Source organism: Paramormyrops kingsleyae, chromosome 25 (assembly GCF_048594095.1).
Source record: "Paramormyrops kingsleyae isolate MSU_618 chromosome 25, PKINGS_0.4, whole genome shotgun sequence".
NCBI classification, from domain to species: domain Eukaryota; kingdom Metazoa; phylum Chordata; class Actinopteri; order Osteoglossiformes; family Mormyridae; genus Paramormyrops; species Paramormyrops kingsleyae.
The window spans coordinates 1,344,164-1,416,252 of NC_132821.1; the positions used below are offsets into that span (position 1 = coordinate 1,344,164).

A 72,089-nucleotide genomic window follows, 5' to 3' on the forward strand; every position below is an offset into this window, starting at 1 on the left:
AGCAATCAAAGGCACCGAAAAAAACAAAAGAACAGAAAACCAGGAAAAACAGAGAACGAGTCGCGAGTAACCGAGGGTGTCAGGTTTTGGAGAGGGCGTCTGCCACAGGGTTACTGACCCCTTTCTTGTGTTTATTCTCTAAGTCAGCAGTTCCGAAACTAGGGTACGCATACCCTCTGGGGTACGCAAGCGGCTGTAGGGGGTACACGAGGGAGCGGGGGAAATCACGAATTCGAACAACGAGACAGTCAGTAATTCTCACAACAGCGGAGTCGGTGACCTCCAAAAAAGCCGTAAAACACAAAATACAGTCGTGTTTATGTCATATGTTTTTGTGCTTATTAAATTTAAGTGTTTCCAAAGATTAATCCCACAAAAGTAATAAAATAAATGTCTTGCTTTAACATAAATACTAAAAGAATAGATCGCTATTACAGTTGGGTATGGGCACGCTGTCTTATTTAGAAAACATACAAAAAGAGACGCATATAATGTTTAATCATTCGTTTATTTGTATTTGTCCGGTCCAGGAGGTTAATTTTGGGGATCGTTAAAGTGATAGATCACCTATCTTGATTAAGCCTGATTCGGTTCGTTATATATATTATTAAAAAGTAAATATTAAGTAAGAATGAGAATATGAACAACCATGGGAATTATTTTTACAGTGAAAACAATTGGTATTAATTATATTGTATGTTCTTGAGTAATCGATAAAATCAGTATATGCAAGACATCAATCTGTAATAGTGGAAAATATGTCCAGTTGATATGTCCAGTATGATCTAGGTCTGTGTGGTCAGACACTTTGCAATAAACAGAATTTTTAGGAACATGGCAAATGTTCACATTGCAGCATGGAAGTAGGTTCACTGTCACAACGCTGACCGGGGAAGCAGAGGCGAGGAGACATAGGATCGGAGAAATGCGGGGTCTAATGAGCAAAAGGAACACACACTAGTGGTAAAGCAGAATTCCAATACAATGACAGGACTGGAGAAACAAACGGAAACACGGACTAAATACAATGGACTAATGACAAGTTTGACAACAATCAGGAATAGCTGGTAAACACGGGGAATCCACACAGGGTTAACGAGGGGGCTTGGCACACGGAAGAAGCGGACAATCGGGGCATGACACTCACTGGAGAGCTTTGTCACAGATAACTTAACTGTCTCTAACAGCGTCTAACCGCACATTAAATAAAGTTCTGCGTATTTTTCTATTCTGAAATTCTGCCATGGCATGCACCAGTATGATGCTGGTGCAACTTTCCCAGGACCCTAGTCAAAAATATCTGCCACTCTGGTCGCGGAAAACAAGCGCTAACGGAAATATATGAAAAACACGGGAGCGGTAGAAGATTTTTTGAAATTTGACGGGAATGGGACGGTACGGGAATGACATCCCATGGGACTGAACGGGATGGGAATGGGTTTTGAAAATTTGGTGGTTAAATTGGACGGGAACGGAAACCCTCCAACGCGAATGGGATGGGACGGGAACCAAAAACCTTTTCCGTGCCCATCCCTACTGTGAAATTCTCCCACCGGATAGCAACAATCTATTACTAAAATATATTAATAAATTCATTTGGTGGTGAGAAATAATCGACTTCAGTATTTATATTTATGCATGCGGTATTGCAATCTATTTATAGACACTAATTAAGAGTCGTTGGTAGCAGGGGGTACGCTGCTACCAATTCATTCCTGCGCCGCCCGTTCTGGCTGTGCCCCTGGAGGTTCCTGTACCAGCGGACGATGCTCTGCCCCCCCGCTGTTCCTGGGTCGGTGGATGATGATCCGTCCCCCGATATTCCTGTGACTCATGCCCCTGTTCTGGTGACTCCTGCTGTACCCCCTGAAGTCCCTGCTCTGCCTATCCCAGTCCCTATCCCTAATTCCCCAGACTCTGCTTCCGTGCCTCTGGCTCCTGTGCCCAAGGAGGTCCCCGACTAATGGACCATCACTCCTCCTCCCTTATTGGAGATGGAGGAGGAGCTCGAATGGGACCCCTCTGGGGGGTCACCCTGACCATCACCCCAGCGTGGTCAATCCTGACCGGGTCCCCACCTCTTGGGACACCTGCGCCGGGGACGTGTCCCACCCGCCGTGCCCCCTGGCTCCTGCTCAGTCCCTGTGGCTGTGGCTTGGCGGTCGCCTGCAGGTCCTCTGGCTCCTGCTCAGCGGTCAGCTGCAGTTCCCCGGGCTCTTGCTCGGTGGATCCCCCTCCAATGCCTCTTTGGCCGCCTTCGGTCCTGGCTCCAACTGGTCGCCAACTCGTTGGTCAACTGTGCCTTCGCCGGCTGTGGCTGCACTGTCGCCTGCCACGGCTTCGCCTTCCTCCTCCCCTTCACTGCTGTCCCCTTCACCTTCCTCCTCACCTCCCGTGGTGCCCCCTTCGACTTCCTCCTCACCTCTTCTGCCTGTCCCTCCATTTGTGTTCTTGCCCCCTGCGAGGTCCCCTCCTGCTCCTACCTCCGGCCTCATGGTCGCCAGCTGCTGTCTCTCGCCCCCTGTGACTGTTTGCTTTCCCCGTCATTTGTCAGTTGTTGTCTTGGTTACTGCCTTTGTGTCTGTTCTGTGTGTCTGTCCTGTTCCCAGTGCCTCGTTGATGTTTTGATTTTGTTTTCCAGGTCCCATGTCCCTGGTCTTGTCCCTTCGCTCCCCTTAGATGCGCCGTTGGGGGGGGAGTTCTGTCACTCCCGCCTCATACAATCCTCGTGTGAGCCACGCCCCTATCATTAACCTCGTATGAAATCTCGATATCATCAGCTGTTTCTTGTTATTTCCAATTAGTCTTGTTTATTTCAGTCCGCGTTCAAGTCTGTTTCCCTAGTCAAGTCATTGACATTACAAGTGTCTATGTCCTGTAATAGCATTGATTACAATTAATTCCTCGTTCCTGATCCTATGTCTCCCTGCTCCTGCTTCCACGTCTCCCATCGTGACACCATGGGGGAGCAGTGGATAGAGAGTGAGGAATTATTCCTAGAAATATTAAAATAAAGCAATCAGACGATTATTGTACAAAGCATTAAGAGAACACTGGAACAAAGTTTAATACACCAATTTCAAAAACTCCCAAAACAATAAAAATGCCGAAAACAATAAAATTTCACTCAACCATGAATGTAATCTGCAATGCCACGAGCTCTGTTTTAATCTTGATGGTAGGCATAAGAATAAGAAGAAATAAAAAACAAGTATAATTAATAAACATAAATCCAATGGTAAACCATTAAACAAAGCTTGGTAACTGGTTTCGATTTAGCAATAATCTTATATTTTAATAAAGGATTAGCCTAGAGGAGCACATTGTCATTTACTTAAACCACTGTACAGCACACATGTGTGTGTCTGTGAGATAAAGGTGAAATTGTGCAGCGCCTCTCACTAGATAAAGCTGATCATTCCTCTATGGATCATAGTTACTTAAATTTTTTTTGAAATGCTAAAGAATTCTTTATGCTTTGTCAATAACTGTTGTTAATCCAGCAGAAAACAACACACACAACCTTGACGAACATGGACAAACAGTATACAGAAGAACCTTGGAGCTCAAAAGCCCCTTTAGCAGCTCAGACTTTGAACGGGTTTGTCAAATTTTTTTCGACTTGTACCTCGACTGAAATTTTGGAAAACGACTGTTCCTGCTAAAACTTGTATGAGTCAAAATTAGGCTGCAACTTGACTGAAAACTGCATGTCAGCTGTTTCATGTGCATATTTGTTTTATGTTGATTGTTAAAGCTTTTTATCAGTAGTTAGGCAGGTAGATAGGTTTAAATAGGCACTCATTTGGGAGTCTGGGATGGATTAAATTCCTTTACATTATTTCTTCTAGGGAAATTCGACTTGGACCTCGACCAAATCTCAACTTGACCGGCCTTCTGGAACAAATTAACTTTGTTTTCTAAGGTACCATTGTATACATACAGTATACACTGTTCTAAGTGCTTTAGCTGGTCAGTTAATGTGCGGATTAAAACGACATCATCTAGATACACCAGACAAGTCTTCCAAGTAAGCCCCTGAAGTACCAGCAGCATCAGCCTTTATAATGTTGCTGGCACATAAGTGAGTACCATGGGCATAACCTTAAAGTCATAAATCACTTCCCATTGTGAACGCCATTTTTTTCCCCTGAATCCCATTCAGTTAGATCCACTTGCCAGTAGCCATTTTTCAGGTCAATGATAGAAAACTAAGCAGAGCCTAATACAATGCATAATCAACTCTTGTGAGAGGATGAGTCTTTTATTATATTTGAATTAAGTTTTCTGTAATCGAGACAAAAACACCATGCCCCTGCTGCCCAAGGACTTTAGCTCTTCTTATAGATTTTTTCTGTAAGCACTTGAAAATGCATTCCAATATACAAAACAAAGCATGACTAGCACCAAAGAAATGTTTAAGAAAATTGAATATTGTCTCTTAATTTTCATAACAGCTTCAACAACTAAAGACATTTGCTTAGCAGGGAATGTCATATTATTATTATTGTTATTATTATTATTAATGTAAAAATAATCATCATCATTTTTATATATGTCTGGTGTTGATCCTAGAGATGCACCGATACGGATATTCGGATCGGTATCGGCGCCGATCCAGACCTATTTGACGGATCGGGAATCGGCCATGCGTGACCGATCCACGTCCTATACTTACTTATTTAGTTTTTGGCAATCAATCGCACGACAGCTCTTTCCCATTTTACATGTGTGTTTTTGCGGAATTCAAATCGAACGCTATCACTGCCGCTAAGTCTTTTTTGCTACTCAGTGGGTGTGAGTACAGTGACTTCCGCCTGCTGTGAGGTCATGCGCATACCCTTCGCAGTACGAGGAGCGTAAGATAAGACGTGACGATCTGGGAGTATTTTAGGCTTTTAACAGAAATCGGAAGCACAGCGTTTTGCAATCTATGTAAAATAAGGTTTTGAGGTGGGAATAGCGTTTAATGGAAAATCTACGGTGGCCGAGAGAGCTCAACGCGCTGCAACTTCAAGAAAACACATGCAAACATAAAAAAACACAACAAATTAAGAAAACGTCTCCATCAGTTTGACAACACAGGCGCTGCAAATACGGAAACGCGCTGCAAACACACGAACGCGCAGCAAACACAAAAAACGCGCTGCAAACACAAAAAACGTGGTGCAAATACAAAAAACGTGCTGCAAACACAAAAAAGCGCTGCAAATAGCAGGCACCACAACGGAAATGTTTCAGGGGGACCTCAAAAAGTGACGAACCCATCTGGGAGCTGATTATTTGTTCATATTACCTCTGGGCACAGCCTGGCATGACACCTGGTCCTCACCTGCAGGTTTAGGGGCATTCTCCACGACAAAAGTAACATTTCGCCCACATGAGCTACAAAATTTGTGCAAAGTTGGCCGCTGAAAGCCACAGAACGGACAATACATTTTGATCTGAAAAAAAAAAAACTGTTACCGATTTTAGCATGCTTTATTTGTATTCCGTTGTTCATTATTATTAAGGGGTCTGAATAAATTGTAAAATATATTTTTTTCCATCAATCTATAATGAATTATGACCTGATTTTAACCATTAATGAAGCACTGCAGAATTTTGCCATTTATTTGCATATATTTATTTAGATATTTATTGGCAATTAAATTAATAACGTTCCACAGTTAAGTGTGTGATTCGTCAGATTAGTCTAATAATATCCAAAAGACCAATGAATCGTATGATCAGGTTGTTAAAAAAAAAACACCTTTTAGTTCACGCACAACACCTCTGCTCTGACCAAAAGCCACTGAACAAATAATCGTGCATTCCATTTGCCTCGGATTCCGATTTTCGGAATCCGAGATTACGTCACATCCGGTAAAAACTCGGAAAAACCGAGTTGGATACGTTCCATTTGCCAAAGAAGTAGCAATACCATCGACCCATATGAAAAAGCAAGATTTTTTGCTTAGCCGGACAACTTGTCGGATTTAAGGTACCTCAGTTTAAATGGCCTTTATTTTCGTTCACTTACAATTAGCCCGAACTACCTTAAATCCGACAAATAATCCGACTAATCATGAAATCCAATTCTAGACCGGTTAATTGGTAGCCATTGTTAGCCATATCACTTGATAACACATTACGCGCGGTGCTTCACGTATAAAACTCCGTAGCAACACGTCCACAGATAAGTTGGACGGTATAGTGTGTGCGACCGATTTAATGAGCCAGAAATGAGAAGTAGTGCTTAAACAGGATAAAACTACAACTTTCCCTTCTGTTGATAAAGGGCGCAGCCATCTTCGATTCTGAACTCGGGATCCTCTGCGTTATCCGAGATCATTCTCGGATCTCCGAGAAACGGGAGCGCGCATGTCGTCACTTCCGGCTTTGAAACTCGGAATCCAACTCGGAATCCGAGTTCCCAGGGCAAATGGAACGCACCATAATCAGCTCCCAGATGGGTTCGTCACTTTTTGAGGTCCCCCTGAAACATTTCCGTTGTGGTGCCTGCTATTTGCAGCGCTTTTTTTGTGCTTGCAGCACGTTTTTTGTGTTTGCAGCGCGTTTTTTGTGTTTGCTGCGCGTTCGTGTGTTTGCAGCGTGTTTCCGTATTTGCAGCGCCTGTGTTGTCAAACTGATGGAGACGTTTTCTTAATTTGTTGTGTGTTTTTTTATGTTTGCATGTGTTTTCTTGAAGTTGCAGCGTGTTGAGCTCTCTCGGCCACCGTAAAAATCCCATTTAACAAAGCGCACGCAACTGCGAGACAAAACAAAGCAATGGATGATTTGGGAGTCGCTAACTTAATTGGACTGTTTTGCGAACTCGTTGCTTGAGATACAAGAGGGGCTGCCATCGCAACAAAAGTGTAACTGCGCTGATGCCAATGGGAGAAAAACTGTTAAAATTTTAAGCATTCGCCACTTGTGTATATCTATATTTGCTTTGAAGATATTCATATTGAACTGCAAATGCCTCAAAAACGCTTAAAACAAATGAGGTGGAACAGTACGTTATGTATGTTTGTAGTAGCCTAATTAAATATTTTTTGTCATACATTTTTTCCATCTGTATTTACTAGCTTAAAAAAAATAATATGTAAAGTATAACAAAGTAAAAAGAGCTCTTGTATCGGAATCTGTATCGGTATCGGCAGTTGTGTATCGAAATCGGATCGGAACTGAAAAAACGTGGATCGCCCATCTCTAGTTGATCCTAATTAACTTCTCCCCGCTCACAAATCCAATTTCGTTCTACAGAGCAAGGCAGATCATTCCAATTCTTCAGTGCGTCTTTTTCTGTAGATATCTCAGCACAGTCCTCATTTCCTCTATCATCATTGGGCTCCCCAGTCATCCAGTAACTATAAAACAAGAGACGAAAAGACAGGAGGCATTAAATACCCATTTACATACATATTTATTTGTACCTGCTTTTCACTTCTCCCCAAAATATTTCAAAGAGCTTATAATTCTAATTCTATCTGTGTCTCATAGTGTCCCTTCAAAGTTTTGTAAAGGTTCAGTTTTGTATTTATAAATGTCTAAGTGGGCATTCAGATTAAAAAACTGTACTGTTGCTGCTGTCACATCGATGCACAAGCAAACAACAAGGAAGTGGGGAAGCAGACGAACGGAGTCGTAAATACGGGTAAATTGGGTTTATTTGGACGCACGGAGAACAGCACAGGACAAACGTTAATGACAGATCTGGGAAACTGATATACACTAAACAGGCCAAAACTAACATCAAACAGCTGGGAACAATCAGGGTAGTACACGTGGGTAATGAGGGGGCGTGGCACACACGAGGATCGGACAAGCTGGGCGTGACAGCTGCATTCAACTGATGCACAACTCATTGCATATTCAACAATTTCATTGCATATAGGAAGATTAATGGAGTGGAGGGTAATGCTTGATTTAAAGCAGTCAGCTATAATGCAGTATAAATACCTTCATAATGCATTTCATACAAGTTAGTTGCAACCAAGGAATCTGATTGGACAAGAGATGTGCTATGAGTGCTGCTATCAGAGTATAAGCGCACTTGGATATTTCACATTGGATGTATCACTCTGCTTACCAATATATCTAAAAACCATCACTTAAATTCAATAACTAAGTTTTGGCAATTGGCAGAAATATAGTGTTTTAGCAATTCAGAAAAATTGTAAACATAGCTATAATGAGTTATGCCTTTTTAGAATTATTTATAGCCGTGTTATAATACTTTATGAGTACATTACAATGTATTATGAAGGTATCTATAATACATTTATATGTCTGCTTTAAGTAAAGTGTTTGTCAGGGTCAGCCCCTGCTATGGTCCTTCCATGTCCCTTCCCCGTTTGACCAGCAGGTGTTGCTGGTCATCCCGTTCTTTATGTTAGTCTTTGTTCTCCCCTGTTGCCTGTCTGGTCATGTGGCTCAATGTGTTGAGTATATGGTTGTCTGTGTACCCTTCTGTCCTGTGTTTGAATCTCGCCTCCTCTGTTTTTGAATTTTGTTCCCTAGTGTTTCATTTGAGTTACGTTAGTCCTTGTGTCTGATTTTGTAGTTGGTTTTGGTTTTGTTCCTTGTGCCCCTGCTTGTGTCTTTACCTGTTTAGTTCCCTAGTGTTGGTTTCTGTTTCCTTGGTTAGTTCTTAGTTTCCCTGTTTTTTAGTTCCTTTGAGTTTATTAGTTTCACCTGTGCCCTGTTTCCCTGGTCTTTGTTAATTAGTCTCACCTGTCCTGTGTTAGTCGCGTTACCCCTTTAGTATTAGTTCCTGCTTCTGTTCAGTTCCCCAGTGGTTCATTGTCTATGTGTGGGTTGTTGCTTGTCTTGGTTAGTTTGGTTAGATCTGCATCCTATTTTCCTTCCTAGTTTTTGTTTTGTGATATTAAGTCTTTAATTTTCCCCTTTAGTTTTGACCCCTCGTGGTCCTTTTGGTTTCTTTGTGTTTATAGTGTTTTCTGTTATATTTAATAAACCCCCGTCTGTCTCTGAGCCGCAAGTGGGTCATTTGCCATCCTTTCTGTGCCTGCACCATGCCTTGTTCTCGCACCCGAGCCGCCCGGATCCCTGACAGTGTTACTAAGTAGAGAAACCAGTTTATCGTAAACTTGGTTCCATTCGTAAAGGATTGCCCCAGAAAACACAAGACAGGGGTGGCCAATCTTATCCGCAAAGGGCCGTTGTGTCTGCGGGTTTTCGCTGCAACTCCCTAATTAGATTACTAATTACAGGACTGATTGGCTGAAGAGTCCTCACACCTGGGTTTGAACAGCTGACCTACAGTTTATCCCAAAAACCTGCATACACACCAGCCCTTTGTGGATAGGATTGGCCACCCCTGACATAAGAGAATGTACAGAAGCATAATTATACATCAACCTGGCTAACAATTAAAGTTTTTTTCAGTTGCTAATACACTAGAATCAAATGTAAAGCCCAACTTTAAAAACTGACACTCAAAGACTGACACCTCAAAATGTACCCTCATGTTCGCAAAATTCTAAACACATAATCTACCTTTGCACACAATTTGCAATTGAACATGACACCTTCTGCATCCCCCTACACACATGTCTCTAAGTAAGACACTGGAATCAGGCACAAAGTCACTTTTTTGTCATTCTTAAACACAGCCATTCAAACAACCACACCAGTGAGCCAATTGGCCACTCACACGTGCCACTGGGCCAAGAACCTCATTGCTCAATTAGTTAAATCCACAATCAGAATTTGAAGACTATACACCCCAGATTTACAATTGTTCAACAACCATGGAAGCACCAGAAAGAGGTGGAGGAAGAGTGAGGGGTAGGGGTAAAGCTGGAGGAGGACAACAAAGACAAAGAAGACCAGCACTTTTGAATGAGATCTGAGCAACATTAGTTGACCATGTCATAAATCATGGGTTGACAATGAGAGAGGCTGGACAGAGGGTACAGCCCAACATGAGTCGTCTTACTGTTGCCTCTGTTATTCAGACATATCACCTTGAGAATAGGTATGTAATCAACACAACACACACTCTGTATATGTAATCCAAAATTCAAATGAAATATACTGTAAATATTACTTTTATGGCACATGCATTTTACAGACAACTGTACTAGAATCTGACCAATATCTACATTACACTTGTTTTATTAAAGGCTTGAAAGACAAGTTCAGTGTGGTGGAAGAAATCGAATTGAGGAACAATTAATTATAAATTATAAATTTGTTTTTTGGCAAATAATGAAATAAGGCTAAGAGAAATTCAAAGCCACATCATAAATGATCGTATGATTTTTAGCAACATCAGGCAAGTCAGCCTGAGCACCCTAGCCTGTCACTTCAACGACACCAAATAAACAAGAAGCAGCTTTACATGGTGTCCTTTCAGAGAAATGCATAAAGAATCAAAGTTTATATATATACTGTTTTACTATGCATGTATATATGTTATGTGCGTTAAAGTGTTTTTTTCTATTAAAGTATTTGAGCTTAACATGGATAAAGGATGCATATCAATTTACTATAAATACAGATGTAGGATATTATTTCCCTATTGTCATGACCTGCTCGTTCGCTCCTCGTGTGTGCCACGCCCCCTCGTTACCTCGTGTTACTTCCTGATTGTCATCACCTGTTGCCTGTTATTTTCTACCTATCCTGTGTATTTAGTCCACGTCTGAGTCAGTACTCCCCAGATCCGTCATTAATGTCTACACTGTTAAAAATGGTTTGTTGTTTCAACTTAAATCTAGAAGTAACCTGGTTGCCTTAAAATTTAATGTTAATTGAACATTTCTAGTAATTTAACTCAACATTAAAAGTCAATTTACACCAACAAAAAACTACTCCACCTTTTGTTAGTATAACATAGGAGTATTTATCAGGTTGACATGTTTGGGTGCATTTAAACAACTATAAATTTGAAGTTTAGTCAACTTTGATTGTAGTTGTATTGATGTAGTTTTTTAGGTTTCCTGAACTAAAACTTTAATTAATTTATCAAAATATCTTACGTTGTGCTAACAATTCCAAAAGGTTTCCTTGGTTGCCTTAAAAATATTAGTTTTTCCAACTCATCATTTAAGTTCCCTCAACTTAAAATGTACTTTCTATGTATAATAATAAAACTGATTTGTTTTACAAAATGTAATGCATCAAACATCATTATGGATAAACACTAGGGTGGTCCAAAATTAACAACTTCACACAGCTTTCCCTCCACAACCCTAATTTTATTCTTCCCCTTATTACAAATGTGTCTGCCAAATTTTATTATGATTGGTCATTATTTAGAGGTCGCTCAAGCTGGTAGTAATGCAACACTGCAACAGCTATATTGTATTGTGTAATTGTATGCAATAAAACAAGGAAAACATGCAGTAAACAGAATTAGAATTTCCATGAGTGAAAAAGAACAGAAGAAACATGTCAAATTAGCTGATACTATCTTGGATTCAGGTTGTCTGGACTCTTACTGTTATATATTGTCCCATAACGTTCTAATGTTCTTTATCATCAGTGTCGCACTGTTGCTGTCCCGACTCCGTTTTCAGAAGGGTAGACTTGGCGCAGGTTGGATATTTCTTTCTGTGTCTTTCAACCAAACGTAGGAGATACTGCTTCTGCTCCTCGTTCTTGGTCAGGGATGAATTGTATTGCTGCATCAATGCAATGGCTCTCTCTGCACAATCATTCACGACCTTCATTTTTGACGCTGCTGTTTGAAGTTCCTGGTACGAAGGGTCGTCATTCCATTCTCTTGGGTCCTTAGCCAAGAAATTTTGCGCCTTCATCTTCCCATTTAATGACAGTACTTGCAATTAAAGAGATGATAATTTTTTCATTTGATTTTACCCTAGAATTTTGGCAAATTGTCTTAATCTGAGTCCACAACAAACTTGTGGGACCTTGAGCGACCTCTAAATGTAGTTCAATTTGCTCCATATTTACATCATATCTTTACTACATCTGATAGAACATATTTAAACTTGTGGAGGTGGGTTTTAATGAAATTCAAAATTTTCCATAGTGCCGTGGACCGCCCTAATAAACACAGTAGCCTACTCATTTATTCAACTGAATTAAGACATCTTAACAATTAAAACCATATATGACAACATGAAATCAAAGAAAACATTAGATCCTTTTTACTTGGCATGTAAGGCATGGATGTCACTATTTGTGTTAATGGTTGGATATTGAGTATTTATTAAACTAAATGAATCAGGAAGGTTTTGTGTATGTGTGTGTGTGGTGGTCTGTGTACATGTTTGCATGGGTCAGCTCAAACATCTAAGACAGATCATAGGCGGCAAAAGAAAAAGCGGAAGAAACGCGGACAGGGAGACGCACCAGAGGAAGCCCCAACCATCCGCTTGGGAGCCGCTACTTTTCTTAGCAGAAATTTAAAACTAACAGTTGAGGCTGGAAAATGCGGTTTATTGTTATGACAGCTTCTGTCACAGTATAAGATTTAGTAAAATCCTAATCATGCTGCCATCAATTACATTTACGTAGGTACACTTACTTATTATTTAATTATGTTTTTTGATTTTCAAGCGGCATTGTTCGGTGTTTCGCGTGTGCCCCATTTCTTCCAAGCGGCTTGGTATTACGGTGTTCCGGGCAATTCAGTTTCCCTATGTTTCTCCTATCTATCAGGAAATAATGTTTCCCCTAATATTAAAGCAAAGAGGTATGTGAAATGTCTGAAAATCACTCAGGTACATTATTACATGTGAATACAGTAGATCGTCACGCATGATATAGTCTTATAAGCAATACTATACCGTTTTCATCAAGAAATATCTCTATCCAGAGAATTAAGTAATTTCATTTATTATCTGTAAAAACAAAAAACATAGAAAAGGGGTGTGATGTTTTAAAATTAATATATGGCCTGTTTACCTCAAGAGCTTCGTAAAAAGACATGAAAACAACAGCTAAACTGTGTACAAATCAGCACGCGACAGGGGAAACATAGGGAAACTGAATTGCCGGTGTTCCGGGCAATTCAGTTTCCCTATGTTTCCCCCTGAAATGCGCGTTCACGATCTAATTTGAAATCAATACGCTAGATGGCAGACTTCCGAGAATTTCAATCCGGGTTTTGAAGCCTTTCTATATACATAAGTATTCCGTTCACCATATACGTTTTAAACGTCAAGTAACCACGATTGTATTTCTTTCCTGTTTATATGTCATTGTGTATTATACCAGATTTACAATAAATTAAAAAAGACATACGTTAATAAACAGCTGTCATGAAATGCTCGTATCGTCTTGGAAGAATTTGCTTCTATAACACGATTGCTATGAACCAACACATAAATAATGACTCGTATAAATAGTTTGGATTATGAGCAGTGTAAATCTATCATATTGATCTACATACAGAAGTTCGTGATACTGGATTTTATTTTATTTTTTCTATTATTATTGATTATTATTAAGTACTGCTTGGTTGCACTGAGCTGTCTATGCATCTATGTTATACTGACAGTGAAATACTCTCCAAAGTACCGCTCTCTCTGCTAATATACAGGGGAAACCAATCTGCCCAGTGGCCAGGCAAAATGGTTCCCCCCTGCTATGTGGTATAAGCAGTAATTCCCAGGCACTATATTGAACACACTGATCTGTCTATAGGTCTATGTTATACTGACAGTGAAATACTCTCCAAAGTACCGCTCTCACTGCTAATATACAGGGGAAACCAATCTGCCCAGTGGCCAGGCAAAATGGTTCCCCCCTGCTATATGGTATAAGCAGTAATTCCCAGGCACTATATTGAGCACACTGATCTGTCTATAGGTCCATGTGATACTGACGGTTATATCGGCACTAATTTATATACAACTGTAACACATAAACATTGATTCTAATGCGCCAGTTACAGTGTACTATTTACATATATATTTTACATTATTCTAAAATCAGGAACCCTGCATACACCATTGCCAGATATGTGCAATTTAATTTTGATAATGTATTTAACCAAGTGACATAAATGTTTATTTACATTTTTGATAGAATGGTAACATTGTAACGCACGTTTTTTCACTGCGCTTTAACTGCGCTTCTTAGAACGTGATTCACCGACGCACTAATACATATGCTGCAAATAGGCCCGAGATATCGAAAAGGTGCACAACATTAGGCTTGTGTTTTTGTGTGCTGCGCAGCATTTCTGGAAGATGGATCCAGTACAATTCGAGATTTTATTTACTTACATCACTACGGGGAATTATCCCAAGCAATTAAGCAAGGCAGAAAAATTTGTTATTCGGCGCCGAGCACGGAAATATGTTGTACGAGGTAACAGGGGCGTCAGAAACATTTTGAATGTGGCGGGGACACACTGGCGGGGGGTCTGGGTGAACTAATATTTTAAGTTAAATGTGGGGGGGGTCCAAACGAATAATTATGAAATGTGAGGGGGACACGTCCCCCTCAGATTTAATGGCAGCGACACCCATGCAAGGTAAACATAATCCCTTGATAGAGTTCATAGGTCTGTTGTGCTGTACGGTAGAATCACAAATCATAAATTAATTACAAATCGTCATTTAGTCTTTTTTTTCCAATCTACAGATGGAGCCCTGTTTTATAATCGACACAAGGAAACGGGTCAAGAACATTTAGTAAAGGTTGTGAAAGGCGCTGACGAGGCAGACAGTGTTTTCAGGGAGTTCCATGCTAGTGCAACAGGTGGACACAGTGGAAAGGAGAAAACCGAAGACGCCATTTGCAATAGATATTATTGGCCTGGGATGACAGTTGATATTCGAAACTGGGTTAGTTCTTTTTTTCTTGTACATTATTATATTAACAGTTATCTTGTCCCACTGACAAAAATTAACTGCACTGTGATACTGCACAGTTTTTAATCATCACAGACAAGTGTAAAAGTTGGACTAAATATTGTTCATTACCACCCACCAATAAAAAGTAATTACTAAGTACTACACACAGGCTAAAATGAATCAATAATAGCATTTGTGAATCATGTACAGTAATGCTACAGCTTACAAAACCATAGTTTAAACACTTCATCGTGACCTTCTGACATAAGGAAAAATGTCTTGCAAGGTGCTTAAATTAATCTGTGTTTTGATGTTATTATTAATATCAGTTTGGGTTATTCATTGTATTACTGTTAATATTATTTTTAGTCTTTTACATAGAGTAGCAACAAAAGTATGTTATTAATCCTGAACTTAGAGCTTCATTCAATACTTTGCGTGCAATGTATAACAACCTATGGCACTTTACTGAATTAATTCAGGAATGCACTATAATTCACTATTTTTATTTCTAATATATTTTCTCTTAATAACATAATAGATGTTCTTTTTCTAACTACAGATTAAACAATGCTCAGAATGTCAATCAAAGAAGACTGTCAAATCCATAGAAGAGCACACACCCATCATTGTAAGTCTTCATTATTTGATTTTTGATTAGTATGTTGGATGACTTTTAAATTGAACAACTGATATATTTTTTTGATATATGACATTTTGTCTGACAGGTAACTGAACCATGGGAGTTAATTGGCATGGATCTTGTGGGCAAATTGGCCATGACGGACAGGGGAAACCAGTACATATGTGTGCTGATAGATTATTTCACGAAGTGGGTGGAAACATTTCCACTGCCATCGAAAAATGCTGAAGATGTCACTATGTGCATAGTGAACTTTTGCTACAGATTTGGTGCACCGAAAAGGATTCTGACAGATCAGGGAAGGGAATTTGTAAACAAGGTTAGTTATTTATATATATATATATATATATATATATATATATATATATATATATATATATATATGTGTGTGTGTGTGTGTGTGTGTGTGTGTGTGTGTATGACTGTTGTTTAGTTTGTCATTTCCTAAGTATAATACATTATATACATTTGCTATTAATTATTTTTTCCAAACCTTTTTTTAAATTTGCAATTTTGAACTGGGTGTGGTCAATAGTGTATAGAACAATAGTAACATTTACATTTTATACAGACACACTCCAACAAATTGTAAAAGCAATGAACACGAAGAAAAGTGAAGTGGTCTCTAAATTTTTTCCATGGCTATATATACTTGTTCTTAACAAGTTATTAAAGATTATACTTTAGTGTGAAATGCTGATCCCGTTCTAATCGTTGGTGTTTACTTAACATCAAAGTTCTACATTTAGTGGTAATTTATTTTGCAGATCATAGTATTTATTATGAATTGAAAAAAATTAACATATATATTCTTAACTAGGTCAACAAAGAAGTCTGCAGCATCTTTGGAATCGACCGGAGTTTTTGTTCTCCATACCATCCCCAGACCAATGGTTTGGTTGAAAAAATGAATGGGACCATACAGAGGTGTGTGTGTGTTTGTGTGTGTGTGTGTGTGTGTATGTGTATATATATAATAGTGAGTGAACCGAACTGTGCCCCAAAACCATGATACGATCTGAACCGTGGATTTGTGAACCGGTGTATGTATATGTGTATGTACTGTACATGACATTCATCATGTTATATTACTTAATTCTTATATTAATTAACTGTTAATGTTGTGTTAATCAGGGCTTTGGCAAAGCTTTATCAAGGTGAACCAAACCAATGGGATCGCTATCTGGATGCCGTTACATTCAGCATAAGAACCAAAAAGCAACTTACAACTCAATACTCCCCTTACTATTTGCTTTTTGGAAGGGAAGCACGATACTTTTCAGAGGTGCCACAAACATTCGAAGTGAGTAGATATTCAGTTTATTTTAAAAGTTACGTTTATGCAAAAATATCTTCTTTTTAATTTCGTTATGTCTTATGCATTTAATAAAGGTCAATGAAACAGTGGAGCAAGCCATTCAGATTGAGGCTGTCAACCCTGCTCTTCAGCTGCAGGAAAAGGTCTTTGAAGTGGTCAAAAAAAATATGAAAGTATCAAGACAAAAAATAAAAGCCAAAACGGACCAACATAGGGATATGACATCTCGTAATTTTAAAGTGGGGGATAAAGTGCTCAGGAAAAACATAAGAAGTCAGCAAAGAAAGGGAGGAAAATTAGATCCAGATCTTCTTGGGCCATTTAAAATAACAGAAATTCAACGAAAGAATGCTGACTTGATTAATGACCAAGGGATCAAATTTAGCAAAATAAACCTGGATCACTTGATCCATTACATGGAAGACAGTCCACGTGTCCCACATAGACTATATCCCTCTGGTGCTTCTGTGGGTCCAGTAGATAAAAGCACATACCCAAGCTTTCACTCTCAAGGACCTGCAGACCCAAGCCCTCCCTCTGCTGGACCCGCAGACCTCAGCTCTCCCTCTCCTGAACTTGGAGACCCAAGCAGTCCCTCTGCTGGACCCGCAGACCTCAGCCCTCCCTCTGCTGGACCCGCAGACCTCAGCCCTCCCTCTCCTGGACCCGCAGACCTCAGCCTTCATTCTCCTGGACCCGCAGACCTCAGCCCTCCCTCTCCTGGACCCGCAGACCTCAGCCTTCATTCTCCTGGATCGTCTCTCTCCAAATTTGATAAGAGTAAGTAGACAAAGCATTCTTTGAAAACAACATCTTTATCTGGTGTTCAATAAAGTTTTTCTTGAAATGTTCTATATTATTATATGTTATCTACAGACTCGCATGTCTAACTTTTATGTAACTTATTTTTTAGGCATTGAACAGGCTTGGTCAACCAGTTCGACTGATAATAGATGTGTGATATTGTCCAGAATTGGGGCCTACAAAGTGTTCAGTTTTGACATTGCACGTATGGCACCTGGAAGAGAACTAGAGAGTGAGGTTAGGACATTTATTTGAACTATTTTGGGCAACAGAATTAACTGAAATCTGTCGCTTTTATGTGAATATTTTAAATTGTCTCAAAGGTTATAAATGCATACATATATGCTATGGTGAGGAAGAACAACCAGGAGAAAGAGGAAAAGGCTTTCCTGATTGATTCATTTGCCATGAGAAAAGTATGGCGGCAATCATATAACATCCTTAGAAAGGTAAATTTCCAATCATTTACATGTTTTGAATGACCTGATATCCTGTTCAATGTTATGAAATGTGTTGGACTAGATAGAATAGAATATTAAACTAGTGTAGATAAAATGCATTGTCTCTTTTATTTAGTGGGACCCTACCGAATTCGAAATCATTCTTGGGGTTATAGGTGAACATGGACACTGGAGTCTTGCTGTAAGTATAATGACTTGTAATGATTATGCTTAAAGTTTGCATGATTAAATATGAATGAATTTATTAAACAGAATCATTTAGCTCAATTTATTTAACAAATTATTCAGATATACCATGTTTTGTTTTTTTCTTTTAGGCTATGTATCCATCCCTCAAAAAAACAGTTCTTTTGGATTCAATGGGAGAGTCAAAGGCCAAGATGTCAAAGTGTCTTGATGCCACAAGGTAAGAAAGATGAGCTACGTTGTACCATAAGAACCTAGAGGCCAGGAAATGAAATTAATTTACTAAAAATATTTGCCATATATCCTGTCACACAAATACATCTTCTTTTATTTGTTGCTGGAAATAGTCTAATGGTTAAAGCAGGCAACTATCTAAGTTTGATTCCCATACCAGTCATTGTGGCCCTGAGCAACCCTTATTTAATTCAGGGAGACCCTCCTTATAATCACAGAATGTATGTCACTTTAGATAAGAGCATCAGCTAAATGCTGTAAATGTTGAGGCAGGGCATGAGGAGTCTTCTTCTTAACATTTCTGGTGCAGTAAGGGAAAAGACATATTAGGCAAACCTCATGACAGAACTGGTGATACAGCATGGAAAATGTTTAGGTCATGTGTCAAATTTAATCAAGAAGTGCTTACTTTCAAATGTATGAGTTCCAGCAAATTCTTTACACAATTTGAGATTGAAATTACTTTACTTACTCATGGCAGGTATAAAATTATTTTCTTTTTTAAAGAGCCTTTATGAGGAATAAAGGCTGCAATGTGTCACACTGGAGGTGTGACACATCTCCACACTCCTTACAGAAGGATGGAACATCTTGTGGAGTATTTGTGTGTAAGGTAAGAAGAAAGTACTCAGGTATGCATTTTGTCTAGAAGAGAAGCCTTACTAATGACGTAATCTTGCCAGTTTGCAGAACGACTACTGAAAGGCATCCCTTTGTGGTTTTGCAATTCACACAAGACTATTGACGCATTCAGGAAAGAAATCGCAAGATGTGTTCTGGCAGAATCAGGTAAATACTGTCAAGATTGTATCTCAGTCAGTCTGGCTATCTGTTGTAGCATACATTTTTTATTGCATATGCTGCAAACATGTAAATAATTGTTTTTCTGGTGATAACTGTAAAGTAGTCTGCTGCTTGTTCCAAGGTGAAAAAATATGCACATGCACTGAATGCTTTCAATATTGTACTACAAATAATTGTATTTCTTGTTGCACATAACAGATGACTTGAGCGAAGTCTGTTGTACCTGTGGTGAAATAAATGGCGACAACTCATGGGTATGGCAGAATTGATATATTCACTTTACATTTTACTCAGTAATACTGGACACAAAGACTGATAACTACATTACTAACAGCTTTTCTTTTAGCTTATCTAAGAATAGGACATTTTTCTTCACACTTAAAATGTTCAGTTTTAATTTATTTATATGTGCCATGGAACTGCTGCTAATTAGGTACTTATATGAAAGACATTAGTATAACCATAACAATGGTTCCTGTCAGCATTTTGCTAACAAATAACTATTTTCAGCATAGATCTGCTTCTATTAGGATGTCACTGAGGTTGACCCAAAAAAGTTCAAATTATATGAGCTAGGATGTTTTTTTAATTATTTTTTCTATGTCAATAATTTCTACTTTCACCCAGATTGCCTGTAATGGATGCGACAGGTGGTTCCATCTGTCTTGTGCTGGCAGCCCATCAACAGACCTGGACTTTTTTTGTGGCTGGTGTTAATAAAAAGGCCTGAACAATTCAGCGTATTATTTTGGAATTTTATTTATTTTAATTAAACAGACCAGAGTGTTGCTTTATGTTGTGTTATTTATTTATTTATCTGTCTATTTATGTACTTATTTATTTATTTTAATTCAGCGGAGCTGGATGTTTTTGTGTTGCATTGAAAAATAGGTCTAAACATTCAACAGACCTGGATTTTTTATGTTGTGTGAATAAAAAGGTCTGAGACATTCAAGATGCTATACATATTTTTTTAATGTAAAAGATATTTTTGTTTTTGTGTGTTGTTCAGATGTTCAAAAAATATGTTCAAGAATAAATGATTGTACATAGTAAAACAACTGTAATATTGCATTTGTCTTTGATAATATAGTGCCTGGGAATTACTGCTTATTCCTTATAGCAGGGGGGAACCATTTTGCCTGGCCACTGGGCAAATCGGTTTCCCCTGTATATTAGCAGTGAGAGCGGTACTTTGGAGAGTATTTCACTGTCAGTATAACATAGATGCATAGACAGCTCAGTGCAACCAAGCAGTACTTAATAATAATCAATAATAATAGAAAAAATAAAATAAAATCCAGTATCACGAACTTCTGTATGTAGATCAATATGATAGATTTACACTGCTCATAATCCAAACTATTTATACGAGTCATTATTTATGTGTTGGTTCATAGCAATCGTGTTATAGAAGCAAATTCTTCCAAGACGATACGAGCATTTCATGACAGCTGTTTATTAACGTATGTCTTTTTTAATTTATTGTAAATCTGGTATAATACACAATGACATATAAACAGGAAAGAAATACAATCGTGGTTACTTGACGTTTAAAACGTATATGGTGAACGGAATACTTATGTATATAGAAAGGCTTCAAAACCCGGATTGAAATTCTCGGAAGTCTGCCATCTAGCGTATTGATTTCAAATTAGATCGTGAACGCGCATTTCAGGGGGAAACATAGGGAAACTGAATTGCCCGGAACACCGGCAATTCAGTTTCCCTATGTTTCCCCTGTCGCGTGCTGATTTGTACACAGTTTAGCTGTTGTTTTCATGTCTTTTTACGAAGCTCTTGAGGTAAACAGGCCATATATTAATTTTAAAACATCACACCCCTTTTCTATGTTTTTTGTTTTTACAGATAATAAATGAAATTACTTAATTCTCTGGATAGAGATATTTCTTGATGAAAACGGTATAGTATTGCTTATAAGACTATATCATGCGTGACGATCTACTGTATTCACATGTAATAATGTACCTGAGTGATTTTCAGACATTTCACATACCTCTTTGCTTTAATATTAGGGGAAACATTATTTCCTGATAGATAGGAGAAACATAGGGAAACTGAATTGCCCGGAACACCGGGAGCGGCAAAAACTTTTTTATTTCAAGTCGTGCCATCCAAATCCCACTGGATCTGTTCATCCGACCATATGGCGATTAAAGCCTGTGTTTCCTCGTTTGTCCATCCTTCCATTTTACTTTTTTATATTTTTGTTTCCACTGCTTTTTATTTTGTTTCTCGCTGTGATCGCTCTGTTCGCTGTGTGTTTCAAAAGTGGCGGTTGTATTTTGTGTTTCAGCGGCAGGATATTTGCATAACCAATCGACACCCCAAAGTACCGAAGTACCAAAGGAGTACCCCAACTGGTTTGGCACTTTCGGTACTCGAGATTTCGGTACTGGTACTCGACCGGAAGTCAATGGAAAAGCGAAAGTACCGTACTTTGTGCGGTGGAAATGCGCCCTTAGTGTCCCCGGATCCCATGTTTCCGTCGATGGTGTCTTTGTGTTTGTCTGCGTTCCCCGTGGTTTGTGACTTATTGTTTGAGTTGTCCACCTTGTGCCAGTTCTGTGTGTCCATACTGTTCCCTGTGCCCCGTTGAGATGTTCTTTTTTGTCTCTCCAGGTCCCGTGTTCCCGGTCTCGTCGCGTCCGTTGCCTCCCCTGGGGCGTGCCCCGATCGTCCGCTCCTCGTCGTTGTCAATTAGTCCATTGTATTTAGTCTGCGTTTCTGTTTGTTTCCCCAGTCCGGTCATTGTATTGTCAATGTGTTTTCGCCTGCCTTGTGTGCAATTAAACCCGGTGTTCCCCTATTCCTGGAGTCCCGTCGCTTGCTTCCGCCCTGTGACGTGACAGTAATTTAAACTACATGCTAGTTTAAAAAAATAATAGTTGATGTTTACTTCCAAATTGAAAAAATATCATTGGCCCTTAAAATATACATGTACAACGCAACGAATTAAAAATGAACACATCTGTTAAAAGAACCCATATCTAACACACAAAAAGCTAGTGCACCGACACCATTAATACTTGAGAAAATTTAACCAGTCCGGCAGCATGTGTCTAGAAAATAAAAGCATTTGCGATACGTTCGCAATCATACCCAGCAAACATTGGTCCGACTGCGACGTTGTGTCCCCGGCCAAAAACAGTCGAGGTAAGACGGCATAAATTGGTAAAAATATGTGACACAGAACATTGCCTAAAAATGCATTCAGATACATTTGTACATGTATACAGTTGTCTGGGGTTGCATGTATAGCTGTCACTTTGAGTTTTAGCTAAGTGCATTTTAATAGTGAGTGCATGTGTGAGCGAAGGTCCACTATGTGACGTCCTTTACACGTGCATCTACAGTCCATCATGATCCTTTATTAAATCCACTGTGAAATTGCCCAGCTAACATTGGTCCGACGGCAACGTCGTGTCCCTGGCCAAAAATGGTCGGGGTAGGACGGCATAAATCGGTAAAAATATGTGACACAGAACATTGCCTAAAAATGCATTCAGATACATTTGTACATGTCTACAGTTGTCTGGAGTTGCATGTATAGCTGTCACTTTGAGTTTTAGCTAAGTGCATTTTAATAGTGAGTGCATGTGTGAGCGAAGGTCCACTATGTGACGTCCTTTACACGTGCATTTACAGTCCATCATGATCCTTTATTAAATCCACTGTGAAATTGAGCACGAAACATGCAAATGCGACTGTGCTTACACCTTGGTTAATACTGCAATAAAAAGTAAGTGCCCCGAGTAGTTTTTAAGAGGTTGTGAAAAGACGGCCACTGACGTCCTTTACACGTCTATTCAAGCAAGACTCATTGTGGGGGGAAAAGGATATATTTTTTAAATGAAATGCACAATAATGTTTATTTACATATTGTTTTATGACAAATTATTCACAAAGTACTCTGTGATTGTGAAGCCACTGCATTTGGCATTATGCGCCCCGTGTTTTCGAATATTAAAAAATTATTTTATTATTTTTATGCATTTACATATGAACAGGTACATACCTGGTTACCATTTAAAGTCCGAATTGGTTGTGGATTGTCAAATAAAAAAAAAGTTTACTCGCTTTACTCTGCGTGCGTTTTATTTCCCCATGTGGATACATAAAGTTTTTTAATTTGAATTTGGAAACAGTTGGCAGTCTCGCGATATACCGCGATATTCCAGATTATCTTGAGAGAGGGAGAGGAAAAGTTAACGCATTTTCACGAGTCTTATTTACTTTCAAGAAGAGAGGAGGGTGAAAGTTAATATATCTATATAAAAAAACTACTGTTGGGTAAGTCCATTTTGTATTGTTTTATAAATTTTACGTTTGACACGAAGGAACTAAAATGTAGTTTGAGTTTGGCTAAAATTAACTAGCAGGCTAAAAGTTAGTAGTGTTAACGTTAGGCTGCTCCTAAAAACAAACTCTGTTAGCATGAGTTCGCAGGTATAAAGCCCCATGCGGTCTCTACACTTAAGTTGAGCTATTTTATGCAGTTGAGCAAACTTCTTGGTGGAAAACTGATAGCAAAATGACCAAGTCCCCAAAATGTTAAGTTTGCTGGATTTTGCTTCACTGCCTTAAAAAATAATTACAAATGAGCAGAGCAGTTTCATGCTACTGCAGGAACATGGTGTAATAGATATGGGGTTCCCAACCCTGGTCCTCAAGGACACCTGGCCTAATTGTTTTCTAATTATCCCTGCCCTACCCACTGCTGGTTACCTGGATCAGGTGTGTTCAGTCAATCAGAAGCTGGAAGATATCATTTCAGATAAGATTGGAGTGGGGGAGGGCAAATCAGTAGTGCGTTTGGTAGGGCAAGAAGTGCTGTTGTAACTGCTTAAATTGACTTTAAAGCGAGATGTTTAGTGAAAGATCTTTTAAATAAAGTAAAAAAAATAATAATTTGTTAAAACCCAAGCAAATGGTAAATATTGTAGTAGCTATGAAATTCAGTCAATAATAGCATACCAGTATGTTTTAATGATCCAGTAAGTTTTACTGTTCAATGTAGCCTTTTGAGATTTTTCAAAAAGTAAATTACCTGAAAGAGACTGTGAAATGTTGAGCAAAATGTAGGAAGCGCTCAAGAATAACATGGGCTGGCGTCTGTAAATGAATTTTAACATGGATGTTTTCAGTAACTACTTTAAAATAATTTCGTAATTTTAGATTTGCTAAACATGTCCTCTGAGTACCAGAGGAAGTGGAGACGACGAAGGGCAAAGGTTGATTCCTTAGTAGAATATGATAGCAGCTCTGATTCTGAGGGGTCAGTGGAGCCAGCCTTGGCGGGAGAGGGCAGTCCCCTCACGGAGGGATCAACACACGACGAATTACATCTTATGGTGGCCTGTAGTTCTTCTGTTAGCGCAGCAGTGGTGTCAATTAGACATGAAGAAGAATACAATTATGATACTGATTCTACTGAAACTGAGTCTGAGCAGTTGGATGAGGCTTCACGTTCAATTGTTGAAACACCATCTATTCACAAGGACTTGGCTAGTTGGGCTACTGCTACAAACCAGACCCACAAGGCATTAAATGAGCTTCTGGATGTGCTCAGACGTCATGGCCATAGACTTCCCAAAGACGCTAGAACTCTTCTTGAAACTCCACAAGGAGTGCCAGTTCAAAATAAATGCAGTGGACAGTATATTTATTATGGTATTGAGCGTTATGTTCTTGAACACTTTTCAAAAGAGACACTGCCAGGGAAAGTTGAACTGTGCTTTAATATCGTATTACAGATTGTGATGTCACATTTAGGTTCAGCAACTGTCCAGAGTTGGGGGATCTTCTCTCAGGGACTGTGTCAATAAAGTCATGAACAGGTATGTATTTTACCTTGCATTGTTTGTATTGCTGCATAATTCAGAAATAAAATGTATATGTAAATGTATATTCTGGCCAAAATAAGAAACCCAGCTTTGGGTATTATTTTTTTTTATTACAGATTTAATCTTTCACACATTATATCTCCTCACATACATGCCTATTTTCTAGTTCAGAAGGTTTTAGATGTCTACTGACTTAGTCTGCCAGACTGAAAACCAAAAAATCAAAACATAATTTCAATGTAAGCCATTAATGACTAATTAGTTGTCTCAAAAAATGTGGATATGGATAAGAACATAGTTCAGGGAACTTGTTACCTGACAGATGAGTGGTTGTTAAAATGTATGATTTAACATTGCATGCTAGTAACATGCTGATAATATTACAACTACAATAATTGTAATATTGACCTTACATGTACATTTTCCTGATGGTGAAGTAATCCTGAGTAATTTCTTTCACAGAATCATGTCGAATGCCTTAATGGCAAAATTCAACATGAGGGGTGGTGGCCAACTGCAAAAGAAGCCGTTTAGAGATACAATCATATTCAATATAATTCAAGGTAATTTTGGCCTTATGACGTGAAATTTTGTACTTTTTCTTATTTATTTTTTTTTTATTGGTACCTTTTATCTATTGAAGGAATATTGTCTTAAAGACCACAGAAATGTCCTGTTTACTTTCACACAGTTACACACCTACTTATGGAACTTGCTCAACCACAGTGGTTTTGAAGGGGAAGGGGACATGCTATTTTTTCATTCACCTAGCACACATTTAATGCAGAACATCTTTTATTAACCAAAGATTATTCAACAGAAAAATGTCGTGTAATGCATGTTGATTACTTTTTTCTAATGTTTCGTTAATGAAACTGATAATGTTGTTCCAAGATGTATTTTTAATGTCGTTGTAGGATCATAAAGACAATTTTGCCCTTTTGTAATTTTTTTATTTTTTTTTATATTCAATTCCCTCAGATGCAGTAAAAAGATGGAGCGCAAATGCAACAGACTCCGAGATTGAGGCAGCAATGGCTGAACACCTAAAACATGCTCCAGGAAGAGCTGGGGGTGGGGGATATAGGAAATGAGCCCGTTGACAGAAATAATTCATGTGTGTGTTCATGTTCTTGTTCTTTTCATTCTTGTTTAAATAATGTTTAATTGTTACTATTTACAGTTCTACTATATATTTAGCCTTTGTTTAAAAATGTTGTATACTTTTATATTTGTATGTGTGTATGTATGTATGTGTTTATATATAATGCACACAAATATTTAAATATATTATATATATTTATTTGTATATTTATATGTATGTATATGTTATATAAATATATGTTTTTTACTTATTTAATACAAATAAGAAATGTTTTGTAATGTAAACGTCGATTAAACGTTGTATAGACGTTGAGGTCTGACTGGACTGATTTTGGACGTTTTTTGAACCATTTATATTCTGATGTGCATTTCACAATAAGGACGTTTATATTCAGGCTAATAAGTACACTGACATAACGCAGAAAGACATCTTAAAAAACATCCAGACGACGACACATTAGACGTCCAGAAAAGACGCCGAAAAGACGTCGAATACACGGCAAGTTGACGTCAAAGACGTCCGTTCAACTTTCATTTCGGAACTATTTTTCAACCATGACGGGACGTGTCGGAGGGACGTCATTTCAACGGTCATTAAACGTCCAAATGTTTGCTGGGTATAGATGCCATCATTCCAACAATCTTGTAAAATGCAAACTCATTATTCTTAAACAATGATAACATATTTTAACAGGAGAAAAAATGGTTACACGTAACATCACCTAGAGAAAATTCCAAATTTATGGTCTCTCCACTAATAAATTTTCATTGTCTGTCTGACACATTAAAACAGAGGTCGACAAGAAAGAATTTGTACCCACATTATTTTAAGATAAATTTCTTCCGTTGCTGAAGCAGTTTGAATGAAATTCCCGCTCTTGTGAGTACAGAAAGAAAAATGTGACGTTGTACTTTAGAGATATGCGCATGTCTTGACATGTTCATCCATCTAACTAATTACAGTCGTAGGCATAACACGAAGTGCTGTGTTATATCGACTTACCAAATTAATCAAATTAGTTCACGTGCCAAAATGAAATATTTTATGTTGTCTAAACTACATTGCTGTATCGAAGTTAACATAACAAGAAATACAAAGTTAACATAACTAAAAACGTTAAAAAAGTTCATTTAAAGCTTCTAAATCGACAGATGTTGTAAAATTAATTTAATGCAGTTTCACCAAAATTCTTTTTTATGTCAATGATGATATTTATGACAGATGATAGCTATAGGCAGAAACAACTCCAGTGGAAACACCGACACGCATAACTCTTATTTTGACGAGTAATATATTGTCTCATGTCTTTCTCATTCATGATTTGCCCTATATATCCGAAAGGTTCCCATATAAATGTATCTTGTACTATTTTTGTTTTTAATGGCCTATTAGTTCTTTTATTGAAATACAATGACAACCTTACATGATTTTAGTACAACAGTATTTCATAATGTATTTTTCTTTGTTTTGTTTAGTCTATCATCTGTGCTCTAGCTCAGCTGACAGGTGTGTCCACACAGAAAGCAGAGAACTTGTTCCTTGCTGGTCTTCAGCACAGCAGAAGCTAAGAGTTGCAGGAAAAGACCTGCAAGGTTGAATGGTGCATGTAACATTGTTAACTGTGTACTTTTTTTGTCTGTTCTAGTGAGATTGAAGACTGGGATTTTACTGGGATTTTCACGCACAACCACTTCTAGGTTTTACAAAGAATGGTGTGCAAAGGGAAAAACATCCAGTATGCGGCAGTCCTGTGGGCGAAAATGCCTTGTTGATGCTAGAGGTCAGAGGAGAATGGGCTGACTGATTCAAGCTGATAGAAGAGCAACTTTGACTGAAATAACCACTCGTTACAACCAAGGTATGCAGCAAAGCATTTGTGAAGCCACAACACGCACAACCTTGAGGCGGATGGGCTACAACAGCAGAAGACCCCACCGGGTACCACTCATCTCCACTACAAATAGGAAAAAGAGGCTACAATTTGTACGAGCTCACCAAAATTGGACAGTTGAAGACTGGAAAAATGTTGCCTGGTCTGATGAGTCTCGATTTCTTTTGAGACATTCAAATGGTAGAGTCAGAATTTGGCGTAAACAGAAAAAACATCATGCCTTGTTACCACTGTGCAGGCTGGTGGTGGTGGTGTAATGGTGTGGGGGATGTTTTCTTGGCACACTTTAGGCCCCTTAGTGCCAATTGGGCATCGTTTAAATGCCACGGCCTACCTGAGCATTGTTTCTGACCATGTCCATCCCTTTATGACCACCATGTACCCATCCTCTGATGGATACTTCCAGCAGGATAATGCACCATGTCACAAAGCTCGAATCATTTCAAATTGGTTTCTTGAACATGACAATGAGTTCACTGTACTACAATGGCCCCCACAGTCACCAGATCTCAACCCAATAGAGCATCTTTGGGATGTGGTGGAACGGGAGCTTCGTGCCCTGGATGTGCATCCCATAAATCTACATCAACTGCAAGATGCTATCCTATCAATATGGGCCAACATTTCTAAAGAATACTGATTCAGCACCTTGTTGAATCAATGCCACGTAGAATTAAGGCAGTTCTGAAGGTGAAAGGGGGTCAAACACCGTATTAGTATGGTGTTCCTAATAATCCTTTAGGTGAGTGTATATCTGAGCTATATATAACGCACCATTTCAGGTTGACACTCTAATCATTTTGTTTTGCTTACACTATGAAGATCTTCATAACTTCTCAAAACATAATAAGCACATTTAGGGAGGGCCACAGTTCCCCGCAGCTTAAATACAGCAAAGAAAATGTGAGAGGAACCAAGATTCTAAGAAGCAGTCCTTTTTAGCATGGACACTTGGTGTAAGACAAAACTCAGAGACTCAGCAAAAAAAGAAACGTCCGAATCTTACAGAAAGTAGGCACACAAGCCCTCAGTCCAGCCTCTCTCAGCCTATTGGGCATCTTTCTTTGGTTGTTTTTCACAGTCGGTAGACAAGTCTCTTTAGTGTCCTGCGTTTTTAGAACTGTGACCTTAAATGCCTACTTTCTGTAAGCTGTTAAGGTCTTAACGACCATTCCACAGGTGCATGTTAATTAATTAATTATGGTTAACTGCAATATGTTTATTGGGAATATTGCAGTTGAACTTAGTTTAGGTGAATATTTATCTGATTCATTTACTTATGTATATTCCAACAACTAACTGTTATTAGTGATATTCAATATGTATGTGGCCATTTGAACATTTTCTGAGCAGAAATTGTACCATACACTCGCTTAGAATAAGAAATTCCACTGCATTCCATTTTTCTACAAATGCATTATTGTCTGCGCTTGTCTTAGTTGTGAGTAAAGCTGTGATTACCAATTACTGTATGATGATCTGTGAAATATGTAACGTTGTTTTGTAATGTAAAAATACAATTCGGTGCATTACGCAGCGTTTGCGGACGTCAGTGCACTGCGCATGCGCTCGCCTATCGGCCAGGCAGTCAGTAATCAGTATATAGATCAAATAGTGACGTACATGGAAAACCAGTGTCCGCATGCGTTCGCAGATCGGGCACCAGTGTGCGCATGCGACCGCAGATCGGGCAGCCACATAGTCTAACAAGCTTCATAATCAATGTCTATCAGCACTGCCTTACCAGAAATACTTTGCCTGAAAATAAACATATAACAGGAGAAATATTTTAAATTAGTTAGATTTATTAACTGGCTCCTCAATGTAGGAATGTAAATGAACTGAACTTAATCAGTATTATAAGTTTATTTAAATTAATTCAGAGATTTTGTAGTTCATTCCACTTGAATAGTTACAACTTAAGCTAAATCCGCTTAAATCATTTAGAGTGTTTAATAGCACATTCAAATTCAGGCAACTTGAAAAACTGAGCTTTTAAACTTAAATCATTTGAGGCAACTAATTTCCTCAACTGTTTTGAGTAAACTCAACCTAACAGATTTTACAGTGTAGGTGAACTTTAGCTTAATTTATTTAAAATATTTCATTTCCTAAAATTGGGTATACTTTTCAAAAAAGAAAATCAGTTTAAATATACCACAAAATAAGTGAGTGCAAAAATGTTGCCTTAATTTCAGTAAATCCTATAGTTTTTTTTCAGTGTGGTATTATAACAGTAACATACTGTAAAGTAGAATGAACTGTAAAATTAACAACCCTGCTGCCAGTATTTTACTGGAAATTTACATGACATTTTTTTATAGTAGGCCTATTTAATTAATAAAAAACTAATTTGAATTTCCAAGTTCTGTCATCTCTTTATTCCTTAATTTTCCTGATGTTTACATTTTTTGCCGTGGTATCGTTTTAGTATCAAAATATTTTAGGCAGGTATCATATCAAAGTCATGATTTTGGTATTGTAACAACACTATAGTTGAGAGCATTCATAATGCATAATAAAAATGGCTATAATGTGTTATGCCTTTCTAGAAATATTTATAGCCATGTTTACAATTCATTATGAAGGTTTTTTAATGCATTTATATGCCTGCTTTAAGTAAAGTGTTACTAAGAAGAGAAACCCATTTATCATAAATTAGGTTCCATTCGTAAAGGATTGCCCCAGAATATAAGAACATAAGAAATTTACAAACGAGAGGAGGCCATTTGGAAAACATAATAGAATGTACAGCATCATAATTATACATCAACCTGGCTAACAATTAATGTAAAGGCAAACACAAAAACAAATAAAATCAAATTTCTTTTTTAAATTTTGTGCAGATCATGTAAAAGTTGGTGTCCTTCTGTAATAGTCTCTCTCTTACCTTGTGGTCAGTGGTGTCCCATCCACCCATTTCCAGGTCCCTTCATGTTCTTTGTCTGTCAGACCGATCCAGGCTCTCTGATCTTTACTGAAAATCAGCTAAAATGTAGTAAAAAGATTATGAATGTCTGTGTATGATTAACATCATCATTAAGAATTCCCTTTACTTTCCATATTCTCTTTCTGTCCTTTCATGTCTTTCATAATCATTGCGGGCGAAGCTGTATGAAATTCTTCTAGCAATATTATAATCTGACATGTTTTTACTTTCTGACCTCTTCCTTTAAGCTGTTTATAATCAATAGATCTGCTCCCTTGTGTCTACAGTCCTCCTGACTGTCAATCCAAGTCTTCCGTTCATCAGACACGTAATAACATTTGAAATTAAAACTAATCCAGCCAGTGGGACATCTGGGTCCTGCAGGGAAAAACAGATTAACCTTAAGGATAGTGTGATCCAGGATAAGGTGTCATTTTACAATACAAATACTGTACAACACATTCAGAACTGGTGGCAGGTACAGTTGTCCCCAGTGCCTCTTTTCAGCATGAGATCAAAAACAGTGCATGTGAGTGAAGAGCCAGATACAGGGAGAGATAAATGAAAATGGCTCATATGCTTGTGTCTCAGCTGCTTGTAAACACTGCAGCCAAAGTGAGGCCGCACTGGAGACAGCTGGCTGCTGAATGTTTTGTTACACCTCAGGTTACATTTTTATTATTAGTTATTGAGGTCATCAACTTTTAATTTACTCACTTTGTGCTACACTGGCTAGCTGGTCTCTCTCTGTTTTCACGATGCTGTAATTGGTCTGTAGCTGATTGTAGTTCGTCTTCAGTGAGCTGTAATTTCCCTGTAGCTGGTCTCTCTTTGCTGCTAACATGCTGAACGTCTCTTCAAAATCATTAAAAGCTCCTTTATCTGAAGCAGATAACCAAACAAAAGTCACTAAATGACTCACATTTATGATATGTATTTAAAACAGACCATAATAGGAAATAGGGCTGCATGATATTGATGATCTGAAATATGTGCACTTAATATTCTGTTATCTATAAAACAAAAAAAGATTAAATTGACCTGAAATAAACTACAGCCAAAGACAATTTGTTGTTATCTGGCAGTAGACACTATCTATCTATCTATTTTATTTGGGAGTTTTAAAACAAATTATACAGACTATAATTGCACTTGTAATTTGTTTGACATACTTTCAACAATATCAATATTTACATACAGTGGGAAAATAAGTATTGAACGCGTCAACATTTTTCTCAGTAAATATATTTCTAAAGGATCTATTGATATGAAATTTACACCAGATGTCGGTAACAACCCAAGTAATCCACACATATATACAAAGAAATCAAAACAAATAAGTACATAGATTAAGTTATGTGAAATAAAGTGAAATGACACAGGGAATAAGTATTGAACACATGAATAACAGGAGGTGCAAAAAGGCACAGAAAGCCAAGAAACCAGCTGAAATTTGTCAGTATTTAGAAAGAAATCCTGCCCCCTATCAGTGCAAATTAATATCAGCTGGTTTAGTCCTAATTGATGGCTTATAAAAATGTTTCTCATTACCAAGGTGTCACACAAGAAGCATTTCATGATGCACAAAAGCAAAGAGCTCAGTCAAGATCTTCGCAACCTGATTGCTGCAAAACATACCGATGGCATCGGTCACAGACGTATTTCTAAACTTCTGAATGTTCCAGTGAGCACCGTTGGGGCCATAATCCGGAAGTGGAAAGAACATCAATTCACCATTAACCGGCCACGACCAGGTGCTCCTCGCAAGATTTCTGACAGAGGAGTCAAAAGAATAATCAGAAGAGCCAAGGACCACTCGCGGAGAGCTTCAGAAAGACCTGGAATTAGCAGGTGCAGTTGTTTCAAAGAAAACAATAAGTAATGCACTCAACCGCCATGATCTCTATGCACGCTCACCGTGCAAGACTCCACTGCTGAAGAAAAAGCATATTGAAGCTTGTTTAAAGTTTGCCGCACAACATCTGGACGAACCAATGAAATGCTGGGAGAATATAGTCCGGTCAGATGAGACAAAATTAAACTCTTTGTATGTTATAGCACACACCATGTTTGGAGGAGAAATGTCACTGCACATCACCCCAAAAACACATCCCAACAGTGAAGTTTTGGGGTGGGAACATCATGGTGTGGGGCTGTTTTTCAGCATATGGTACTAGTAGACTTCATATAATTGAAGGAAGGATGAATGGAGAAATGTAGCGAGACATTCAGGGTCCCGAAGATGAAACAAGGGTGGACATTTCAGCAAGGCAATGATCCAAAACACACAGCCAAGGAAGCTCTCAATCGGTTTCAGAGAAAGAAAATAAAGCTGCTAGAACAGCCCAGTCAATCACAAGACTTGAATCCAGTTGAAAATCTATGGAAAGAACTAAAGATCAGAGTTCATAGGAGAGGCCCTATAAACATCAAGATTTGAAGACAGTTTGTGTGGAAGAATAGGCCAAAATCACACCTGAGCAATGCATGCGACTAGTTTCTCTATACAGGAGGCGTCTTAAAGCTGCCATTACCAACAAAGGCCTTTCTACTAAGTACTAAATAAATTTCAGTAAGCGTGTTCAATACTTATTCCCTGTGTCATTTCAATTTATTTCACATAACTTAATCTATGTACTTATTTGTTTTGATTTCTTTGTATGTGTGGATTACTTGGGTTGTTACCGACATCTGGTGTAAATTTCATGTCAATAGATCCTTTACAAATATATTTACTGAGAAAAATGTTGACGCGTTCAATACTTATTTTCCATAAATTTTTACATAATAAATTCCATAAAGTTTTACATAAGATTTCAGAGATATACGAATTAGTGCCAACAAATGCGATGTGTACAAAGCTTTAGATTATGAGCGTAAAAATTTGTCCGGACGCTGGCATTTCAGTCATTACTATATGGACACATTCAATAAACATAAAGATACAACTGAATTTATTGATTATTGTGCATGTGCACATACAGTATCATGATTATATTATGATGTGATATCGTGAAGCCCTAGTACGAAATTGCATTTTTCCACAATACATTCAGAGCAAAATGAGAACATGCACTGATCATATGTCCTAAATTACAAACAACAGAACCAGAGCAAACACAAAGAGTTATGAGGGCCTCCTTCAAGAGAAAAAAACAATCATATACACAAGGACACAGGATGTACCTGTAACACATTATAGAGTATAACTAATTCTGGATCATAATAGGATCTCAGAGACATGGCACCATGATGTACACACTAAACATCACTTAAATCAGACAGCTAGTGGATACGAATACTAAAGTGTAACTAACATACTCACAGTAAACAAAAAGCACTGTGATGAGCAACAAGAGGAGCAAACACAGAATCCCAAGACACACTGTGGCCAGTCTGTAGCATCGTGTCCCTGCAGGCTCAGATCCTGGGTGGGACACAAACAGCTCTATCACTGGGGATCATGGGAGAATAGGGGGCTCAGCAGACACAGTACACATAGTTATTTACTGCACAGACTCCTTTGTTAATTAAATGTATTGAACAGTGTGGACTCAAAAGCAGACAAACAAAACTAGGGTTACTCCTACTCGTATCTTCACCGTTCCCAGCACCAGATCACATGCCTTGATAGTTCACTGATCATGCATACAGTCATTTGTCACCACACCCCCCCCCCCCCCCCAGTTCCGGGGTAGCTTCTAAAATAGACTATAAATGAGGAAGTGGGGGTCAAGAAATGTATTCAGTGTGGTACAGTTTCTGTAAAATAACTAAAATGATCGGATCTGAATACTACCGTTATACGTTAATAATACTCACAACATTATAATAGTATGTTATTATAATGTACCATAACCCAGCCTGGAAGATGGATGGATGCATGCATTCAGTAATATTCAGCAAGAATGGCAATTTCACAACAATTTCTAAAATATTTTAAATATCCTGCAAAAACAAAAAAACCCATTACTTTCAGTATACCTCCAGCTTACCCTTGATAATGCAGCTGAGGGTAATGTACAGAGATTCTCTGTGTCTGTGTACATACCTGAATGTTGAGACCTGCTTAATGTCTGTTCAATGGGAATGGAGGTGCCTTTCGGGGCTTCGTTAGCCTTAATGGTGTCTGCATTGGCATAAATATCCTCATCCATTTTATTAGCATAGATATTGTCATCCACGTTTGTATTGATGCAGGTATCATAAGACATCTTCATGTTTGACCTCCAGTATTGATCACCAGTATCCCTCTGTGCTGGACTGTGTTTTCTATGTGCAGTAACCATCTCCATGTCACTGCAGTCCGCTGCTGTGTACTCTGTTGTGATCTAATTCTCTGTAAACTCTGCAGTATATGTTCTACTGCTCTGTGGTCCACGTGATATTTAAAGCACGTGTGAAATGAGTTCTGAATTTGACAAGCCAGAGAGAAAGGGTGGAGTTAAATTTTTAGCTAGCAGAAGAAGAGCACAGATAACCATAACTACATTTATTTTTGCTTAAAAGCAGCAGGATTTAGCATGTTCTTATACTCCTCTTTTATTATAAGGTGCTATCTCTCCAGTGTTGTTTTCACTACCAATTTCCCATATAAGTTTTTGTCTCTGTATTACAGTTTTTTCCAATCATTTTCACACTTGTCTCAATACCATGTCCACTTTTTCACAACACTTCACACAGTGGGCTGTACCAATACACACCTGAACACATCACTTAACCTTTGGTGCAAAATGCCCTACAACCACCAAAACGTTTCACAATTCACCCAAAAGCGACTCATGCTGCCATAACCATGACAAATGCTGTCACCCAACAACACTGCTGTGGCACTCAATGTTCAATGGGCTAAAAAACACTAATGTAGGATCACACATGCACATATCACAGGGCCTAAATTCCAGGTGGCCTGAGACAAGGCCGAGCCTGGTACGAGAGGCACCAAAGGGGGGTTACACACACAAACACACACACAGATAACAAGGGAGCCCAGCACTCCAACTTTTATTGCCCTTGACTTGGCACACAACCCCCCTCCACATACACTCTGCCTTACATCTCACTCACCCAACAGACGAACACTTTCATTTAAGTTTGGCTTTTGTATACCCTGTATATTGATTTACTCACGACTACTAGTCTCAATATACAGATAGGTTATGTTTGTATGTGTCCTTAGACAATCTTAGTGTTTTGGGTGCCACCCTTATAACCATGTTCACGGAGTATCACCTATTTTACCCCTTTGTACTTGAACACATATAAATTTAAATAAATAGATAGGTATAGCTACCATTGTATATATGTTCTCATGGTATACCAGAAGAATCTGGAAAATTAGTGTAACCAATGTGTCCTAACTTTTAGAGAAAAGTTTCTTTGTTTCTACCATGCTATGTTAAAAGAACTGAATTAAGGTGTATCTTATCCATTCTGGAGAAGATGAATTGGCATAAGCCACACCAAACAAAATATGTTGTTTCCAGATGTGCAAGTTATATTGATATTACCACAAACTAACGGCCACGCCTATCTATGGATAAGATGTGCTGTTTGTAATATGAATATTTTATGTAATAGCTGCACAAAGTGTAACATCTGTTGAGGTGCAACCCAAAGCACCTGTATCCTATACTGATAAAATAGATAAAATAATTAATTGTTTAATGAATTAATACAGATGGTATGAGGTATGTACCTGTGAAGCTGGTATGGCATGTTTGGTGTCAAACTGATTGTTAATCACCCCTGGTTCCAAATCTGGTCAGTGATTACCATAAAAGTGGATGTATCAAAAGTTATAACAGCTTAATGAAAATCATCAGTAAAGGGAGAATCAGTCAAGTCATAAATCCCAAAAGGACTGATACAGACCCCCTTCCGAAAGCCCGCCAAATGGATGGCCAACCATTGGGCCAGGAGTCGAATTCCTGGTCATTCCTATTCATGAACTTTAGACCATAAAAATCTAGCACCTCAGAACAAAGGGGCCTCCGGTGAAGGCCCAGCTGAACAGAGAACAGCACCCAAGACAAAGCTTCACCAGGAGAGAGAATCCAAAGGGGCTCCACTCCACTGCTCCAAATGCCGCGCCTTCCTGAGTGCCATCAGCTCAGCAGCTCTGCCATCAACTGCCAAGACCCCCCCCCCCACTCTTCAACCAAGTAAACCAACTTCCTTTCATTCTAACAACTTAAGCTGTTCTGTTAACCTGCTATAAGACTTTAGGGTTTCCACAAACTGTGCTTGCTTTGCAGAACAGTATTTCCTATTTAAGGTTACTCATTTAAATTCGGTCATTGCATTTTCATAATTACATCGTTTGTTTTATTCCATTATTTCGTGTTTGTTGTTTGTGTTAGGTGTAATGTCTGTCTTATGTTAGTTGTAGTGTTAGTTAGGAATAAATGCATGTCTTTTACACAACTTCAGCCTCCGTCATTTTTTTTTTTTTTTTTTTTTTTTTTTTTTTTTTTTTTTTTTTATTGCCCACCACCACCCCCCCTCTTCGGAGGACAACTTTATTTTACATTACATTCAAGAGTAAAGATTGTGGCCGCTCCGAACTCACCAGTACCGTGGAAAAGGAGAAAAACAGGGGGGGTACAAAAACAACAGCGTAACAATAACAGACATCAATCACCATGGGGAGAGGGGGAGAGAGAAAAGAAAAAAAAAAAAAAAAAGGTATACAGAAATAATAACACTAATAATGTAGGCGGGATGGAAAAAAGATGAAGTATAGGGGAATACAGAATACAAACAACCATAAGAAACATAACACTCATCAAACAACAAGAATTATAACAACATCAGTGATACTAATAATAATTAATACAAATCGGTATTATATATATGTAGCATACACACACGTAATCGTACCGTTATATATGTATATTTCAATTCCTAAATCTATAACATACCCTAAAAAGTAATAATAATAATGATATTGATCGCTCAACCAGTCTTGTATGCATGTGCAAGTGTAGGTGTGACCTGATTTGTCATTGGATGTGCTGGCATTTAATGCCGTCAGGGGAGGCGGCAGCACCCCCCCCCCCCCCAGGCCCAAGGCGAAGGCAGGAGAACCAGGCAACCGAAGCCACCCTACTGCCCCCCCGGCACAAGGGCCCACAGCCACGCATCCCAGAGACAACCACCCGCCCAACCCGAGAGGGAGCCCGCGAGGGACTAAGGGGGCGCCAACCCCCGCACAGGGAGGCCCGCAGAGGGAGGACGGGCGGCGAGCCCCCCAGCCCCACCCGCAACCACCCCACCGGGGCAGGCGGGTCCAGGGCCGAAGGGCCCCACCCACCGGGACCACCCCCCCCACCCCCCGGCGGACGGCCCCCCACACACCGGGGGAGCCCCAGCCCCCCCAGCCCGTCCCCCGGGAGGACGGGCCGCCGCCCACCGCAGCGACCCGGCACGCCTCCCCCCCAACACTGCAGGATGATCCAAGGGGGGCCCATACAAAGAGCCCCCCCCCACCCAGGAGCGGACCCGCGGCGACCGGGGAGCGGCAGACACCCCGCCCAGCCCAGACCGAACCCCCCAATCCGCCTAGCAGGGCCCAGAGCGTCCCAAGATTCCCCGGACCGCCCGCCAGGGCCCCACCACGGCGCAGCAGAGCCAAGCACCACCCGGCCCGCGGCCCAAGAGAGGAGGCCGCCCGTACCCGCCAGGGCCACCCGAACCCCCCCATGATGGGTCTTCCCCCCGGCGGGCCACCCCACCAGCACAGGGCCAGAGACAGAGAGTTAGGGGGGGCCCCTCAGCCCCCATCCCCTCCCTGACCCATGTTGGTGTGAAGTGTGCATGTACATGTGTGAGAGAGTTGTGTGTTTATGTCTACTATGCATTAAAATTAGTGGGTGCAGTTCGGGTATGAGGGCCCCACCACTGGCAGATGGCAGAGTCCCCCATCCCCCTCCCCGCACCCCCAAGGCCCTAATGTAATATGGACTGCGTATATGACTAAGGTGCAAAAAGTGGGCGAGCAGTTGAGGCATGGGCACCCCACCGCTGGCAGACGGCAGAGCCCCACCTGCCTCAACCCACCTCCTCAGCCCTAGTGTCATGTGGTGTCTAACATGTAAGTAAAAATTGAGGGGCAGTGTCTCGGCGCACCTCCCCACCGCCCCTCAAGGCCCTAGTGTTGTGTGAAATGTGGTGTTGGACCCAGGGGAGCAATAAGGGCGTGCCAGGAGTGGGCCCCCCCCGGCACCGGGGCCAGATCCCCGACTGGCCCCGATTAGTCCCCATCCCTGACCCCGCACAGCCGGCAGGGACGGCCAACCGAGGTGTTCAGGGGCGGCACAGGCAGCCCAGCAGCAGGGAACGCCCCCCCCCCCCCAGGCGCAGACCGGGAGAGACCCACCCCACCACGCCCGATGAGACCCCAGCTAGCGGCCAAGGACGGGACAACCCCAGACCCCCCCGGCAAACGGGGAGCCGGACCAGCCAGGCGGGGTGACCCCCACCCCCCGGCCACCCCAGGCCCCCCCCCAGGCGAGGCAGAGGCTCCCCCCACCGCCCCCCCCAAACCACCCCACAGCGCCCGAGGGCCCCGCGCCGGAATCGCCAACGGCAGACAACGACCCGTCCCCACCAGGCAACGGGCCCGGGCAGACCAGGCCCCCCAGCATGCGGGCGACCACCCGCCCGGGAGCCGGAGCAGCGGCCCCAGCAGATAGAGCCCACGCCCCCAAACCCACGCACCCCAGCGCAGCGGCCCAGGCGGAACCCAGAGGCCCCACCCCCCGATCCCCCCCCAGCGCGCCACCCACCCCGCGGGGGCAGAACCCCCCCACCCCCCGCACCGCCCCCACCAGGCCAGGCCAGCGGCCACCCAGAGACACTGACCACGCGCCCTCAGCCAAGAGAAACACCAGAGGACCCCAACAACCCAGCCCCCCCACCCCCAGCCCCCAACCCGGGACGGTGACGGCAAGGCCCCACCACCCCTGACGACATTACGTTAAAAAATTCATTATTGGAGTCCAACTGTCTTCAAAATCGATCAATTGATTTTTCTTACAGGCAGACATCCTCTCCATGGAAACATGATCCCAGAGTAGATTTTTGAACAGATTTATGTTTAAATTCTCTTTTGACTTCCAGTTCAGAAGGATTGTTTTCTTAGCAATGGTTAGTACTGTGAGAAGCATGCAAGATTTATTCATGTCCATATTAGTGTCAGTGAGGTCCCCAAGCAGGCAGAGTGAGGGGGAGGGTGGGATGGGATGCCCTAGGTGTGTCGATAAGTCTTCACAAATCCTTTGCCAGAATTCGTTGACCGGTGTGCAATACCAGAAAGCATGCAGGTAATTATCTGGTGCATCCGTCTTACAAGTTAGGCATATGTCAGTATCTCTGATACCCATCTGGAACATCCTCTGCCCTGTGTAGTGTGTTCTGTGTAAAATTTTGTATTGTAAAAGCTGCAGGTTGGAGTTCCGATTCATTCGAAAGGTATTCAAGCAAATTTGCCTCCAGAAGTTAGTGTCTTGATTGATAAGTAAATCCCTTTCCCATTTGTGGGTAGGGAGTGAGAGAGTTGTATCAGATTCTGCTAGATGCACGTAAATCCTAGACAGTAGTTTTTTAGTTGGAGTTATTAAGAAGTTTGCTATTTTAGGTGAAAGCTCCAGATCTAATTGCTTACGGCACCATCTATTGTGTATTATTGATTTAAGTTGAAGATATTCTAAGTATTTGTTTTTCTCAATGTTATAAGTTTCTGTAATTTTGTCAAATGATATCATGCAATTGTCTTGGATTATATGTTCGAGGCGCTTGATTCCTTTATTATGCCAAGCCAGGAAGTTTATCACTTTTTTATTTAACAGGATGTCAGGGTTGTTCCAGATGGGTGTCAGTTTGCATGGGACCACTGAAGTTTGGTTTATTCTAAGAAATTCCCACCAGGCTGTCAGCGATGTGCTGATGTTGATGCTCTTAAAACAGCAATGTCGTTTAAGTATATGACTGATAAATGGCAGGTCCTCGACTCGAATATCATTACAGAAAGTTTGCTCAATATCCAACCAGTTAAGGTCTAAGTTATTTTGCGTAGTCCATTTTAGGACATATATCAATCTATTGGCAAGAAAGTAGTTGTAGAAATTGGGAAGCTCCAAACCCCCACAGTTTTTGGATTTCTGTAAAGTTTTTAAACTTATTCGTGGTGGTTTGGATTTCCATAGATATTTTGAAACTAAGGAGTCCAATGATTTAAACCAAGTCCGCGGAGGTTGACTCGGAACCATTGAGAACATGTAGTTAATTTTTGGTAGGATCATCCTTTTGATTGTAGCTACTCTTCCCAGAAGTGATGTGGGTAGATTGTTCCACCGTGCAAGGTCATCTTCTATCTTTTTAAGCAGCGGACTATAATTTAATCGCGTCAGATCTGACAGCTTGGCAGAAATGTTAATACCCAGATATCTAATGTTCCCAGATTGAAGTGGGATAGTTGGATTGGACTGGAAGTCACAAGATATTGGAAGAGTAGTCGACTTGTTCCAATTAATAGAGTAATCTGATATGGAGGAGAATTTATCTATAATTCTTATCGTCTCCCTGAGGGAACCCTGTGTATTTTGAAGAAAAAGTAATACATCATCTGCATAAAGACTAATTTTATGGGTTATACTTGCTGTTTGAATACCTTTGATATTATTATTATTCCGAATTGCTGCTGCCAATGGTTCAATAAATATAGAAAATAGTGATGGAGAAAGTGGACAACCTTGCCTAGTGCCCCTTCTGAGAGTGAAGCTTGGGGAGATTTGATCATTCGTTTTTACACAGGCTTTAGGTGAACTGTATAAAATTTTAATCCAGGTTACGAAGTTCTCACGAAATCCAAATTTTAGTAAGGTTGCCATTAGAAATTTCCAGTTGACCCTGTCAAAAGCCTTTTCTGCGTCCAATGACATGATTATGGCTTCCTTATTTTGAATGTTGCAGTAGTCTATTACGCCAATTAGTCTCCTCATGTTGTTAGTGGACTGTCTGCCTTTAATGAAACCCGTTTGATCTGGATGTATTATATAAGGTGTCACTTTTTCAATTCTACTAGCCAGTGCCTTGCTGATGATTTTAAGGTCCGCATTTATAAGTGATATTGGTCGGTAGCTAGAGGGGAGAGCAGGATCTTTGTCAGGTTTGAGGAGCAGGTTAATGTCTGCACAATTCATATTTGGAGGGATGCTGCCAGTTTCTTTAATTTCTATAACCATTCTATGGAAGAGTGGTGCTAGCAGAGGCCAAAATGTTTTGTAGAATTCTGCTGGAAATCCATCTGGACCTGGGGCTTTCCCGTTAGGCATACATTGTAGTGCATCATGAAGTTCCACTATTGAGAGAGGTAACTCTAATGCCGTTATTTGTTCATTATTTAATATTGGTAGGTCGATGTTATTTAAGAACTCTTCTATTTCAGAATTGGTTGGATTAATATCAGGTGAGTATAATTTTTTATAGAAGTCCCTAAATATCCTATTTATCTCTCCTAGGCTATGAGTTGCCTTCCCATTGGGGTCTGTAACTGAAGAGATTGCTGCCTTCTCCTTATTCTGTTTTAGTTGGTTTGCTAAAAATTTACTTGATTTATTACTATGTTCAAAATTGTCCAAGCGTAATCTCTGTATGTAAAACTGAGTTTTTTTGTCTCTTAATTCTTGCAATTTAATTTTATTTTTTCTCAGGTCATTGAGAAGTTGTTTTTCTTGGGAGGCAACATGTGCTGATTCCAAAGTTTTAATTTTCTGTTCTAGTTCAGTTTCGAGTGCTTTTTCTTTCTTCTTTTTATGTACTGAATATGAAATTATTCTGCCTCGTATTACAGCCTTTGCTGTCTCCCAGAGAATGCACGCAGAGATACCTGGCAGGTCATTTGTTTCAATAAATGTTGTCCAATCTTTTTTAATAACTTCTAGAAACTCTGAGTCCGTTAGTAATGATGTATTCAGTCTCCACCGTTTAAAAGGTGGTGCACTAACTTTTACAGTGACCGTCATAGTGACAGGTGCGTGGTCACTGATTGTTATAGGGTGAATTTGTGTGTCAGATATATCTTTCATAACTGTATTGCTCGTAAGAAAAAAGTCTATCCGGGAGTAAGAATGATGGACTGGTGAGAAAAACGTGTATTCTCTGAGCGTGGTGTGAAAAGTACGCCAGACATCGCATAGGCCGAAATCATTCATATATTGTTTTACTGTTTCAGATGATTGGCAAGTACGGTAACTAGCTGCTGTACTACGTCTGTCAGATTCTGGGTTAAGTACTAAGTTGAAGTCCCCTCCCAGTATAAGTTCTGTGTCTGAGTGCGATGATATTTCAGCAAAAAGGTGGTGGAAGAAGGAGGAGTCATCACTATTTGGACCGTATATATTGGCAATACATATCTCTTTGTTATATGCTGAAATTTTAATAATTATGAATCTACCTTCTGGGTCTGCGATAGTGTCTTTACAGTTGAAACATATTCTTTTGTTGATTAAAATTGCTACACCTCTCTGTTTTGAATTATAACTAGCTAAGTATACGTGTGGAAATTCTGGTGAATTTAATGTACACTGTCCTGTTTTGGCTAAGTGAGTTTCCTGCAGTAGGACAATGTCTGCCTGTAATGTTGTTAGATATTCTAAGATTTTATGTCTCTTAGCAATTGAGCCAATACCACGCACGTTCCAAGTGACAAAGCGTAGTGAATTCATGCTGTCCTAACTTAGACCCCCTGAGTGCAATCTAATGTTAAAATGGATGGATGTGTGTGTATGTGAAAGACTCTGTGTGAATGAGTCTGAATATGTCAGGATTAGTGTGTGTGCAAATATCAATGTGTGAATGCCTACATGTGTGTTATTAAGGTGAGGAGATCTGTCTGAGCTTGAGTGGGCATGTGTATATGTGAGTGTATGAATGCATACATGTGTGATGTTAAGATGAGGGGGTGCGTGTATGTTTGAGTGGGCATCTATGCATGCGAGTGTGTGACTACCTACGTGTCGGTGTGGGTGTATAGTATCTGGTAGACTGCTTCCAGATAAAACATTTTTGAGCGTCAATATCGATATGCAACAATTAACATAACAACCAAATTGACAATGATGGCCATAACAATAACAACAACAACAACAACTGCGACTGTAGTGAGACATTAAACAAGGGGGTTGAGGAACAGTAAGGGATATAAAGTGAACCAGCCTTAATAGTCTTTAGACAAAGCCGTCTAGTGTGCGGCGTGCGCTAAAAACCTGTATTAACTGCCAAACTTTAAAGTCAGTTTGTTAAATGCGTGTTACCTTAGTCGGAAGTGGTTTCAGTAGAGCCAAGCAGTGGTGTTCTGGTCGCGAAATAGTTGTCCATTAACATACAGTCTGTCTACCGCGATGACAGCTCGGGCTCCCTCCGCAATGAATTTTTTCCTGAGCTGGAACAGGATTCTGCGACGATCCAGGATTTCTTTGGGAAATTGGTCGTTGACGCTGAAGTCCGTTCCTCTGAGCTCCCTGCCTCGGCTTTTCACCAGTTCCTTTTGCTTGAAATGTTCAAACTTGGCCACGATAGGTCTTGGACGCTGAGCTTCTTTCCTCACCCCTCCTATGCGGTGGACCCGATGAAACGTGATGTTGTTGACGGTGTCCCGAGGAAGTTTAAGTTCTTGTTGCATGAAGTTTCTGATGGTAGCTTCTGCGTCTTCCTCTGCGCGCTCCGGAATTCCGGCGAACACTAAATTGTCCCGCATACTTCTTGCTTGAATATCAAGCAGGGACTCTTTCATGCGCTTATGTTCTGTGGAGAGTTTCGCCATACCTTCCGTGAGGGATGTTACGGAGTCTCTGAGAATCTTGTTTTCAGATGCTAGCGATTCCACCTGTTGTTGACTGTACTCCAGAGATTCCCGTAATGCTTGAAATTCCTTGTGTAGGATTTCTACAAGTGCCAGTCGGGCGTCAAAACTGGAAAGTTTGTTGTTAATGGACTCTAGGATATCTCCGTATTCCTTATCAGGCGATGAAGGGCTACTTGAGGGGCTGTTTGAGGTACAGTCCGAGCGTGTTCTCTTCGTGGACGGAGTCGCTTGGTTCTTCTTCATGATGAGTCGTTCGTAACACTCGTCCACGTAATCCTGTAAATCTTCCAAGCTTTCTTCGTCCAGGATGTAAATGAGTGAACTTATTTATCCGATAAAGTACTATAAATACTATTATTAATATTTTGGCTTGGTTAAGTTGGCTATCGAAGTAAGTTTTGTTTTGTTTTTTTTTTAGTAGGACGCTGCCATGTTGGATTACGCACAGCTCTCGCGAGATCTCACAGCATTACTGTCTCCTCAGGTAGACGGAACTCTGTCTCTACATCTCCTCCGTCATTGAGTACTCACACTAAGTTCCTGCCTCTGTACGATCTTGCTACACGCTCTGAACCTCAAACTCGCCTGAAACATCGCAAGACTCTCTCTCATCAGCCGTGAGGGGAGCTTCGCTACCAATCGTTTACATTACCTGGTGATGCAGCTCGCTGGACGAGCCTTCTAACCCAGGTTACTAAGCGATACTGGTAATTAGTGAATCCCATTTAAGTCTCACATTAACAGACTCACAGGGATACTGCAATTGAGTTTGGAGGAGCCGACCATTCGGCATAACGATTGGTTAATAATCAGCATTAAATAATAATTAATTAAACTTTAATTAATTTCAAACATATTGGTGGAGATATTAAAATTACCTGAGCTAATAATTCCTACACTAACAACTTTCAGCATTGCAAATTGCATATATAAAGTGTGGCTGTATCCTCCAGTTTGGCACGAATTACTGTCATGTTGCATTGTAAAAATAAAATAAACAAGAACTACTTTTATGTGTAAAAATTGTAATACCAACCAATTCTGAAATGCTGCAATATATTTCATTAGAAATCATGTAGGTGTTGCCGTTTCTTTTTTGCAGTATGTAAATATTTCATGCCTAGCAGACGGAGAAAGTTTGTTACAGTCGAGTATAGTAAATCTACAGTAAAACTATACTGAGTGTTTTACTGTAATAGAAACCAAGAAGCCATGTTTTACTGTACTGATAAATAAATGAATCACAAATGCAACAGTGTAATTCAGTGGACTTAATTTTTTTTTGTCCACACAGTGCAATATCTACTGTATTACCCCTCCCCCCCAAAAAAAAATAATAATACGATCAATTACACCAACAAATAATACAAGTCCTGTGTATCAATGGCTCAGAATGTAAAACTGTAGGACTGGTCTAATCCATTCTGTCCTCAGCATTTGGCTAAAGATTTTAGTTCAGTATAGAATAATTGTGCTATGCATGTCATTTTAGTGTGTTAGCAAAGCCACATCATCCAAGACAACACCATATTCCACAACATTCAACGTGTCAGTCTGTCCACATTGGCTTGCATTCTCAAGCGAAACCAAATCAGCCTGAAACAATTGTATAACGTGCCTTTTCAGAGAAACTCTCAAAGAAACAAACAGCTCAGACGAGCATATGTGGATGTAAGTACAATATTGACTGCAGCCCATTACATGCAACATTGTTTCCCAGTGTACTGGATAACACCATATTGACTGATTTTTGTTCTTTGTTTTCAGGGAGTACTGGAAATGGATGCTCATGCAATCCCACATGAGTTCATCTTCATAGATGAGGCTGGTTTCAACCTAGCAAAGACCAGAAGAAGGGGAAGAAACGTCACTGGCCACAGAGCCATTATATATGTTCCTGGCCAACGTGGTGGGAACATCACAATGTGCGCTGCCATCTCCAATATGCATGGTGTCCTCCACCGTCATGCCAACCTTGGACCATACAACACAGGCCATATTCTAACATTTCTGGACAGACTCCATAACATTCTCATTCCACCAGAGCGTATGAATGATGCAGACCATGCAAGAACCCGGTATGTTATAGTATGGGACAACGTGAGCTTCCATCATGCAGCCCTAGTCCAAAATTGGTTTGCTGACCACCCACTGTTTCTCGTGCAATACCTCCCACCATTTTCACCATTTCTGAACCCCATAGAAGAGTTCTTTTTGGCATGGCAGTGGAAGGTATACGACCGGCAGCCTTATGTGCGCATGCCTCTTGTGCAGGCTATGGAAGAGGCATGTGATGAAATTGATGTGGGTGCGATTCAGGGATGGATAAGACACTCAAGGCACTTCTTCCCTTGATAATTTCCTGGGCTTTCCTCAGCTTTTGCAGAAAGTAGAGACTCTGCTGGGCTTTCCTGGTTATGGAGCAGGTGTTGAGAGAACAGGAGAGGTTCTCCACCAGGTGAACACCAAGGAATTTGGTGCTATTGATGACCTCCACGAATTAATATATTGATGACAAAACACAAGGCCATAGTGCATAGTAATGAATATTTATTTCACTCTATAATCAGACATCAGTGAAAACACCCAAACAGATGCACTTTGCACTGAAAATGAGAACAGAATATATTCTATAAAAATCAAATATAATTGTACATGCATAATGTACATACTATGTAAACATAACAAAAAAATTGTGGAGACAAAAAAAGAAAAACAAAACCCAAGCATAATCTCTTCAACTTGCTGGATCTGACCACACCACCTCATCTACATCACAGGCTATGGTCTCTGCTGGCTGAAACAAGAAATCTTCTTGCATGGTGAATCCATCCTTGCACAGACTCAACATCAATTTGGTCACAAGCTTCCTCCATGGCTTGAATGAGTGGTATTCTGAGCGGAATTCTGGTTCAGAGCTGGTGAACCTTCCACCGCCATGCTGAGAAAAACTCCTCAATGGGATTCAGGAAGGGAACGTATGGTGGGAGGTATTGCACTGGTGGATGCTGGTTTCTGTATCTGGTTTCACTAACTGTGTGTTAATTTTAATTTTTGTGTGTAAGCAATCGTAAAAAACTGGAAGAATCAAAGTGAGGACAGCAATTTGCATTTTACACAACTGCTACAAAAAAAAGATAGGTGAAGAAAAAAATGTGGTCAGCATCCCTATCTTTCAGTCTTTGCAAATGGTCACAGTGAGTAGCAGACAACCACAAAATAGTGAAGGAATACTAGATGAGGAAATATTTCAACATCGTGGGGTTGCTGTATGCTTATCTTTTAGTAATTTTAGAATAGCTTGATATGCATCTGTTACTGTTACTAATTATTTATGTTGGATTACAGGTTTTCTGAATTGCTAAAGCACATTTCCTAACATCTCCTCTCCTTTTCTCAAAACACTAAGCACAAACCCTAAAATTCAAGCTACACTCACAAAACATTTAACCCTTGCAAAATCAAACTATCTTCTCAAAACTAAATTATCTTTTCTCAAAAGCAAACACTGCTTTCAGATCACGCATCAAGTAAGTGCATAAACACTACTGAGCAGTCATTACACACTATAGCAAAAAACTGAAAACACTACCAGTCAAAACTGTTGCTGGTATATAGAGAAACTAAATAAATAAACCACTGGTTTCCGGCAACCCGGGGTCTGTCTCCAAGTTGCCTTCTGTTCATTACAACTTCATCCACATCACAAGCAATGTTCTCCCTTACTACACAACGGGGGACAAATCCTCTGCTGACATCTATCCATACCTTGACATCGAAACTCGACTCACCTATGGCAGTCGCACTCTCATTCTAGTTCACTGCTTCTACTCGTGTTTAGAAACGTGTTGGAACAGTTTTGATTCATCGTGTTTAAATGATGACTACTGTGTCTTGGGTGTGCTCAACTTTTGCGACCTGTGTTTTCTATTTCACATCAAAGTTCACCACGGCGCAAACTGTGTTTTGGTAAATGAGAATGTGTTTAGTTTTGCAAAAAGAGTACATTGGATCTGCAATTCATGTCTAACTAGGTGAGCACTGTTTAATGTTCCATCAAAGGAGTGACGGGTTCAATAGATAAGTTTTGGAAATTAACAGTTTTGTTCCAAGAATGGGGTTTAGTGTTTTAGTAATTCAGAAAAACACAGTAATACAGACCATCAACTGAATTCACAAACAATCACCAACTACACACTAATAGTATAAATGAGAAATGGTTTTTCCCCTACCAATCAAGAGTCAGGAGCCGCTTGTGTAGATCTTCAGATTCAGCCTTTATTGCCACAGTGAGGTTACAGCCAAGGCTGGACACCCTGCAGGAGTGTGTCCAATACTGTTTTACACTCATTTTTATACATTTTCTTATCGTGTAACAATATCTCGTCACTTAAGCATCATCATTCCTTCAATCAATCACAATCGTTTTTTTGCCCTTAATCCACGCCCCTAGTTGATAAGTTTGTCCAACATTTATTTTACTGTTTGGTCCCTCAACCGAACATAATTATTGCGCGATCATCTGTACTTGGTTTTTTGAAAATGCTCAGCCAATCCCTTTCAGTAGCAAACCTTGGCAGCTTCTGCTTGTTGCACATTGTCTGGCTAGAGGGTTAATAATATATTTGTCCTTTAACATAGTGATAAGCTGCAGCACTAATAAAGTACATATTCATATATCAAAGGCTAACAAAATAACTAACAGATACAGAAACTTGTAAGCCAACACAAGGTGCTAATTCATATTGGTTTTTTCTCACATTGTGCACAGCAGTAATTGGTCTGCATTCTCTAAAGCAGGGCTGCCCAATCCTGCTCCTGGAGAGCTACCAGCCTGCAGAGCTTAGGTACTGTACAGCCCTAATTTAACCCACCTGATACAGATAATCAGGCCCTCAGTATGAGAACCAGCTTAACTTCAACATAGCTGACTCTAATACTGAGGTGATACTGAAGTGCCTGCTAAAACACACTGTGAAGGTATCCTCAAATTCTCAAAAATTCAAACACAACATCGTAACATCTCACTCACCTGTGCAAATCCCAGATTTACAGCCCAAAAGCAAATAGTCAACTCAAAATCATTCACTATGTCACTTAAAGCACATATTTCACTCAGATGTTTCACAATCTGCTGAAATGGTGCAACCAATATCTGATATGATGCTATCAACAGAAATACAGTGTTTAAATCTGGGAATAGTGTGGTCATTTTTGGGACTGAATTAAAGCACATGATCATCTACCTTAATGTTCATGACATATTGTTTTAGCAATTGGGAAACACTGTAATAGTTTCAGAGACAAGTGCTTTAAGTACACAATACCATTGCCATTAATGAAAGACATTTTTGAGAACTGTTGTACAGTTGCAGTAGAAACAACATAAATAGGGTAGATTTCACACCAAACTTAGTCACATGTAAATATGTGAAAAGGCATCATTTTTAGTGGCCTTGCAAGTGTGAAAATTATTTACAGGGTTGTTACTTCCGCCAAAGTGACCTAAGAATGACAATGTTTGTAGAGAGAGATGCAATTTGGGTGCTGCACACAGTTAGAAAAGATAAAGGCATTTAAAAAGCTAGTTAATTTTACATGTGGAAAGTAAATTTGACATTAGTAGGCCCTGGGGGGGAGGCATGTTGGGTCTGTTATGTCTTAGGCCTCAGGCAAGAAGAGATTGTTTTGAATGCTGTGTGTCCTCGCCTCATGATAGCTGACTGCCGTTGGTTCCATAGTCCCTGAAGAGAGATCAGACCTGGGAGAGACGAACAGCAGAGTGAGGGACTTTCCCAAGGTCTTGTGCCCTCACCTATCACATAATAGGTCACTTGGATCCTGTCTAGAGACAAATTACTCGGAGCGTACCCTTTCCCTATCACAGGTGGATTCCTGTCTGGGAGAGGAGAACAGGCTGAGCCTTGGTGTCCCCGTCGCCAGACAGGAATCCACTTGTGCCGGGAAAGGTTATGCTCTGAGTAATTTGTCTCTGGGCGGGATCGGAGTGAAGATACATCGAGTTGATTTTGCTCAGCGCTGTCACATACAAGTGTAAACATTGAATGGAATATCCCTGTGGACTAATACAGCACAAAGGTGTTTGGGGAATCATGTGTTGGATCTGAGATATACAGACTGGGTTGAGCTGATTAATCTTGCTTTCAAAACACCCAATGTTTAGAGTTACACTTGATTCTTTTATGATTCTTCATCACCCAGTAACAAGGTGCCTTGTTGTTTAGTGGCCACCCAGCAGCTGCGTGCTCTGTACAGACGGCAGCTACCTTGGCCGCAGGGAGAGGGCAGAAGGGGAGTGTGTAGGATATCAGAGCCAGAGCAGATATTCCATAGGTCCTGTGTTGAACACCATTTGTTAAAGGGTAAATAATGGGGAGCACGTCAAGCAAACACTCACCCCCTCCCGAAAAAGACTCAGAGATCGAGGGGGAGATGAGGAGGTGTAATAAAGGGGGACCGGGAAAGCCATCCCCAGGGCAGATAATAGAACAGGTGACAGGTCTGAGACTAAAAAAGCCTTGTGAAAATTGGAATCGTCAGACTGGGGGTAGATGGCCAAAGGAGGGCACTCTAAACATACTGGAGCTTGAATGTTGTGAGACAGTACTGGAAAGGAGGGGAAATGGTTGTTATGGTAAGGGAGTGTACAAATCAGAATATTATTATCGGTGAAAGTTTGTGGCCTTGATGAGAGCTAGGAGAGGGTGGCAGACTAGAGTGGAGCAGCTGAGAGATAAGGAAAGCCACGTGATGGTTAGCAGAGAGGAAAGGGGGGCCGATCCAACTGCTGCTGTTTCTCCACCTGAAGCTGATGCTGAGAGAAGGAAAAATCCTAATTCAGATCTCTTGTATCCGCCCCACCCCACCCTCTTGACTATGTCCCGCCTCCTCCAGGAAACGTTGAGCCCTCCGCCCCTGCTGATGAAGAAGAGGAGGCAGTGGGTCTGATGCCACAGCCTTCTGTAAAGCAGGAAGAGTTTTCCCATGATGAGGAGGATGACCAATAGGAGGATGATGCTAAAGAAGTACCCAAAGGCTGAGATAGTAAAGCCCGCTCACGCCGCCTGCAGCTTAAAGGGCAGAAAAAGGGAAAATATCAGTTTCCTCTGGTGAAGGTCCTGAATCCTTGACCTGGAGGAGACCCTGTCATTGTGGTGCAACGCAACTGGGAGCCTGGTGAAATCAGGGAGGTGGCTGAATCTCTGCCCAAGCCATGGAAGTGTGGGGGAGCTCAGTTCCACACAGCTGTGAAAGACATGGATGGAGTGTATCAACCCAGCGCTTCGAAACTAAAGAAGAAGTTGGGGCCTGCATGGGCTGCTCTGGGCGTGTCGTGGGACACCGGGATCCAGAGATCAGACAATGCTAGGTGAGCCCAACAGATGAACTCCCTGGAAATTGCTTTTAAGGCTCGTTTTCCCACAGAGGTGGACTGGTCTTGCCTGTATGCAGCTCATCAAAGTGATAAAGATGTTGCAGAGCCTGGTATAACAGCACTCGAGCGCAGGAATAGAACAGCAGGGGGAAATGATGGCTACCCTCTACATGGAAGGAATGCGGCCCAAGATCCGAGAGTCCCTGAAGCAAGTTAACCCCAACTAGAGGGGAAAGGACATGACCAGTCTTAGAGTCTTAGAGCTTTCACCCAGAGCAGAATCTGAAGGAAACAGAGAAAAGGAAAAGAATGTATGAAGAAAAGAAAGGAAGAAGGGAGGAGGAACATGCAGCAGTGGCTAAGTTTGCTATAGGGAAACCCCAAGGCAGAGGAAGAGGACAGGGTCCACCTGGAGGACCAGGAGGGGACAGGAAATGCTGGAACTTTGAGAATCACAATCACTTCTCCAGGAACCGCCCTCAACCTCAGGTTGGGCAGGGGAACCAAGCTGGAAGAAGGAGAGGGGCAGGAAGACCAGGGCCTATGGTGTGCTATGCCTGCCACCAGGAGGAACATATTGCCAGCCAGTATCTCAACTAGAGTGTACAAAGCCCTGGGTGGCCCACTACTTCTGCCCAATAGGAGACTGCGGGGACGGGCAGTGAAGAGGGTCAGTTCATCGCCTTAACCCGGCGCCCAGCAGATGACTCATTGCTTAAATTGAGAGTGGAGGGAAGGGAAGTCCCTTTCCTTGTGGATACGGGAGCTACAAGGTCAACAATCAGAGAGGAGGAGGTGTCAGGAGTCCCCACCACTGGCAGAACTGCAAAAATAATTGGTGCCTCAGGAATCCCCTGATTCCTAGAAGAAATAGAACCTTTATTAGTGGGACAGAGCCCAGGGGCCCCTGTGTGTCAGCACCAGTTCCTAGTTTCTTCCCATTATCCTGTCAACCTGCTGGGAATGGGGAAGTTGGGAATGAAGGCGGAAGTAAGGGAAAATGGTTTCACAGTGACCTTAGAGGCTTTGAGACTGTTTTGCTTATCGGAGGAAGAAAACCTTGCCGCTTGGTGGGTCATGGATGACACAATCCTGAGAGATTGAAGGACAAGAACAGCCTGAAAGAATACATTGCACTGCTCAGTTTTCCGGAAAAGGAGGGGCTGAGTGGATAAAGGAGTTTGAGAGAGACGGAAAAATGGGAGAGACTGTTGTGCTTGATTACCTAATTGTGGCAGAAAAAAGGGCTGCTGCATCTGTCCGTTTGTCAGCTGACCAGGAGAAGTGGTATGTGGCAGTTTCGGTCATTAGAGTGGAAGGATTTAGGAGCTTATTAGAGGAAGAAAACCTTGCCACTTGGTGGCTAGTGGATGACACAATCCTGAGAAACTGTATGCCAAGGACAAGAACAGCCTGAAAGAATACATTGCACTGCTCAGTTTTCTGGAAAAGGAGGGGCTGAGTTCATAGTGAAGTGCACAGCAGTAATTGGTCTGCATTCTCTAAAGCAGGGCTGCCCAATCCTGCTCCTGGAGATCTACCACCCTGCAGAGCTTAGGTACTGTACAGCCCTAATTTAACCCACCTGATACAGATAATCAGGCCCTCAGTATGAGAACCAGCTTAACTTCAACATAGCTGACTCTAATACTGAGGTGATACTGAAGTGCCTGCTAAAACACACTCTGAAGGTGTCCTCAAATTCTCAAAAATTCAAACACAACATCGTAACATCTCACTCACCTGTGCAAATCCCAGATTTACAGCCCAAAAGCAAATAGTCAACTCAAAATCATTCACTATGTCACTTAAAGCACATATTTCACTCAGATGTTTCACAATCTGCTGAAATGGTGCAACCAATATCTGATATGATGCTATCAACAGAAATACAGTGTTTAAATCTGGGAATAGTGTGGTCATTTTTGGGACTGAATTAAAGCACATGATCATCTACCTTAATGTTCATGACATATTGTTTTAGCAATTGGGAAACACTGTAATAGTTTCAGAGACAAGTGCTTTAAGTACACAATACCATTGCCATTAATGAAAGACATTTTTGAGAACTGTTGTACAGTTGCAGTAGAAACAACATAAATAGGGTAGATTTCACACCAAACTTAGTCACATGTAAATATGTGAAAAGGCATCATTTTTAGTGGCCTTGCAAGTGTGAAAATTATTTACAGGGTTGTTACTTCCGCCAAAGTGACCTAAGAATGACAATGTTTGTAGAGAGAGATGCAATTTGGGTGCTGCACACAGTTAGAAAAGATAAAGGCATTTAAAAAGCTAGTTAATTTTACATGTGGAAAGCAAATTTGACATTAGTAGGCCCTGGGGGGGAGGCATGTTGGGTCTGTTATGTCTTAGGCCTCAGGCAAGAAGAGATTGTTTTGAATGCTGTGTGTCCTCGCCTCATGATAGCTGACTGCCGTTGGTTCCATAGTCCCTGAAGAGAGATCAGACCTGGGAGAGACGAACAGCAGAGTGAGGGACTTTCCCAAGGTCTTGTGCCCTCACCTATCACATAATAGGTCACTTGGATCCTGTCTAGAGACAAATTACTCGGAGCGTACCCTTTCCCTATCACAGGTGGATTCCTGTCTGGGAGAGGAGAACAGGCTGAGCCTTGGTGTCCCCGTCGCCAGACAGGAATCCACTTGTGCCGGGAAAGGTTATGCTCTGAGTAATTTGTCTCTGGGCGGGATCGGAGTGAAGATACATCGAATTGATTTTGCTCAGCGCTGTCACATACAAGTGTAAACATTGAATGGAATATCCCTGTGGACTAATACAGCACAAAGGTGTTTGGGGAATCATGTGTTGGATCTGAGATATACAGACTGGGTTGAGCTGATTAATCTTGCTTTCAAAACACCCAATGTTTAGAGTTACACTTGATTCTTTTATGATTCTTCATCACCCAGTAACAAGGTGCCTTGTTGTTTAGTGGCCACCCAGCAGCTGCGTGCTCTGTACAGACGGCAGCTACCTTGGCCGCAGGGAGAGGGCAGAAGGGGAGTGTGTAGGATATCAGAGCCAGAGCAGATATTCCATAGGTCCTGTGTTGAACACCATTTGTTAAAGGGTAAATAATGGGGAGCACGTCAAGCAAACACTCACCCCCTCCCGAAAAAGACTCAGAGATCGAGGGGGAGATGAGGAGGTGTAATAAAGGGGGACCGGGAAAGCCATCCCCAGGGCAGATAATAGAACAGGTGACAGGTCTGAGACTAAAAAAGCCTTGTGAAAATTGGAATCGTCAGACTGGGGGTAGATGGCCAAAGGAGGGCACTCTAAACATACTGGAGCTTGAATGTTGTGAGACAGTACTGGAAAGGAGGGGAAATGGTTGTTATGGTAAGGGAGTGTACAAATCAGAATATTATTATCGGTGAAAGTTTGTGGCCTTGATGAGAGCTAGGAGAGGGTGGCAGACTAGAGTGGAGCAGCTGAGAGATAAGGAAAGCCACGTGATGGTTAGCAGAGAGGAAAGGGGGGCCGATCCAACTGCTGCTGTTTCTCCACCTGAAGCTGATGCTGAGAGAAGGAAAAATCCTAATTCAGATCTCTTGTATCCGCCCCACCCCACCCTCTTGACTATGTCCCGCCTCCTCCAGGAAACGTTGAGCCCTCCGCCCCTGCTGATGAAGAAGAGGAGGCAGTGGGTCTGATGCCACAGCCTTCTGTAAAGCAGGAAGAGTTTTCCCATGATGAGGAGGATGACCAATAGGAGGATGATGCTAAAGAAGTACCCAAAGGTTGAGATAGTAAAGCCCACTCACGCCGCCTGCAGCTTAAAGGGCAGAAAAAGGGAAAATATCAGTTTCCTCTGGTGAAGGTCCTGAATCCTTGACCTGGAGGAGACCCTGTCATTGTGGTGCAACGCAACTGGGAGCCTGGTGAAATCAGGGAGGTGGCTGAATCTCTGCCCAAGCCATGGAAGTGTGGGGGTGCTCAGTTCCACACAGCTGTGAAAGACATGGATGGAGTGTATCAACCCAGCGCTTCGGAACTAAAGAAGAAGTTGGGGCCTGCATGGGCTGCTCTGGGCGTGTCGTGGGACACCGGGATCCAGAGATCAGACAATGCTAGGTGAGCCCAACAGATGAACTCCCTGGAAATTGCTTTTAAGGCTCGTTTTCCCACAGAGGTGGACTGGTCTTGCCTGTATGCAGCTCATCAAAGTGATAAAGATGTTGCAGAGCCTGGTATAACAGCACTCGAGCGCAGGAATAGAACAGCAGGGGGAAATGATGGCTACCCTCTACATGGAAGGAATGCGGCCCAAGATCCGAGAGTCCCTGAAGCAAGTTAACCCCAACTAGAGGGGAAAGGACATGACCAGTCTTAGAGTCTTAGAGCTTTCACCCAGAGCAGAATCTGAAGGAAACAGAGAAAAGGAAAAGAATGTATGAAGAAAAGAAAGGAAGAAGGGAGGAGGAACATGCAGCAGTGGCTAAGTTTGCTATAGGGAAACCCCAAGGCAGAGGAAGAGGACAGGGTCCACCTGGAGGACCAGGAGGGGACAGGAAATGCTGGAACTTTGAGAATCACAATCACTTCTCCAGGAACCGCCCTCAACCTCAGGTTGGGCAGGGGAACCAAGCTGGAAGAGGGAGAGGGGCAGGAAGACCAGGGCCTATGGTGTGCTATGCCTGCCACCAGGAGGAACATATTGCCAGCCAGTATCTCAACTAGAGTGTACAAAGCCCTGGGTGGCCCACTACTTCTGCCCAATAGGAGACTGCGGGGACGGGCAGTGAAGAGGGTCAGTTCATCGCCTTAACCCGGCGCCCAGCAGATGACTCATTGCTTAAATTGAGAGTGGAGGGAAGGGAAGTCCCTTTCCTTGTGGATACGGGAGCTACAAGGTCAACAATCAGAGAGGAGGAGGTGTCAGGAGTCCCCACCACTGGCAGAACTGCAAAAATAATTGGTGCCTCAGGAATCCCCTGATTCCTAGAAGAAACAGAACCTTTATTAGTGGGACGGAGCCCAGGGGCCCCTGTGTGTCAGCACCAGTTCCTAGTTTCTTCCCATTATCCTGTCAACCTGCTGGGAATGGGGAAGTTGGGAATGAAGGCGGAAGTAAGGGAAAATGGTTTCACAGTGACCTTAGAGGTTTTGAGACTGTTTTGCTTATTGGAGGAAGAAAACCTTGCCGCTTGGTGGGTCATGGATGACACAATCCTGAGAGATTGAAGGACAAGAACAGCCTGAAAGAATTAGGGGTGGGAATCTTTAGGTACTTCGCGATCCGATCCAATTACGATTCTGGGATCCACAATCTGATTCCAAAACGATTCTTCATATACATTTTTACTTCCATAGTCCTTAAACGCTGGGTCCTCTAACCACTTACGTGCAAATTTGCACTTACCCATGACGACTATGACTTAGCTTTTCTGAGTGGAGGCAGTGTCACTACCGAAAATGTTACACCTACCGAAAATGTAACTTCCGCTACTACGCATGCGCACATTCATCACGCATGCGTCGACGAAACCACATTTTCTGGCACTTCGTTATTACGCATGCGTAATGTACACTTCCACAGGCCCAATGCTGCGCATGTATTCACATTTTGCGGCAGACCGTGATTGCGTGATTCAGGGCGTGGACGTCGTGTATCATCATTCATTGGTCACGTATTGTGAGATGGGTCATTGATGTTTATATTTGTAGTTCAGCCGTCACTTTATTGTGGTATTTAAACCATATTGCTTTGCCGATTGTAATATTTGCATCTGTGTGCGCGTTGCTTTTAGTGTCTGACATTAACCGAATGGTATTGCTGAATGGATGCCTTTTCTTTAGAAAACGTATGTACAGCATTTTCTAAAAAAAAAATCACACCAAAATATATAGTTAAGAACTTTTATTTGCATAACATAAATAACGTTTATGTTGTGGGGTTTGGCCCAAGATAAAACAATCGGTCGTCTGTCAGAAACAAATATAATTTGCTTCATTTAGCACCACAAGACACAGCTGCCATAACTGACACGAGTGTGTGGTAATTACACTGATACAATTAAGAAAAGAAATGACTAAGGAGAAAAAAGCAGGCTTAGTTTAAGTAACTTCACAGCACATCGAACTGGGAGTAGTACATAAAGAAATGTCACCTTTGACTGTAAAATTTATGGCCATACCCTGTATTTTACGTCGCTCCTTCTGAAGCACATTGGGCATTAAAGACCTAAGCGAAATAAAATCTTTTAAAGTCGAAGGACTCCATCATTATCAGGTTAAATCTTCCCTTTCCTCTCGCTGTCAACATTCCCATCAAAAATCAACAGAAGACAAAATGTGACGCGATGCTGTAAGAATAGCACGCCTCCTTCCAGAAGTGGCAAGCGTGCGCATGCGTAGTAGCGAGAGTTACATTTTCGGTAGGTGTAACATATTCGGTAGTGACAAGCAGCCAACACGTACTTCAGCGCGCAAACTGTTTAAGACGTCGCTCGACCACCGAATATGACGTCAGCATCATAGATATCATCTATGAATGAAGAAATGAGCTAATCCACATTTAAAATAATTTGCGAGAAATTTTGCAGATAAACTTTAAAACACAAATGGACAATTTGTAGTTAAAAAAAAATCTAAAATTTAATACCTCGTAAATTTGCATGTAATACCTTTTAATACTTTTTTATGGCTTTAATTTTTGCTTATGTGATTTACTACCTTTTAATACTTTTTAAAACCCCGCGGACACCCTGGCTCAACACCGCTCCTCGCTCCACTAAAATTTCCTCATGCTCCAGTCAAATCGCTCCACGCTTGCTCCAATTTAAAAGAGGGACAAATAGTCTGCATGCCTAACAAATGTCACCTTAAACCGAAGCCTTATATCATAAAGAAATATGAGCGATCCCCGTAACAACAGAAACAGTAGCCAAAGAGAGCAAGCTGATCTGCTATGACCAGAAGAACCAGAGCTACACCTGTGAATCAGGCCATTGCTGCGGAGAGTCCGAATGCTGCTTACACTACTATCAGCTTAGGTGGTTCTGGCTGGTGTGGACCTTCATCATCACCCTGAGCTGCCGCTGCAAGCGGACGGACGAGCTCCAGCCACTGAGCAGCCCCAAACCCCGTGAGTGTGAGCCTGCCCCCCCGGACGCCCACGAGGACGAGGCGTCCCAGCAGCAGCGGGAAGGGAAGGAGCAGACCCCAGGACGGCACCGGCGCTTCACGGGCGACTCGGGAATCAAGGTGTGTGTTTGCAGCCACGGGTAGGGCGGCGACCCGCTGGAGCTGCTGGACTTCTGCGACAGCTGCATTGCGGACAGCCCCGGGAACGAGGAGCCGGGCATGGAGCCCAGGGCCCCTGGGTACCTCCTACACACCATCAGTGAGCAGGAGGGACACAGCCAAGCCAGTAGCCCTGGCCTCAGAGCTGAGGTGGATGAAGAAGACAGCATTGTTTTTATTTCCTGTGTGTGTGTGATCCCGCAAAGCCTTCTCCCACAACAGGGCTTTCCAATAGCCAATGGGAATGCACGATCAGCTAGCAGCAGCAGACTGGCTGCCAGAGGTGTTGCAGCTGTCAGTTGCCACTAGGGGGCCCCCTGTGGTTCACGGCCATAGCCGGGGTGCAGAGGAACGGCCGGTGCTCGACCTGTTTCTGGCACGGTCCCGGGTCAGGTTAAAAAGGCCACTTGCACTGGTGCTCTGAACAACATGTCTGGTTCATTAGGTAATGGCTTAACACCAATTTAAGATTTCTCAGATATGTGTATTTATTCATTATTAGCATTCTAAAGGGAAATGTAAGTTCATCTACAGACATTGTGGATTTTATTTTGATCACATTTTGCAGTCTGGTGTGTCTGACAGTTCTTATAACCATGAGTGATATTAAGCTATTTCTTACTTCATGTGGCTGCTTTTAACCAAGTGAATGAATAGACAGAAAATAAGCACTCAATCACAAAGATTTTTCTACTAGATGTTTATATAAGCAAAACATCTACATCTATGGTCTTTGATGTGCAATTATTTTACTTTTGAATGGAGTTCGTATGTACGTCTGATTTGCTTTTTTTGCTGTTCTACACTAGGCTTTAAGAGGTTGAAACCAGTTGTAGCGTTAAATTGGTCGCTTGTGTGGTTGTTCTGACCATGAGCAGTCAGCTGCAGTGAGGGAAACGTGGAAGAGGTCTCAGGTACAGGTGACACAGTCCCACAGATGGGTCCTTTAAGGTGGTGATACACACAGCAACAACACAGTTGCCAACCAGGGGTGACAAAGGAAAGCTCATCTTGATCTGGATGATCACGAAAAGTTGCCCATCTGTGATCAAAGTTTTTCAAGTAGAAAAATGTTGCCTAAAATCAATGGGATAGTGCCCAAGCAACTTTACTCAAAACGTTGCCCTGTGTTTCATCACCCTTACTGGTCTAGTCTGACTCTTTGATGAGCTTTAACTACTTGGGGTTGTAGCTGAGCTATTGAAAGCTTATAGAGGGATTGTCATCTGCATTTTTGTTCAGTAGATATTAGTTCAAAATGTACCATATGTGACTATGATTGTCTTAAATCCGAATCTGTCTGATGAGCTAGTTGTAAAAATGTTTATCAACCATCTGGTTTTGCCTTAAAACTAAGAACTGGTTTATGTTATAAAGAATCTTTATTTTGTTATATAATAAGCCACATTGTTCCAAATGTCTCTGGGCTTCCTGTTTTATATTGGAATGTGTTTTTATGTAGAATGGCTACAGCTGAATGCTGAATGAAGTGCCAGAGCGAGCCGAAGCTGGCAGCTGCCTTTCTTTCCCCCTCTGGCTGTGTGCTCAGCTATATTTTACTCTGATTTCCCGTAGCATTTTGCACAGTGCAATTTACCAGCATTATTTGTAGCATTTTGTAAGATGTGATTAATGTGGAGAAAATAAAAAGCCACATTTTAAAAGAAAAAAAAGGAAAGGGGAAAAAAAGAAAAAAAGTGAAAAGAAAGAAAAAAGAAATATGAGCAACGGCAACACAGGATAGAAAATATTTTTAAACAACATATAGGCAACAACGGACAGGTTTGGCAATGGCATTCCACACAAAAATATGCTTAAAAATAAAGGAATCAGTGGGCTTAATAACCTAAATAATATACAGGCTAAGCAACCACTTTTTAAATTCCTCAATTTTTTTCTGTTGATGCTGCTGCATCTCTCTCACTATAAAATAAAATTTCACTGACAGCGTTACGTGAATTTAAAAAATCCTATTAGACCTACTTTTAATGACAAACTAATTTATTTGATTACCAATATGCAAAATACTTTGCGAATTCCATCTTGGCCAATTTGTGTAACAGTCTGAGAAGGGTTTGGCTGCAGCCGTTCAGAACATGCACTCTCAGCCAACTGCACACTCAGCCACTGATGTCAGGTGCACGCTCAGCCACAACAGGAAGTGCAGGGGAATTTGGTTTCTACAAATACCCAATGAATAAAGCAGACCAATTTTATATAACTTATTTATTAATATTATTAGCTAAATTTCATATTCATAAGACAAAATTCTCTAATACAAAACCATCCTTTCAACACTTCATTTGTGAAACCAAACAATATCTATCATCCATACATCATTCCCAAAATGCAAAAGCAATCAAAACAGTGAATATGTTCGCATCACCCAGCAAGGTGTCCCTATTGCTCACTACCGACAGTTACCGTACTTATGACCAGAGACTAGTGTTGTAGTCAAGACCGCCTAAACCGAGACCAAGACATTGCCGAGACCGGAGGGTATGAAGACCAAGACACTGCCGAGACCGGAGGGTATCAAGACCAAGACACTGCCGAGACTTGAGGGTACCAAGACCAAGACCAAGACACACTAAGGCGAGACCAAGACCAAGACTGGTCGAGACCAAGACCAAGACCGAAAACAGACTAGGGCTAGAATCGACATCACATTACCCAGATCAACTGTAGAGAAAAAAGGCATTGCTGTAAAGTGTCATTACTCGTTAAATCAAATTCATGTTATCTTTTCAATTATATTGTCCGTATGACCATATGTCTCTCATTTAAAATCTCCCAGATTTGTCATAGTTACGAGACCTGATAGAAAATAATATTCTCAGCAATCCTCTCCTATAACCATTTTATCAGACCTCGTCAAGGGAAAGAGATGGGATGTACCAGAAAGATGTTCATATTAAGTCTCTTATACCTGGGACAGAGGTGTCACCCAACCGATTGAGAGTCCAAGCTAGGGCTGTTCTCCTGAACTTCGCCCTAGACGAGGTCCTGCTCAAACTTGTAATGACCTCCCGAGATACCTGCCAACCTTGCCCTTAATGAGTCAGCGGGTGCAGCCCAGCTGGCGCGCTTTTGGGCGTCCAATTGCTGAGAACTTCCCTTCAGTTCTGACAAACTGTACGATCGTAAGCAGTGGCAGCAGAGCCACAGGCAAGCTCGACCAACAGAGAGCGAATGGTAAGCACCCAGCACAGGAAAAGCTCAACCGGTCACATCCAAAACCTCAATGACTCCCTGATGTGATTGTGTATGTAACTGGTTTACTGTTATCAATAATGGTTGAACTTCTATGCAAGTCTCCTTGTTGGGGGAGAGGGAGTGAATGAAAACATAAAATTAAGTAAAACTTAAAATAAATCAAAAAGGTAAAACAGAAATCAAACCAAATTAATTGTTTCTTATTGTTTAATTGTAAACATCAATTAGTTATGCAGCAATAACCTAATTAGATGTTAATGTGTTGTGATCTAATCGATTTGGTCTGTGAAGTTGATTCCTGCTTTCAGGCAAGAACCTGTGTGTCCAATTATGTGTGTTGGTATTACCGGTGTTGACCACTAGAGACCCAACTCAGATGTTGTTACACTACTATGGCTGACCACTAGAGACGCAATTTCGAAATGGAGTGGTAGTGCTATGCCTGACCACTAGAGGTGCAACTTCGAAATGGAGTGGTAGTCCAATGCCTGACCACTAGAGGCGCACTTTTGAAATGGAGTGGTAGTTCTATGCCTGACCACTAGAGGCGCACTTTTGAAATGGAGTGGTAGTTCTATGCCTGACCACTAGAGGCTCAATGGGACGTTGCTCCCTTTGTGGGGGGGGGGTCCCAGGTACGTGAGCCTAAGGGGTGGGGTCACTGGTGACCCAGGTGAAAAAAAAACAAATGGCGTCAGGCAGGCCTTCAAGGCTCTGACCTTTAAGTGGCTAATTAACCACGGCGGGTCTCAAGCACTGGAGACTCCCAAATTCCAAATAACACACACACTTGGCTCACAGCGCAAAGTGGTGTTAAACTTGCTTTGTCTAAAGCAGGCACACACATACGAGAAAGATCCTGATAGGTAGCTAAGCTATCGGTCTTATCTCAGGGAGTACAAACGCAACAGAATTCAGGTTAGATTCTCGTAACAAGAATTCCTGTTCGCTAATAGAGAGAGAGATCTCTGCCAGGATATATAGAAACGGAGAAACTCGTCCGAATCTATCCTGGAAACAACGTGCTATACCTGAGAATCTCGTCAGATATAGGGTTTAAGTTTACTGCAGTTTAAAACGAATGAAACCTAAAATAAAACAACCGAAAATAAAACAAAAGAAAATAACTACTAATAATAGAAATTAAAATAATAATACCGTATAATCCCGCTTAAATGCCTTCGGACTGCCGTGAGTGCAATTAATCCTCAACTTTGCAACCTGTTCACAGTAGCGCTTATTCAACTGCACGTTCGGTCATAAAAACTTTAAATTGTGTGCTCACAAAAAGTTTAAACCTTGTGCCCGCGTTCTTCCACCAATTAATTGTAGGAATTAATAGCTCAAATAAATTTTTAATATTCTCCACCAATATGTTTGTATTAATTAAAGTTTAATTAATTATTATTTAATGCTGATTATTAACCAATCTTTATGCCGAATGGTCGGCTCCTCCAAACTCAATTGCGGTATCCCTGTGAGTCTGTTAATGTGAGACTTAAATGGGATTCACTAATTACCAGTATCGCTTAGTAACCTGGGTTAGAAGGCTCGTCCAGCGAGCTGCATCACCAGGTAATGTAAACGATTGGTAGCGAAGCTCCCCTCACGGCCGATGAGAGAGAGTCTCGCGAGGTTTCAGGCGAGTTTGAGGTTCAGAGCGTGTAGCAAGATCGCACAAAGGCAGGAACTTATTATGAGACACACAATGACGGAGGCTAAAGTTGTGTAAAAGACATGCATTTATTCCTAGCTAACACTACAACTGACATAAGACAGACATTACACCTAACACAAACAACAAACACGAAATAACGGAATAAAACAAACAATGTAATTATGAAAATGCAATGACCGGATTTAAATGAGTAACCTGAAATGGGAAATACTGTTCTGCAAAGCAAGCACAGTTTGTGGAAACACGACCCTAAAGTCTTATAGCAGGTTAACAGAACAGCTTAAGTTGTTAGAATGAAAGGAAGTTGGTTTACTTGGTTGAAGAGTGGGGGGGGGGGGGGGGGTCTTGGCAGTTGATGGCAGAGCTGCTGAGCCGATGGCACTCAGGAAGGCGCGGCGTTTGAAGCAGTGGAGTGGAGCCCCTTTGGATTCTCTCTCCTGGTGAAGCCTTGTCTTGGGTGCTGTTCTCTGTTCAGCTGGGCCTTCACCGGAGGGTTTCTGGTGGGCTTCTCTGCTCCCGGGCTGATGGTCTTTTCTCTACGCTGCTTTGTTCTGAGGTCCAGGTTTTTATGGTCTAAAGTTCATGAATAGGGATGACCAGGAATTCGAATCCTGGCCCAATGGCTGGCCATCCATTTGGCGGGCTTTCGGAAGGGGGTCTGTATCAGTCCTTTAGGGATTTATGGCCCGACTGATTCTCCCTTTACTGAAGATTTTCATTAAGCTGATATAACTTTTGATACATCCACTTTTATGATAATCACTGACCAGATTTGGAATCAGGGGTGATTAACAATCAGTTTGACACCAAACATGCCATACCAGCTTCACAGGTACATACCTCATACCATCTGCATTAATTGATTAAACAATTAATTATTTTATCTATGTGACTCATTCACATCAGTATAGGATACAGGTGTTTTGGGTTGCACCTCAACAGATGTTACACTTTGTGCAGATATTACATAAAATATTCATATTACAAACAGCACATCTTATCCATAGATAGGCGTGGCCGTTAGTTTGTGGTAATATCAATATAAGTTGCACATCTGGAAACAACATATTTTGTTTGGTGTGGCTTATGCCAATTCATCTTCTCCAGAATGGATAAGATACACCTTAATTCAGTTATTTGAACATAGCATGGTAGAAACAAAGAAACTTGGTGACTGTCCACCAAGATCAGATAAGGACCACAAAGGAATGTTGGAAGAGAAGGGGGGTTTTTAACAAAGTTAGGACACATTGGTTACACTAATTTTCCAGATTCTTCGGGTATACCATGAGAACATATATACAATGGTAGCTATGCCTATCTATTTATTTAAATTTATATGTGTTCAAGTACAAAGGGGTAAAATAGGTGATACTCCATGAACATGGTTATATGGGTGGCACACAAAACACTAAGATTGTCTAAGGACACATACAAACATAACGTATCTGTAGATTGAGACTAGTAGTCGTGAGTAAATCAATATACAGGGTATACAAAAGCCAAACTTAAATGAAATTTCCTTTAGGGTGTTCGTCTGTTGGGTGAGTGATATGTAAGGCAGAGTGCATGGGGAGGGGGTTGTGTGCCAAGTCGAGGGACCCCTGTCCATTAGGTCCACTCTGCTTGTCTGTAGGTCCCTAAATCTTTAGGCAATAAAAGTTGGAGTGCTGGGCTCCCTTGTTATCTGTGTGTGTGTTTATGTGTGTAACCCCCCTTTTGTGCCTCTCGTACCAGGCTCGGCCTTGTCTCAGGCCACCTGGAATTTAGGCCCTGTGATATGTGCATGTGTGATCCTACACTCTTTTGGTGAAACTTTAAACACAATTTGCAGATTTGAGCAAAACTCTAAACACATTCCCATTCATCAAAACACATTTTGCACTGTGGTGAACTTTGATGCAAAATAGAAAACACAGGCTGCAGAAGTTCAGCACAGCCACCATACAGTAGTCATCATTTTAACACAATGACTCAAAACTGTTCACACATGTTTCTAAACATGAGAAGAAGCCAAAGAGTGACTAGAACATACAATATGTGCTAGATGAGTGTGCAAGTGCCACTGGTGAGTTGAAGTTCGACGTCAACGTACAGATGGGTCACACAGAGGATTCTTCCCACAGCGATCTTGGCGATCCGTTCCTTTCAAAGAGCCGTTCAAAAGAACGGCTCTTTTGGCTCTTTTTAAATATTTAGTCAGTTTTAAGAAGCCAGCTTGGGGGCATCTCAGTTTATCCTGGAAATAATCACTGGGAGGAATGATGAGGTGAGATTTGTAGTCAAATAATTAAAACTCAGATATCACACACCAATATCTGAGTTTGAATTATTCTGAAATATTGATTATTACCTCATTTGTCATGTGTGGACTATATTCCATATGGTTGCACAACATCCCTCTGCTTAGACAGTGACATCACTATTTTGGATTTACCTTTAGTACAAAGTGTGTGTATGTGTAAAGCTATGTTGACTTATGTTATTCATACAATACCTACTCACAAATAAACATCAAAAACAAAGCCGGCTGCAATGAATTTCTGTGCAAAACAGCTTTTACTACAAACACTTCCACACAATGTGGAAGTGAAGGATGCGTGCACAACTATCATCATGCTGTTAGGCAGTAGCACCCCTGCGCTGGGTGCGCCCCTCCCCCTATAACTGTTCTGTCTCGCGGAAGAGCTAATTTGTGTGCATCTGTGTGAAACACGCATAGGAAAAAAAGAACGACAGAAAGAACGGCTCCCCTCCAGCCGCGACTCGGCTCCCATCGTTCATGTTTATGAGCCGTTCAAAAGAATCGGTTCGTTAGCAAACGTCACAACTCTACTACCGACAGTTACCGTACTTATGACCAGAGACCCACACAACAATTACGTTTCAAACTGCATTTTCAGACAACTTCACATTATATGTGATCGTAGAGCTAAATTATTCCCTATTAGTTATGAAAGATTATTAAAAATTTTACTTACACGGTGACTATACCCTTCTTAGAATGCATTTTCCACCATCGCTGACGTATTTACCCGGGACTAAGCTTCTAACTACAGCTCGTGAGTTATTTGAAATACACAACTTAAGGATAGTGTTTGCGAACGTTCGTTCGAACTATGGTCTCGGTAAACGCACCCCAGAACGGAAAGGTTAAGGAAGAGCTTTTTCCCCCAGGTCATAATGCTCCTAAATCAGGACAATACTCAATGCCTCTAGGTACTGCTTCACACTGTCCAAATCATTGGCACATACCTCAGGCCTCTTGCACATTGCACTTATATACCTCTTACCTATCACTTATGTATAGATTATGTACAGCTGAACATTTCATATATTTTTTATCTTATTATTTTTCTTATTTGTTCTATATTTTGTTACTCTCTTATCATGCACAGCTGCTCAGAGTGACCAGGGTTACATTCCACTACATGTTGTGTGTGTACAACTGTGTACGAGACGAATAAACCTTTTGAATCTTGAATCTTCAATCTTGAATTTTCGTTAAGTACAAATTCCGACCTTCCTGGCAATATATCACATGTGCTGGGGCCTCACTTCTACGTGCCACTTCCGTGGACTTTTAGTTTAAGATTATGGATGGCATCTTCCCCATTGTTACAGTGTACAGGGCGAAATGCACATTTAGAAATCCTGCGCTGGGAACTTTCATGCATTTTCGTATAGTACAAATTGCGAGCTTTCCGGTGTTCCGGGCAGTTCAGTTTCCCCATGTTTCCCCTGTCGCGCGCTGATTTGTTCACGGTTTCGCTATTGTTTTTCATGTCTTTTTAAGAAGCTCTTGAGGTAAACAAGACATATATTTTAAAACATCACATGCCTTTTCGATGTTTTTTGTTTTTACAGATAATAAATGAAAGTATTTAATTCGCTGGATAGACATATTTCTTGATGAAAACGGTATAGTATTGCTTATAAGACTATATCATGCGTGACGGTCTACTGTATTCACATGTAATAATGTACGTAGTTAGCCTCATATTAGATATTCAGTTTTCTAGCTTCAATAACTTTTCACGGAAGTAAGGTGGGGCGTTTTTAGTGATAAAATCGTGTTGTCCAGTCCACAGACAACGATGCACACCGATTATTTTTTCGCTTCAAACCATTTCGTGATTTGTGCAAAATCGTGTTAATAGCTAATAAAATAGGTCCTGTCAGCTGTAATGACATGGTCGGTTAGTATTTTGGGCTCATGGCGACTGTTGCACACCCCTTTGTTTCCCAGATTGCTTTACGTACGATTTTTAATTAATTTTTGAATGTTCGAATGTATCCGTATAATGTGCAATGGGACAATACATGAATGGGTTAATAACTTTAAAACTAGACGAGACAGACACATCCAGTGAAGTGTGCTTTGATCAGTGGACTACAGGGAACAATGCACACCCCTTGGATTTTCAGAATAACTTTCACTCTAACAGTTATTAATTACAGTTTTTCTCGATTGCTTAAACACACTTCTTGAAAGTATGCCTCGTATTCTCAAAACAGTAAACACAAATCCATAACGTCTCACCCAATTTCCCAAACATCGTATTTTCAGGTCAAAATGAAGCTCTACACTCAAAACCATTCACTGTTGCTGAAAAACCATACTTTGCCCACAGACATCACACACAAGGCCTCAAAAACACACACACTACAACATAGTCTTACACATTGGTGCAATAAATTAAAAACAATATTGCCAAAACTGGCAAGTTATGTTGCTTGTGGTTCTTCCTCTCAAAAATCTTTTCACATGATGAACACAAAAGACGCAACCAATGTGTATACAGTGACACATTTTTATTCATGTACTATACAGTACAACACACACCAAAAACATTATTCCACCTCAGCATCCTGTCTTTGGTCTGGGTCAGGCCAGAGAATCTCATCCACATCACAGGCTATATTGGCCCTAGCCAGGCAGCGGGGGTAAAATCCTCATGCATGCTTGATCCACCCCTGGCATGCATCTACTGATATGTCTAGGCAGGCTTCTTCCATGGCCTGGAGGAGGTGAACACGGACATAAGGTTCTGTCGTACACTTTCCACCGCCATGCCGAAAATAACTCCTCTATCGGGTTTAGAAAGGGAGAGTATGCAGGCAGAAAGATGTTAGAAAACCTTGGGTTATTGGTAAACCAGTCATGAACCAGAGCAGCGCGATGGAAGCTGACGTTATCCAGCCTCACTACAACAACGTAGTGAGGCTGCTCTGGCTGTGTTGGTTCCCTGTAGTCCAGCTGGAACATATGTTGTCTTAGACCATCAAGAAAAGCAAGGAGAAGCATAGTGTTATAGGGTCCTAGAATGGCATGGCAGTGGAGTCCCCCTCGTTGGCTGATGGCTGCGCACATAGTGACATTCCCTCCACGCTGACTAGGGACATTTACAATAGCCCGATGGCCAATTATGTTCCTCCACCTCCTCCTCCCTGATGTCCTGGACCTCCTTCTACTCCTCTTCCTCGACCTCCTCCTTTGCATCTCTTTGGATCCATTGTTTCAAACCTGAATGAGCTGACTTTGGCCCTTTTATCTATCCATCAAAGTTTCTGATTGGTGTGTGATAAATTTTGACTCCTAGTGTTTCCACTTGGTTAATTGTGTGCTAACTGAGCTTAAACTCTGCTGACTTAAGTTAACATTATTGAATGCTAGTGCTTTCTAAATGACCACATGGTGTAAGCACTGAAAAATTTAGGGATTTCTGTGTAGAGTTTTGCAGTAACAGTTCACCAAATTTGACTCATGTGTTAAAGCAGGGGAATAGTGTTTATAGTTCAGGGAAATGGGTGTGCTTTTTGAAAAATAGCATTATGGTTTTGAAATTTTAGTTCAAAAGATTGGTTATAGTGTTTTAGCAATCGAGAAAAACTGTAATACATTGTATGCAAATTACATGGCATAGGGTCAATGCACTAAAGGGTTAATAGCTCTGGAACAAAATGGGACAGCAATGTCCTATGAAGTGTGCATGGGTCAGTGGACTCTGGGGGACAATGCACAGCCCTTGGATTTTCAGAATAACTTTTACTCTAACAGTTATTAATTAATACATTGTATGCATATTACATGGCATAGGGAGAATGCACTAAAGGGTTAATAGCTCTGGAACAAAATGGGACAGCAATGTCCTATGAAGTGTGCATGGGTCAGTGGACTCTGGGGGACAATGCACACCCCTTGAATTTTCAGAATAACTTTCACTCTAACAGTTATTAATTAATACATTGTATGCATATTACATGGCATAGGGGGAATGCACTAAGGGTTAATAGCTCTGTAACAAAATGGGACAGCAATGTCCTATGAAGTGTGCATGGATCAGTGGACTCTGGGGAACAATGCACACCCCTTGCATTTTCAGAATAACTATCTCTCTAACAGTTATTAATTAATACATTGTATGCATATTACATGGCATAGGGGCAATGCAATAAAGGGTTAATAGCTCTGGAACAAAATGGGACAGCCATGTCCCATGAAGTGTGCATGGATCAGTGGACTCTGGGGGACAATGCACACCCCTTAGATTTTCAGAATAACTTTCTAACAGCTATTAATTAATACATTGTATGCATATTACATGGCATAGGGGTAATGCACTAAAGGGTTAATAGCTCTGGAACAAAATGGGACAGCCATGTCCCATGAAGTGTGCATGGATCAGTGGACTCTGGGGGACAATGCACACCCCTTGGATTTTCAGAATAACTTTCACTCTAACAGTTATTAATTAGTACATTGTATGCATATTACATGGCATAGGGGGAATGCACTAAAGGGTTAATAGCTCTGGAACAAAATGGGACAACCATGTCCTATGAAGTGTGCATGGATCAGAGGACTCTGGGGGACAATGCACACCCCTTGGATTTTCAGAATAACTTTCACTCTAACAGTTATTAATTAGTACATTGTATGCATATTACATGACATAGGGGGAATGCACTAAAGGGTTAATAGCTCTGGAACAAAATGGGACAGCCATGTCCTATGAAGTGTGCATGGATCAGTGGACTCTGGGGGACAATGCACACCCCTTGCATTTTCAGAATAACTTTCACTCTAACAGCTATTAATTAATACATTGCATGCATATTACTTGGCATAGGGGCAATGCAATAAAGGGTTAATAGCTCTGGAACAAAATGGGACAGCCATGTCCTATAAAGTGTGCATGGATCAGAGGACTCTGGGGGACAATGCACACCCCTTGCATTTTCAGATTATTTTTGTCTGTAATAGTTATTTGTTAATATATTGCATCCACTTAAAGTGCAATGGGGCAACACACTAAAGGGGTAATAGCTCTGAAACAAAATGGGACAGCCATGTCCAATTGAGTGTGCCTTCATCAGTGGAGTCTGGGGGACAATGCACACCCCTTGGATTTTCAAGATCACGTTCTGTCTAGCAGTTATTAATTATTACATCGTATCCATATTACATGCCATTGCTCCATTTCATACATATTGACAATTAATTGATAACACAAATTTATCCATAAGTAAGTTGTAAAGTGTGAATTAGGCAGTGCACCGTGGGACAAAGCAAATGTATCGCAGCTGAATTGCTTGATTACGTGTTTCGTCACATTTAATACATTAGCA

At 41.0% G+C, this 72,089-nt stretch overlaps 1 protein-coding gene and 2 long non-coding RNA genes across 6 annotated transcripts; 2 read left to right on the forward strand and 1 right to left on the reverse strand.

Annotated features, from left to right (window-relative positions):
- Positions 1-6,699: 6,699 nt before the first annotated feature.
- Positions 6,700-49,212, reverse strand: LOC140582909 (uncharacterized). Of its 3 annotated transcripts, none has more exons than XR_011985714.1 (6): positions 49,128-49,212; positions 34,354-34,455; positions 31,746-31,910; positions 31,264-31,406; positions 30,990-31,087; positions 6,700-7,355 (listed from the first exon to the last, which is right to left on the reverse strand). XR_011985714.1 is itself a non-coding variant. In XM_072707389.1 (6 exons), exons 1-6 carry the CDS (start codon positions 35,321-35,323, stop codon positions 7,208-7,210), a joined length of 900 nt encoding a protein of 299 aa, XP_072563490.1. In that variant the 5' UTR covers positions 35,324-36,341; the 3' UTR covers positions 6,700-7,207. The 3 variants fall into 3 exon arrangements, 2 of the variants coding, with proteins under 2 accessions (XP_072563490.1, XP_072563491.1); XM_072707389.1 differs by lacking the exon at positions 49,128-49,212 and adding an exon at positions 35,080-36,341; XM_072707390.1 differs by lacking the exons at positions 6,700-7,355; positions 49,128-49,212 and adding exons at positions 20,980-22,095; positions 35,080-36,348.
- LOC140582911 (uncharacterized) lies at positions 18,351-20,164 on the forward strand. Its single transcript, XR_011985717.1, has 5 exons — positions 18,351-18,418; positions 18,940-19,045; positions 19,116-19,221; positions 19,435-19,490; positions 19,864-20,164. It is a non-coding gene; the product is annotated as an uncharacterized lncRNA (long non-coding RNA).
- Positions 22,493-26,298, forward strand: LOC140582910 (uncharacterized). 2 transcript variants are annotated; one of them, XR_011985715.1, is made up of 4 exons: positions 22,493-23,550; positions 25,014-25,097; positions 25,566-25,666; positions 26,085-26,298. It is a non-coding gene; the product is annotated as an uncharacterized lncRNA (long non-coding RNA). The 2 variants fall into 2 exon arrangements; XR_011985716.1 differs by having other exon boundaries at positions 22,495-23,550; positions 25,033-25,097.
- Positions 49,213-72,089: the final 22,877 nt, after the last annotated feature.

Bases quoted from the DNA above. Each gene is read 5' to 3' on its own strand.
- LOC140582909 (XM_072707389.1), bottom strand. From the start codon at position 35,323: ATGGAGATGGTTACTGCACATAGAAAACACAGTCCAGCACAGAGGGAT. The intron at 34,456-35,079 runs GTATGTACACAG...TGTCCCACCCAG, and splicing joins AAGCAGGTCTCAACATTCAG to GATCTGAGCCTGCAGGGACA. The intron at 7,356-30,989 runs GTAAGAGAGAGA...CTTGTTTTATAG, and splicing joins GGGACACCACTGACCACAAG to TTACTGGATGACTGGGGAGC.